Source organism: Glandiceps talaboti, chromosome 14 (assembly GCF_964340395.1).
Source record: "Glandiceps talaboti chromosome 14, keGlaTala1.1, whole genome shotgun sequence".
NCBI lineage: Eukaryota > Metazoa > Hemichordata > Enteropneusta > Spengelidae > Glandiceps > Glandiceps talaboti.
Window position 1 is genome coordinate 20522345 of NC_135562.1, and position 72089 is coordinate 20594433.

General features: G+C 36.0%; 3 protein-coding genes across 3 annotated transcripts; 1 reads left to right on the forward strand and 2 right to left on the reverse strand.

Annotated features, from left to right (window-relative positions):
• Positions 1-19592: 19592 nt before the first annotated feature.
• On the forward strand, positions 19593-30397 carry LOC144445409 (uncharacterized). Its single transcript, XM_078134948.1, has 4 exons — positions 19593-20586; positions 25610-25723; positions 28293-28426; positions 30371-30397. The coding sequence occupies exons 1-4, from the start codon at positions 19593-19595 to the stop codon at positions 30395-30397; spliced, it is 1269 nt and encodes a 422-aa protein (XP_077991074.1).
• A 5172-nt stretch (positions 30398-35569) lies between these two features.
• LOC144445410 (uncharacterized) lies at positions 35570-39619 on the reverse strand. Its single transcript, XM_078134950.1, has 2 exons — positions 37804-39619; positions 35570-36018 (listed from the first exon to the last, which is right to left on the reverse strand). The coding sequence occupies exons 1-2, from the start codon at positions 39617-39619 to the stop codon at positions 35570-35572; spliced, it is 2265 nt and encodes a 754-aa protein (XP_077991076.1).
• A 533-nt stretch (positions 39620-40152) lies between these two features.
• Positions 40153-41025, reverse strand: LOC144445411 (uncharacterized). Its single transcript, XM_078134951.1, has one exon. It carries the CDS (start codon positions 41023-41025, stop codon positions 40153-40155), a length of 873 nt encoding a protein of 290 aa, XP_077991077.1.
• Between the last annotated feature and the right edge of the window lie 31064 nt (positions 41026-72089).

Genomic DNA, 72089 nt, shown 5'->3' on the forward strand with positions numbered 1-72089 from the left:
GTATGTCATTTTAGCGAGTGTTATGTTTCTTGAAAATCGTTTTTGAAACAGAAAGCATTTTTATATCGTTGCTACATGAAACGATCAATAACTAAATTTGTTGTAGTGAAAAAAAAAGTATAGTAGCCCTAATCACGTTTATTTACGCTGTATGCAATCATTACAGATTCAATGAACAAGTACGTCTTTTACAGTAGATTTTTACATGTTATATTTTCCGTACCGTCTCGGGCGAAAATCAGTAGTGCGTTCATCATGCATCATGTTGCTGTCTTTGAAACGACGGCATGGTCGTGAACTATTGTCGTTGGCTTGTTTTTGACTTAAGCCTCGTCTTTGATTTTCAAGTCCATTGATCGTTTCTTACATATGATTCGTCATGCGTCAGGACATATTATGTAATATGTTTGACTGCTGCTATTGTGTTCCTATTTTATATTTTCTGACTGGAGAGCTATCACAGTAAATCATTCATGTTTTGCCCATGTGCATGTGTGTAGCATGTTATTGTTCACGTCTGCATTTACCTGTAAAATACATTGTGATTGATCGACTTCGACTTGCGCAACATGTCTGCTAGCTAGGTATGAGAACGCTCTTCAAAGTTCAAAGTTCGAATTGCGTGAAATATAATTAGCGACAAATAACTTCGACCATGGGTGGATTGGTGGAGATTCTGTCAAAATACCAACTAACGTGTAACCAATGAAATCTCATGACAGTAATTTTCATTTTCAATACTTTCTTAGATTTGCTAATTACGTGTATTTGCAATAGGAGAATTCTGCCGTTGCAAGGTTGACGCAATCTTTCGCTTACCGAGATTAGTAGTTAAATCACTTGTACACTAACATGAAGTGGTTTCGCAACATTTTGTATAAAACACTTCCGAGTACAAATATGTAAATCTTACTAATTTCTCTTCCTGTTACAATGATGTGATTTTGTGTAGAATGTGTCAATTGTTTTAATGTCAGGGCCCGTAATTTTCACTTGAAGTTCTCTTGTCCGTCGGGAGAACGGATTTATGTTTTCACTTGTTCAGACACAAAGTTTACTTGGCAAAAGGCGTCGTGCGACGGCCTACCTGACTTATAGTATATTGAATACTGTAATATTTCATTATGATAAAATAATTGTAAATGGTATGGCATGAAACAATATACTTTGAGTATTTTTGTTGATGTTAGTTTTCGAAATTCAAATTTCAATTTCGACGGATCAGGAGAGGGTATTGTCATCACCTTGACATGTTGAAATAACAGCAGATAGGAAGTCCTTGAATTTAAAAAATCTCCAGGGGGGGAGGGAACTCCCTGCCGTACCCACCACCCACTTGGCTCCTTCAAACTTCAAATCAACTTTTACCGTTTACCTTTCAATTCAAGCTAAAATAATACATTATAAATGAACTGCTATCACACTATCATAGGTTTTGACAACGCTTCACACATGCATAAAAAGTGTGTTGTTTTCAGTGTCACTCAACGGTCACCCAACTCTCGTGGCCCGGGATTATTTTCGTGGCTATCCCGAAAGGGTCTATAACACATTTTCAGACGATAAAATCTTTGAAATAACAACCATTTAAATAACGTGTGCGTCTTTTGATTTACAAAATGTATATAATATGCTACAAATACACGAATCCTGTAGTTTATTGAGTGTCCGTATCGTTCAGTAAACCCTCGTGGGGTGGGATAATTTATGTTGACTTTACCTCATAAGTGACAAATTTGATAGAGAAATTAAACCTAAGCCTGAATATTCGTCGATGGAAAATAAATATTCTTAGTTACTTTTACATACGGGAGTATTCTGAATGTGTGTCTATAGACTAGGGTTCGCACGGTCCTGGAAAACCCTAGAATTTCAAACCCTCCCTAGAAACCCTGGAAAATGCACCCTAACCCTAAAAATGATCGCGATCGATTGATTGACGATCGACATTTCAGTACGTGCTCGAGCACATATTCACATGATTCACTACACTCGTTGAATAACCTTTTTACCCTTTATACTGTACCATACGAACTTTTGGTTTTGCCCTGTTCGGAGTCCATCAACGTCATATCAACGTTCTCTTGATTACATGACCTGACTATTAATTTTCAAAATTATTACATCAAGTTTCCACTTTAAACACGCCCATCTGAAGCCCTGATCGACGTGTAAACTTAACAACTGTAAATTAAAAGGGAAATGCCTGACATATTCGATGATATCGTCTAAAAATCTAATATTTTGGATAACTATCCCTTTCCCAATGATCGGTAATATCGGATAAAAGACTTCGTCTTGAAAGTCTAATATATAAGTTATTCAATGTGTTAGATATCTATCGGATAGCATCGATAACATCGATAACATTTGATAAATATGCTTCATTGGGAAGGAATCTCTGTCGTCTGGATAGGTATTCAAAATGTTTGTTTTTTAGACAATATTATCGGATAAAAACGCTTCATCGGGAAGAGAATTCCGTCGTCAAGTTTGTCTAAGTTTTTCAAAATGTTATATGTTTAACGATGCTATCGGATAACACCCGACACTACCGTACAGGCGTAGGCACACGTCCACACAAATGGCTGTCTGATATAGTTATTTTTCGTTGAAATAGAATTGACAAAATGCAATAACAACGTAGTACATTTTTGTAATTACATTTACATTACATTACATTACCTACATTCTTGTAGACGTAGGTATTGTTTTCAAGTTGCACTATCACCGTTTTGGTTTCTGAAGGCCAGAGTTAATATGTAGTTTATTGAATGTCATGGTGTAACTCTGTCGTTCACGCAACCCTCGTGTTGCGGGACCATATTTCCATTTTGTACTTGTTAAGGATGCATAATTTTTTTCTTGCATTCATTTAATATGACAGCTTTTATCACCACAATAGTTAAAGGGAACACACTGAGTGCGTACGTATATATATCAAAGATAACTGTTTTTGCTGCATACTTGGTATTCACAGTATTCGGCCACTTTTTCATCTCCTCGTATCACAGGTTCATTTTTGTGACTATCGAAAAAGAGACAAGTTATGCTTTCAAAAATAAACGTTTTAAGAATCTGTGCATCTTTTTATCTCGCAAATATAATAAATAATGTAAGTTTTCTCAATACCTCACCGGCACAGACAGCATGTACATGTACATGCACATTGTACATGTACTGCGGTGCGTCAACTCGCGTGACTTGGGCCGTGTTTCGTGGCTAACCTTAAATGTCAAATCTTATGTGAGATATGATAAAACTGCTTAGTTGAAAAGGGATCTCCGTCATCTAGATAGTCTAAGTTACGAAACTGTTAGATTTTTGGACGATGTTATCGGATAAAAACGCTTGGACGGGAAGGGACCTCCGTCATCAACTTTGTTTAGTACGTTATTCAACATGTTAGATTAATTTATTTGGTCGGCGTGTAGTCATCCAGGATGCTTGCACGAAATACATTTACTACATTATTTTATACATTCACTACTTATTATTACGAATGTACATTGCATGTTTGATTTCATTATTTCAGCACAAGAAAAAAAAACGTACCATAAATCTTAATCACTAATTCATCTGCTTTTACATGTAATACATCTAACATGACGCTGTCGTACATGGCACACATCTACATGTACACACATTTTAATTGACTGAAATGGTTGTCCGATACAATTATTTTTCGTTGAAATAAAATGGGCAAAATGCAATACAAAGTAATTTATTTTTATCTTATAAACGTAGGTATTCTTTTCAAGTCGCACTATCACATGCCAGTTTACATGAGAGTTATGTAGTGTACATGTACATGTGTATAAGATGTCACGATGTAACTCTGTCGTTCACGCAACACGTCACGCAACCCTCGTGTTGCGGGACCATATTTCCAGTTTGTACTTTGCATCTTTTCTAAGCTTTTGTCACCAAAGTCATTTTAAGGAGGAACACGCCGAGTTTGTACGTTTATCAAGTATAACAATTTTTACTTGAATATTTCGGTGTTTACATTCTTCAACCACTTTTCCCTGCCTCGTGATGCAGGGTCATTTTCATAGCTATCGTAAAGGAGACGAAGTTGGGCTTTAAAAAATAAACGTTTTAAGAATCTTTTTATCTCGCAAATATGAAATATAAGATTTCTCAACATACAGCATATACATGTACCGTGGTGTCTCTGTGCCTCTCAACTGTCATTGAACTCGAAAATCACGGAGTAACGTCTTGTGAGTGAGAGACGGCTGAGTGATACAGCCTACCCATCGAGTCTGTAGAACACTCGCCCTGGATTTGGGTCGGTCACAGAAAAATCCCTAGTTTCCAGTGGGATTCAAACCCATGACCTCCCGACTGCTACTCCTGTGCACTAACCACCATGCTACACGGAGCTGGTATATTGTACAAACTTCCTTATATACACTGTCATGTCACAGGCACTCGAATCAATATGTATGATTTTTAAAAAAACATGTTTTCACACACACACACACACACACACGTACGTACGTACGTACATACACACGTACGTACATACATACATACATACATACATACATACATACATACATACATACATACATACATACATGCACGCATGCATGAATGCATACATACACACATACATACATACATACATACATACATACATACAGTACAAGACTGCAACGAAAACTGTGAAACATTTATAGGACATTTCATATATAGAGACACACAATTAGGCCGACTTCTTTTTTGTCTCGTCAAATGCCTGCTCCCGCGCCGCAAACCCATTTTAGATGTAGTAATCACGTTACTTCTGGGACGGAAAAAATCGACAATTTATGCTGCAGCTTGGATCGAATTATGAAGATTTCTCGGGTTCGATTACATTCTGGTATTTTGCTATCGACTTGTAGCAATTGTTGAGCTCCTAGTTTTATCGAGGTCCAAATCAGCAATAGAATTCGATGATCAACCCAATGCTCTCCAAAATCATTAGTAGCATTTTCACTATTGCTACTATTGTAAGACACGAAGCCTATATAGCTATACTACATAAGATTTATATAAAAAAAAACAATCCATCGAACATGATAAAGTCGTCATTGAATTTGCCACTGGCTGCTATTGCTTAGTATACTACATGTAAATATACTGAGACGAAACGCTCCTCTCTATATGACGTTGTATTCCCAAACGTTAGAACAATAGGCAGTGTAACATATAACTTGTAAGTTCATGGCTGCTCGGGTCGGTCACCAATCGCCTGTTTGACTTTTTTTTCTCACTTCTGCAATTTTGAATAGTTACCTTTGAATTTACTGGTTAAGAGTCATGTAAAGAAAAAATTTCAAGATTGTGGTATAGGGTATATAGAATCACCTTTAAAAGAGGGGAAACACACCCGTTGATGTGTCATATCTCACACAATTCTTGAGATTCAATTAATGCCAGATTGTTTTTCGTTTGATTATATTTGCTGTGACGTAACCATAATACTATGAGTTGTAAACAGAAACATTCTTGACGTTCGACTAGCATGCATAAAATTTGAAAGGAGGACACACCGCTTCATGGATTCTACATTACACAAAAATTATATATTGGCGTTTATATTATACTTTCCGCGATTTTCGAAGAAAAATAAATATCGTAGCCCGTTCCACAAAAACAAACACAAACGCTGCCGTTTCCCGTAATTTTCTCCTACTCGGAAAGGTCACTGATTCCGTAAACAGGCTAGGCGAGCTAGACTTCACATGTGTGCGTAAGATTATAAGATTTACTTATTGTATTAGTGGTCTGAGTTCAAACACCTTCCACCTTCCCCAGTGCTGTAACATCTTTTGCCCGTGGCATTCCTCGCTAATTCATCGTTACCAGAATTTGATTGTTTCTAAGGACGTATTATTAGGCATGCTTACGATAATTTCTTTACATGACTACGCACAGGCTTCCAATCCCTGTTACTGTCTGTACCATATATATTTTATTTGACCATTTTCGTCAGGGACGAAAATCTCTGGTTTGCGAAAGCTACTACCATCGAATACATCCAGTTGATAATATTTGTCTCTGTCACTATCTTTAAACTTGATCTCCTTCCATTGATCTGCTTCCATGCATTGAATCTAGCTCACCGTACGCCCACTACTCCATTCACCAATTGTGAGGTCATGTAATGTTATATAATGTTATGTAATGTACATTAGTCATAAAACAAGGTTCACGTACCCAATATCTGAATACAATATTGAGGATAGGGCAACATGTTATCTGTAAAGAATAATATTTAACTCGAGAGTGTAATCACGGTGAGGGCAAATCGTATGCGGCGTCCACGATCGATATTAGACGATAAACGTAATATTTGATTGTAATACATTTGTAACATTTGATATATATGTAACAACGTCAAGTAAAATCACACGTTCGCAAACTATTCCTGGTAACATATTTTTGGTTCATCTGAAGACATTTCATCACCCAGTATCTGGGCTATTACAGATCCTGTACTTACATTCAACTAAAGTCATGATCGTACATAGCGGTAGAAACATACATATAAAGAGTACAGAGTAGAGACTGAACATCTTGAGATAGTCACAGCTCAGACCACTAAGGTCACACCAAGACAAATCACTGGGCTATCAACAATTCCATTTATCCGCATTTCTCAAGTCAAGCACCAACAACATTTCAGTGAATTTGATATTTTATTATTGTAAATGTGGTAGGCAGTGTTGTACTTACATTTGTTTCGGGTACTAGCCACGAAACACGGCCCAACTCACGCAGTAAGGTGTATTAGCTAGTTTTGAAAGTTTAGCTAGGACTTAGAAGTTTATACAGCTAAGCTAGAAGTGTATAAATCTAAACTTTTTTAAGTTTAGAAAGTTTAGCTTGAAATTTAGTCATCTAAGTTAGAAGTGTCTAACCATTATGGTCTAACTCTAATTCTAAACTTTATAAACTATCTAAAGTTTATCAACTTTAGCTCGATATTTAGATGGTCTAAATAGCGGATAAAGTTTAGACTTTATAAACTATCCACTATTTAGACCATCTAAATATCGTTATAAACTTTCTAAATTGTCCACTATTTAGACGATCTGAACTTAAATATCCCACAACGATATATCCGCTATTTAGACGATCTAAATATCGTTCTGAACTTTATAAATTATCCGCTAACTAGATGAACTGTCCCTACTGTAAAAAGTTTTACAAGGATATATCCGCCAATTATCCGATCTAAAAATCGTTGTAAACTTTAGAAAGTTTATAAACTATCCACACTTATGCCCTTTATCTGTCATAATGTTGACACATTGTTTGACATGTACGGGATTAGCACACACTTACATAACCTCTTCTCAATTATGGCATTTCTGTACTCACATATGACCCCATAAAAATTGAACTTGTATTACGTCATTCTTCTAACATTAGATTTAAACTTGCCTAGCCACTTGAAGCACTAGTGCTCCCCGCATTCAGTGTTTACATGGTTTACATTATATATGTCTTAGAATTTTAGCAACCGAGGATGGTATCGACACTTGTCTTTGTTTTCCAATGGCAAGCACGTTATCTTTGTGTGCTTTATGCAATGAAAATAGTCGACAAGATATTCTAAATTTTGAAATAGAACTTCTGCTCCAACGTTACCCTTTCGTCTCAAATTGACTCGAACTCACAAGCGTGATCATAACCGGCATATCGAAATCGACTGAAATTCTCACTACAATTCTGAGTAGAAAAACAAACACCTGTGTGCTAATGTGACGGGTATTCATATATAATGGTGCATACATTACAATAATTACGCCACAAGGACGGACTTTGGACAACATTCTGGCTGTACAGTCGTAAAACCTGTCAACATTACAGTTTATCTTACAGCCAACAAATGTGTCCGAGTCATTTGCAGGCATTCGGTTGGCATACCACAGTGAGCGCAGGCTCAGTTAGTTTTGTTTACAAATATAAACAAACAAGTAAACAAACAAGTAAACAAACAAACACACAAACAAAACACAAGTAAAAAACAGACAAACAAATAAACAAGTAAACAAACAAGTAAACAAACGTACAAACAAACAAACAAACACACAAATAAAGCAAACAAAAGCAAACAAACAAAGCAAACAAAAGCAAACAAACAAACAAACTAACCGACACATGAGTAGATACATACATGAGTAAACGACAACAAACAAACACTACCCCCATATATGATCTAGCGAGGTGTATTTTTGACTGATCTGAAGTCAAATTATGGCATTTTTTTCAGGATACGAAAATTATAATAGTACTCGCTTTTGGGTATGGATGTTGATCAGTCTCAACCCTTTTGGGTTATTTCCAGATGTGACCATGTGGGGGGGGGGGGGTAGTGTTTGTTCGTTGGTTTGTTGTTGTTTACTAATGTATGTATCTACTCATGTGTCGATTAGTTTGTTTTTTTTTGTTTGTTTCTTTTGTTTGTTTGTTTGTTTGTTTATTCGTTTTGTTTATTTGTGTGTTTATTTGTTGTTGTTTTTTACTTGTTTGTGTTTTGTTTGTTTGTTTGTTTACTTGTTTGTTTATATTTGCATTAAAACTAACTGAGCCTGAGCTCCCTGTGGGCATACTTAACAACAGTATTGTACTTGGCATGCGTTTGTACCCGTTCATTGTTATTTTCAATACAATATGAGGGTTTGGGTTCTGTGTCTCCTCCTCCCCAACTGTTCCACTTTCTTTGGCTTGTTTTGATTCGTTACTACCTGGTCGTTATCTTCAGTGTGGCCACTGCAAAACGTTCATGCACGTCTTGAAAAATATTTGGCATCCACGAGGCACATTTCAGATGTCTTTGGTGCTACACACACTGGCCTCCTTATCTTCTCATTGTCGTCGATTCAGTGACACGTTACCTTCGGCCCAGCCTGGTACATCGCAGACATGCGAAGTCCGCTGGGAAACAAAAACAAAACCACACCTTTTTATTCAAATATATTCACCATGGAAAACTCGATATCGAACGAGGAACCGTCACTCCACGTTGTAGTTACAACGAGTATACTACTAAGTACCATCTTGGAAGGAACAAGTATTCCCTCACATCTATGTATTTTCCATAGTTGTCAAAATGTATGTATGTATGTATGTATGTATGTATGTATGTATGTATGTATGTATGTATGTATGTATGCATGCATACGCACGCACGCACGTACGTATGTACGTACGTACGTGTGTGTGTACGTACATATGTATGCATGTACGTATGTATGTATGTATGTATGTATGTATGTATGTATGTATGCATGCGTGCATGTATGCATGTATGTATGTATGTATGTATGTATGTATGTATGTATGTACGTACGTACGTACGTACGTACGTACGTGTGTATGTACGTACGTGCGTGCGTGTGTGTGTGTGTGTGTGTGTGTGTGTGTGTGTGTGAAAACATGTTTTTTTAAAAAGTCATACATATTGATTCGAGTGCCTGTGACATGACAGTGTATATAAGGAAGTTTGTACAATATACCAGCTCCGTGTAGCATGGTGGTTAGTGCACAGGAGTAGCAGTCGGGAGGTCATGGGTTTGAATCCCACTGGAAACTAGGGATTTTTCTGTGACCGACCCAAATCCAGGGCGAGTGTTCTACAGACTCGATGGGTAGGCTGTATCACTCAGCCGTCTCTCACTCACAAGACCAATGCGAATATCGGGGGGGGGGGGGGGCTTAGAATAATGACTCGAAAAGTCGGGGACGATTACTCACACGAGCCCATAGGTGTTGTTTGCCGGGCCTGGGTGACTCAATGATATAGCCTGTGGACTGACTGGGAAATCCTTGACAGTTCCACATCTGTAACGTGATATAGAGCGTGCAACATGGCCCTGTCGGGTAGTCCCACACCTGAATGGAACTCTGTGGAAATTCGTGTGATTGTGTGTACATGTCTGCATAACAGAAAATCGGTGGGAGGAATTCCCAGTACAAAAAGAAATTCAAAAAAGAAGAAAAAGAAGTATACAATATTGATTTCGTACCTTCGGCTCGCTGCTGAAAATTATTTCAACTTCTTCTTCACATACTCCTGCTATATATCTTCTCATTCCTCTAGTGTCGTAACCAAAGTTCTCCTCCAGACAATTCTCAGACGTAAAGTACTTAAATTCAAACGCTGTTCATTTAAAAGCCAGTCAACAGTACTGCCTCGCCAAAATTTGCAAATATTTTTCAACAACTGATGACCGTCTCGCTCCTCATCACATCATATGTACGTCTCATTATATACTTTAGCACATGCTTCAAAAATCATACTCCCTATTGTCACATTGATATTGTGCCCGTCTAATTAGCGGATAGTTTATATAATGTATAAAGTGTAGGTAGATATTTAGATGCCATAATTAGTGGATAACGTTTATAAAGTTGAGAACGATATTTAGATGCGATAATTAGCGGATACATCCTTGTAAAACTTTTTTCGCTAGGGACTAATTAGTGGATAGTTTATAAGTTTAGAACATACATATCCGCTAAAGTCATGCAGTTTAGCTGCGTTTATATCTAGTTTAGCTCCCACAGGTAATACATAGCTACATACCCTAGGGAAAGACACAATTCCACACGTTACTCCGTGATTTTCGAGTTCAATGACAGTTGAGAGGCACAGAGACACCACGGTACATGTATATGCTGTATGTTGAGAAATCTTATATTTCATATTTGCGAGATAAAAAGATTCTTAAAACGTTTATTTTTTAAAGCCCAACTTCGTCTCCTTTACGATAGCTATGAAAATGACCCTGCATCACGAGGCAGGGAAAAGTGGTTGAAGAATGTAAACACCGAAATATTCAAGTAAAAATTGTTATACTTGATAAACGTACAAACTCGGCGTGTTCCTCCTTAAAATGACTTTGGTGACAAAAGCTTAGAAAAGATGCAAAGTACAAACTGGAAATATGGTCCCGCAACACGAGGGTTGCGTGACGTGTTGCGTGAACGACAGAGTTACATCGTGACATCTTATACACATGTACATGTACACTACATAACTCTCATGTAAACTGGCATGTGATAGTGCGACTTGAAAAGAATACCTACGTTTATAAGATAAAAATAAATTACTTTGTATTGCATTTTGCCCATTTTATTTCAACGAAAAATAATTGTATCGGACAACCATTTCAGTCAATTAAAATGTGTGTACATGTAGATGTGTGCCATGTACGACAGCGTCATGTTAGATGTATTACATGTAAAAGCAGATGAATTAGTGATTAAGATTTATGGTACGTTTTTTTTTCTTGTGCTGAAATAATGAAATCAAACATGCAATGTACATTCGTAATAATAAGTAGTGAATGTATAAAATAATGTAGTAAATGTATTTCGTGCAAGCATCCTGGATGACTACACGCCGACCAAATAAATTAATCTAACATGTTGAATAACGTACTAAACAAAGTTGATGACGGAGGTCCCTTCCCGTCCAAGCGTTTTTATCCGATAACATCGTCCAAAAATCTAACAGTTTCGTAACTTAGACTATCTAGATGACGGAGATCCCTTTTCAACTAAGCAGTTTTATCATATCTCACATAAGATTTGACATTTAAGGTTAGCCACGAAACACGGCCCAAGTCACGCGAGTTGACGCACCGCAGTACATGTACAATGTGCATGTACATGTACATGCTGTCTGTGCCGGTGAGGTATTGAGAAAACTTACATTATTTATTATATTTGCGAGATAAAAAGATGCACAGATTCTTAAAACGTTTATTTTTGAAAGCATAACTTGTCTCTTTTTCGATAGTCACAAAAATGAACCTGTGATACGAGGAGATGAAAAAGTGGCCGAATACTGTGAATACCAAGTATGCAGCAAAAACAGTTATCTTTGATATATATACGTACGCACTCAGTGTGTTCCCTTTAACTATTGTGGTGATAAAAGCTGTCATATTAAATGAATGCAAGAAAAAAATTATGCATCCTTAACAAGTACAAAATGGAAATATGGTCCCGCAACACGAGGGTTGCGTGAACGACAGAGTTACACCATGACATTCAATAAACTACATATTAACTCTGGCCTTCAGAAACCAAAACGGTGATAGTGCAACTTGAAAACAATACCTACGTCTACAAGAATGTAGGTAATGTAATGTAATGTAAATGTAATTACAAAAATGTACTACGTTATTGCATTTTGTCAATTCTATTTCAACGAAAAATAACTATATCAGACAGCCATTTGTGTGGACGTGTGCCTACGCCTGTACGGTAGTGTCGGGTGTTATCCGATAGCATCGTTAAACATATAACATTTTGAAAAACTTAGACAAACTTGACGACGGAATTCTCTTCCCGATGAAGCGTTTTTATCCGATAATATTGTCTAAAAAACAAACATTTTGAATACCTATCCAGACGACAGAGATTCCTTCCCAATGAAGCATATTTATCAAATGTTATCGATGTTATCGATGCTATCCGATAGATATCTAACACATTGAATAACTTATATATTAGACTTTCAAGACGAAGTCTTTTATCCGATATTACCGATCATTGGGAAAGGGATAGTTATCCAAAATATTAGATTTTTAGACGATATCATCGAATATGTCAGGCATTTCCCTTTTAATTTACAGTTGTTAAGTTTACACGTCGATCAGGGCTTCAGATGGGCGTGTTTAAAGTGGAAACTTGATGTAATAATTTTGAAAATTAATAGTCAGGTCATGTAATCAAGAGAACGTTGATATGACGTTGATGGACTCCGAACAGGGCAAAACCAAAAGTTCGTATGGTACAGTATAAAGGGTAAAAAGGTTATTCAACGAGTGTAGTGAATCATGTGAATATGTGCTCGAGCACGTACTGAAATGTCGATCGTCAATCAATCGATCGCGATCATTTTTAGGGTTAGGGTGCATTTTCCAGGGTTTCTAGGGAGGGTTTGAAATTCTAGGGTTTTCCAGGACCGTGCGAACCCTAGTCTATAGACACACATTCAGAATACTCCCGTATGTAAAAAGAAACTAAGAATATTTATTTTCCATCGACGAATATTCAGGCTTAGGTTTAATTTCTCTATCAAATTTGTCACTTATGAGGTAAAGTCAACATAAATTATCCCACCCCACGAGGGTTTACTGAACGATACGGACACTCAATAAACTACAGGATTCGTGTATTTGTAGCATATTATATACATTTTGTAAATCAAAAGACGCACACGTTATTTAAATGGTTGTTATTTCAAAGATTTTATCGTCTGAAAATGTGTTATAGACCCTTTCGGGATAGCCACGAAAATAATCCCGGGCCACGAGAGTTGGGTGACCGTTGAGTGACACTGAAAACAACACACTTTTTATGCATGTGTGAAGCGTTGTCAAAACCTATGATAGTGTGATAGCAGTTCATTTATAATGTATTATTTTAGCTCATCACATTCCACTACTGGACAGCAGATACAATTAACTAGTTCCACTTCTGACATAAATACTGGATCATATTTGGTATGACTTGACCTCGACGTATTACATGGATAGCTATTAAAGTCCTCCTTGCATGACCTCACTATTAAAGTGAAGACATGGTACACGCGTGTCATGATCACATGTACATGTTGTATTGTGGCGTACATTGTACATGTATAAGTGACGTGAGGAAGTTGTTGTAACGATAGCTAGACTACAAGCACTTATCACACAGCAGCAATTGTAATTTATCTAAACGTATTATGTTCAATTTCGTTCAAGTTATTAAGTTCTTTAAGAAATTGCTCAGCCCCATGACCTTTGAATACTGGTCAATTTGTGACAGTTGTAAAATTATTTTGTCATCAGCTTTGTACATATACACTACCTGTCCTTACTTCTCATGTCGGTGACCAAGGAATCATTACTTGAAAGAATAATCATGCGAATAAGCCAACCACCAAAGCCATGTATCAATTTGTAACAGCGCAAACTGTCAATATGACAATTTAGACAATGTACCGTACGTAAACTTAGACGTCCGTTATGTACATGTACATGTACATGTAGTCTATCTGCTAGACCTCGGATGTTCTTCACATAGAATACGACACACGACCGAACATCGCATGTTTGGGCAAGCCCTCACTGCGAACTTCGTTCGCTTATACTATCGAAAGAAAGCCCGAACGTCTAGCAGCAAGACTCATGCATATGTACATGTACTATTTAGTTCACAACAAGTAAAACCATTTAGATTTAGTGACTAACTCAACCAAAAATGCATCGAAGTCCATTTTCTAAGTACACGTTTCTTAGTTTTCTAGGGACTTTTGCAGTAAAAAAAATACACGCAAATCCTTGTACATGTGCATGTACTCTATACACGTAGTTCTAGAATAAATACTGAAAACTGTTCCAGGGATGTAACACTGCTGCCCCTCCCCCCCGGGGGGGGGGGGTACTCAGTGTAGTAACGGCATATATACTTGTATGTACCGCGGTTTTGACATCCCCCTCCCCTTCGACGTACATGTACAAAAGTCATGTACATGTACATGTATGGTACATTGTACGTATTTGTCCTTTTCGGGATAGCCACGAAAATAGTCCCGTGCCACATCGTTTAAAACGTTCATTTTATGGCGTGGAAAGGGTTATTTTTAGTGAATCATATTCCCAAAGACTTGCATATTATATCATATTGGAAGATAAAAAAGACATAACGCTTTCATAACGCTTATTTTACAGCCATTTAAAATCGATATGTTCATTTGTCATTTATATGCGACACTCACATTATTTAAAACGTTCATGGAATAAAAATGTGTGGCAGCCATTATCTCTTTTGGGATAAACGCAACAATGACCCCACGCGTCACGCGGGGGGATGAGTGATTTCATGATCGAATTACACCAAGACGTTAAGGCCTATTAAAAAAAATTTTGTGGTTCCGATTACGCTCAATTTTAGAATAGTTGGGGTAGATAGATTTTTTTTAATTTTCATACGTGAGTGTCAAGTTCAGGTAGTTATGTTTTCCGCTGTCTCCATATGGTCTCTGTGTTATTGGTTTCTTCCCATCAGATCACAGGGTAAAGGACAAATGATCAATTTTGTACTCGCGATTTTCCGGATTTCTAATATTATTTTCTGTATATTTCAAATAAAGTTTTAAATACTGTTTCCTCTCACTGTTTTTTTCTATTTCCTACCTGATATCAATGTCTTATCTGAGTTTATCAGCTTTGCATTAATTAGTAGCTTGCTAGAACAAACTCACTATTTGCCCAAATTAACGCATTATACCGTGAGTGTAAACATCTACTGATACCACTAATGGTAGCACACGGATTAAAAGACAAAAATAAGTGTATGAAAAAAAAAGATTTTGTCAATTTGCTATCAACGGGAAATATCTGAGGCGACGTCATCAATAGAAATGAGCGTCACATGCATGATGGCCCGTATCAAGTTTTCCCCCTTTAAATTGAGATCGTACTTATATTCACCGACTGCAAAATGGTAACCTACATGTACATATACATATTATGATGAACGTGAGTTATATTTTATGAAGGGATAGTAGATTGTAGTCATGTGGGTTAAGTGAATAAATATATATTAAACATCAAATATATCCCGCCCACTAGCTACGGACTACTGCACTGTTTATTTATTGGTAGTGTAGAGAAAACTGAGCAGTGACGACAAAATAAATGAATTAGATGTAATTACAAATATTAACATATATCACGCTTTCTATGACTAATAAGTGTATCGATTTTACAGCGATATTTATCATGATACGCGGATAACCTTTGACACTGCTGACTTCCGTTGTTGACCCAGAGGCTAGGTCGACATTCCAAAGACGAGTCTGTACGCATTCGATTCGTACTGTGCTTGCCATTTCGTTTATGTGAAAGTGCATAACAGTGTATTCGTCCACCTTGTATCGTTGCTAAAACATCGATATTCAAAACATTTTCATGTCTATGGTTCTCCGTGGTTATAGCATAGACAGATCAGTGCATAAAGTCGTGAGCGGTCTATAATCACTAACAAGGTTCATACGGCCAGACGAAATTGACAAAAGCAGTGCCGATAAATCACCAAATTCGTGAATAAAATAGCGTGTGACCACCCATGCTAAGCCATATGTGTATGTGTTGTTTTACAGTGAGGGCGGGAAGTATATATAAACCAAAAGGGTTTATGTAGAGCATAGAATTGAGTATCACCCACGTGTAGAGTTCGTGGGATCAAGACACAACACAGGCCGATAATATACCAGCGTTCCTACCGACAACTACATGTACGTGGACCTACTTGTAAGTTGTGGTAAACATACATGTAATAACATCAGGATAATCATAATCAAACAAACGCTGGCACAGTTGCGGTCAATGTTTAGGCAGTCTTATTTTTTTTTACTGAGCAGCAACTTTATGTAACACATTCTACAATATCCTGGTGAAATTTGGTCAGTATAAATTCACTACATAGCCATAGGAATTGAACTTGGTTTCATTCTACTATATAGTGTACTATCGTAAATAACATCACGTCCATGCATTTCACGTGGACCTACACGGAAGCAAAATGCGTGGACACAGCCACGCATGTGTGAAATCCCTCGTTTACACACGCGATAATCCCTCGTTTACAACGCGGGAATGGTCAAGAAACATTTGTCTGGTAGTGTACGTACGTACGTATATATGTATCATGATTATTGGGTATTTTTTAAATTTCAGGCGTATTCTATTGGGTTCTATTAGGTGCGTGCGAATTTAAGAACTTATCCCACGTACAACCGTTTATTTATATCACGCGCGGTTTTGTTCCATTATATTTAGAAATGTTCGGGTTGTCACCTGGCATTTCTCTGTCTCGCCAATTTTTCCTTTGAAAAAGAATATTTATTCGAAACGTCGGATTTAACAGCTATATATACGGACTGGTTTATTAGTTCCTTATGCATTTCTACGTATATATGTATGTATGTATGTATGTATGTATGTATGTATGTACGTACGTACGTACGTACGTACGCACGCACGCACGCACGCACGCACGCACGCATGCATGTATGCCTGCCTGCCTGCGTGCGTGCGTGCGTGCGTGCGTGCGTGCGTGCGTGCGTGCGTGCGTGCATGCATGCATGCATGCATGCATGCATGTATGTTTGTATGTATGTATGTATGTATGTATGTATGTATGTATGTATGTATGTATGTTATTGATGGTTTACCTTCTAATGCTGTGGATGGTGATGAATCTACCTGTATTCACATTGAAACTGATGGTACTAGTACCTTACCATTGTTGACCATTGATCTTGAAAGAGAACTTATAAATCCGTACATCTGATGAATAAAATTGTTATTAAAAATAGATGGGATTTCACTGGACAAGGTAGGTAAACGATAAGTTTATAAAGGTTCTAATACTGTGACAGTAGAAATGGGGTTGGTGCGGTGTTTCACTTATCAGATATGATATCTATTACACACCTACAGACAATTTTGTACCTAAAATAAACTAGTATAGAGGTGCTTAGCACAGTTTGGATGTACTAATCATATTGCTTATGGTAAGTTAACAATTGAAGCCACAAAAATCATCACGTCCACGTGTAAGGTCACGGTAGTTTCAGCCTTAAGGCAAACGCATATTAAACACAAGGTGGATGGGGGTGGGATAGGTAGATAGATAAAATTATGTAGGTAGGTTGAATTGAGTGTAGTACAGCTGATATAATACAGATGATGACATAAGAATAATCCATATATGGTTTTGGATTTCATTCTTTGTTTATTTGGCTGTATGACAAGAGGTTCCTTGCTATTAGTTCTACAATTAGTACAAAATGGACATACAGCATATATTCTTTAGAACATTATCAGCAAATATCCATAAATATTTTTTTTTTTTGGGGGGGGGGGGTGGTATGTTATCCAACAGCCATTTCAATGATGTTTGCGACTACATAATGGTGTATATCGATCATTAAATGATCTGAATATAATCTGAATATAACCTGAATATGGGTAGGTTATATCGTTCGCCACCATATTAAGTAACTAGTTATTGCAGTCCTTCCTTTCTTTTTAGCTACATTGGCCACTTGTATTGTCAAAGTTATCCGAGCTGTCGGTCTGCAGTCAATTTATTTTCATACATGAAAGTCTGTATGTTTCAGACAGACAGACAGACAAACAGACAGACAGACAGACAGACAGACAGAAATCAATATGTAACAATCAAATAAGTACAAACAAACAAAACATGTCATATGTATGTATGTCTGTCTGTCTGTATGTATGTATGTATGTATGTATGCGTGCGTACATGCGTGCGTGCGTATGTATGTATGTATGTATGTATGTATGTATGTATGTATGTATGTATGTATGCGTGTGTATGTATGTATGTATGTAAGTATGTTACATGGTTCCTGCTTGGCTCCCTGCGTATAGATATGTAGAGGAATCCCTCTCCTAGATCTATCTGCAGAGGGCGCAAAATATACCAATTGATTAAAGATAAAATGGATAAATGCCACCTCTTAATACATTAGGGAGCCGCCATTATCGTGACCCCTCCTTGACACAAATTTTCTTCATAACCCCCCCCCCCCCCACCATTTTACAATCATTACTCATTAACTGTTAATGGCTACAAAAATTATACAATTTGAGGTGGAGTGTTCCATCGAAACACCATACACACACGTGTAAATATGAATTCATACATACGCACGTATGTACGTACATACAGATCATTCATACAGTGATACACACACACTAAAACAAACACATACATACATACATACATACATACATGCATACATGCATACATGCATGCATGGAACTTATAAATCAGTCCGTATAAATAGATGTAAAATCCGACGTTTCGAATAAATATTCTTTTTCAAAGGAAAAATCGGCGAGATACAGAAATGTTAGGTTAAAACCTGAACATATCTGAATGTAATGGAACAAAACCGCGCGTGATCTATAAACAGTTATACGTGGGAAAAGTTCTAATATTCACACGCACCAAATAGAACCCAATATAATACGCCTGAAATTTAAAAAATGACCTGATTAGATTGGGAATGACAAGAATAATCTATCTATTAATTCCAAGGGGTTCCAGCGTTCCAAGACGGAAAATGATTTCTTCTTCCTTTAACCTCAATACTTTCTCATCACCAGAAACCTTACAAATTCCTGAAATAGACATCTGATACACTGTGATCGTTGGCAATAACATGCATAGATACGGGATAGTTACGATTCTTTTGTCTGGTCAAGCGGAGATGTTCCACGAAACGATCACCAAGACGACGTACAGTTGAACCTATATATATATATATATATATATATCTTCAAATGGAAATTCATCTGTGTTGGTAAACCATAGTATTCAATTTGAACTTTTGTTCCAAACACAACTAGAAAATTTACCTGAAATTTTCGACTGTACACTTCAGTCTTTGTCAACAGATTGACCCACTATTCAGCACACGTGTTTGTCTGAAGTGCACTTATTTTGTTTATGATTGTGTGTTCTTCCAACAAATTCATGGTGCAGCTATGGGGTCACCTGTTTCCCCCATAGTATGCAATCTGTACATGGAGCAATTAGAACTCCGCGCCATAGAAACAGCCCCCCATCCTCCATTATGGTGGTACAGATACGTGGATGACACGCACACAAAACTTAAAAAGTGTCACTCTCAAGAATTCACTGACCATCTTAACAGTCTTGACCCAGACATCAAGTTTACCACCGAGGAAGAACAGGATAGGTCTCTGGCTTTCCTAGACACGACCACAGTTATTCAGGATGATGGCTCTTTAAAAACTAAAATCTACCGCAAACCCACCCATACAGACCAGTACCTCAATTTTTACTCTAACCACCCTTTACAGCACAAACTAGGTGTGATCCGGACGCTTCATCACAGAGCAGATACGGTGATTACCTACAACTCAGATCGTGAAGAAGAAAAGACTCACATCAACCAGGCACTGTATAGGTGTGGATACCCAAAGTGGGCAGTAGATAAAGCCACAGTCATCCAGCCTCAAAAGTCAAAGACCATCCGTAAGAAGGAACAACCCAGTAAGGGTTTAGTGGTCCTACCTTACATCAAGGACACTTCAGAGGCACTAAAAAGAATCTTTACTGCTCACGGTATAAACACCTGCATCAAGCCCACTAAAACCTTGCGGCAATTATTGGTGTCTCCAAAGGACAAGACTAAAAAGGAACATGTATGTGGAGTAGTGTACCAAATTCCTTGCCAGGGCCAGACCAACACAGGCCAATGCAAAGATTCATATATAGGGGAAACTGAGAGATCACTCAAGACCAGATTTTTGGAACACAGAAGACCTAGTTCCAGCACATCAGAGGTCTCCCAACACATCCACATTGAATCACCCGGTCACTCGGTTAACATAAATGAAGTGAAGATACTGGTCACTGAAACCAGATATTTTGAACGGGGAGTGAAAGAAGCTATTTACATCCGAGCACTCAAACCATCACTAAACAGAGACGGGGGACGATACAAACTTCCAGGCACCTTTGACCCCTTATTAGGCTCACGTGTCCTGTAAGGTCACGTGTGCTGAATAGTGGGTCAATCTGTTGACAAAGACTGAAGTGTACAGTCGAAAATTTCAGGTAAATTTTCTAGTTGTGTTTGGAACAAAAGTTCAAATTGAATACTATATATATATATATATATATATATATATATATATATATATATATATATATATATATATATATATATATATATATATATATATATATATATATATATAGTTTTGGTAGTACTGGAACTCTTTCTTGGGTGTAACTCGGAGTTTCACGCATATTGCGATCATCAGACACTCTGAGGCCTACTCTCTGGGTGTGCTGTATATATAGAGTGTAGACAATAGAAATACCATCACTATTGTCTGTGTCGGTGGGTAGGTGTTGTATGTGTGGAGGTGTTGGTTGTTATTGTGTGGGTTATTGGGTGCGGACAAGTAAGTGTTGGCGGGTTGTTCCATGTTGGGCTTTGATGTTCCGTTAGTTAACGGGTTTAATGGTTTAGGTGATAGATGCTCTATTGAAGTTGGACAAATAAAACTTATTCTCGTGTCGGCATTTGGATATCAACTCAGTTCTTTTGTTTAGTGTGGAACTTTTGTCTGCTTTAATAATAGTTAGTTTTTCGGTTAAACACAGGTTGCATCGTTTTGTTTTATTGGTGTATGCTTGGGCTTTCTTGTTGATGGACCAGGATACGGAAAAAGGCTCATTGTTTCTTTTCAGTTTCCAAATGTGTTTTGATAGTTCTGTGCTGTTTTCGTGTTTATCATGTTTGAATGACTGTTTGTGGTTGGCGTATCTCTGTTTGAAGTTGTTCTCTGTTAGACCGATATATACTTTTGTTTGTTTTCCGTGGACGGTGGCTTGGTATACGATGTTTTCCGTTTGGCATTCGCCGTTCAGAGGGCAGGTGTCTTTCTGTCTGCAATTACAGGGTTTTTGAGTGGGTTTAGTTTCGCTGTTGGAGATGGTGGCGTTATGCGCTTTGATTATGGTAGCCATGTTTGGCATGCAGCTATAACTGACTTTGACATTGTTTCTGTTGAATATTTTGTGTAACTTAGAGTCTGTTGGGAAATGTTTTGTGATTAGGTTGAGGAATCGTTTGCCTACATTGGTGGCTACATTTTTGCTGTATGGTGGGTTAAACCAGATGGTGTTTCTATTTCTGTTTTTCTTGTTTTTCTGCGTCGGGGTGCTGGTGTACGTGATGTTCTCTTTGTGGCCGCTGGTTTTTAGTGCATTTTGGTACAGTGGGGCTGCCTGGTTGAAGATGTGTTCGTCGGATGATATGTCGGAAATTCTACGGCCGATGGCTGACGATATGTTCTTGATGATGATGGGTGGGTGGTTAGACTGCGTGTGTATGTACATGGGGTTGTCGTTGGGTTTCCTGTAAGGGTAATATTTACCGTTGTTGAGGTTGAGCGTTATGTCTAGAAAGTTGACGGTTTTCAGATTGGTGAGTATGGTTATTTTTAACCCCATGGCTTTGAAGGTTTTAGTTATGTCTTTTCTGATACTTTCTGATTTACTTCCGGTGATGTTCTTGAAGGCGGCTAGTCCGTCGTCCCTATATAGACCTATGTTTTCTTTACCGTATTTTTTGGCTAATTTGTGTAGCATGAATATTCCGACCAGTTCGCATATTTCGGCCCCGTCGTTGCTTCCCATTGTGACGTCAAATGATCCATTGCTACACATCTTCAACCAGGCAGCCCCACTGTACCAAAATGCACTAAAAACCAGCGGCCACAAAGAGAACATCACGTACACCAGCACCCCGACGCAGAAAAACAAGAAAAACAGAAATAGAAACACCATCTGGTTTAACCCACCATACAGCAAAAATGTAGCCACCAATGTAGGCAAACGATTCCTCAACCTAATCACAAAACATTTCCCAACAGACTCTAAGTTACACAAAATATTCAACAGAAACAATGTCAAAGTCAGTTATAGCTGCATGCCAAACATGGCTACCATAATCAAAGCGCATAACGCCACCATCTCCAACAGCGAAACTAAACCCACTCAAAAACCCTGTAATTGCAGACAGAAAGACACCTGCCCTCTGAACGGCGAATGCCAAACGGAAAACATCGTATACCAAGCCACCGTCCACGGAAAACAAACAAAAGTATATATCGGTCTAACAGAGAACAACTTCAAACAGAGATACGCCAACCACAAACAGTCATTCAAACATGATAAACACGAAAACAGCACAGAACTATCAAAACACATTTGGAAACTGAAAAGAAACAATGAGCCTTTTTCCGTATCCTGGTCCATCAACAAGAAAGCCCAAGCATACACCAATAAAACAAAACGATGCAACCTGTGTTTAACCGAAAAACTAACTATTATTAAAGCAGACAAAAGTTCCACACTAAACAAAAGAACTGAGTTGATATCCAAATGCCGACACGAGAATAAGTTTTATTTGTCCAACTTCAATAGAGCATCTATCACCTAAACCATTAAACCCGTTAACTAACGGAACATCAAAGCCCAACATGGAACAACCCGCCAACACTTACTTGTCCGCACCCAATAACCCACACAATAACAACCAACACCTCCACACATACAACACCTACCCACCGACACAGACAATAGTGATGGTATTTCTATTGTCTACACTCTATATATACAGCACACCCAGAGAGTAGGCCTCAGAGTGTCTGATGATCGCAATATGCGTGAAACTCCGAGTTACACCCAAGAAAGAGTTCCAGTACTACCAAAACTATTACGCTCTGCCACTGCGGTATAGAGCACTGTCTTAGCAGATTGATACTCACCGAGTTATATATATATATATATATATATATATAACTCCACATTTTTTACATGTAATGCAATACACTACATTAGTACTAATACAAGTGAATCTACTTGTAACAGGCACACTGTTCTTAGGGCCAAAAACATGATTAGTATTAATAATGAAACGACATGTACCACATCCAGTACGATCGCATGGAAATGAACCAGCATTAACTTCCAATTCACGTTGTTCTGTACGTACCACCATATCGCTAAGACTGGTATCACGACGCCAAGCTGTTAATGGTACTTCAGGAAATAATGAATTGGTAACCCTATTAGAACGTAAGATGTTAAAATGCTTGTATATAATGTTTTTTAACTCTAGTGGAAAAGGGATGGTATGTAAGAGCTAGTCTGGGACGATCGTTGTTACTCTTCTGATCATGTGATTTGATACAAGCTTCCCTAGACAAAGATGATACTTTATGTAAAGCCGCGTTGGTAACAGACATAGGATAACCACGTTGATGGAAGTACATGCAAAATTCAGCAGACCTTTCTCTGAAATCCAAATCACTACTACAAATACGACGTAAACGAAGTAATTGTGAATAGGGAATGGAATTTTTACACTTATTAGGATGTGATGAACTGCAAATATGAATGTGAATCAGTAGGTTTAGTATAAATAGATGTAGCTATATCATCACCATCAATCCTAGGGGAGATGTCAAGGAAATTGATAGTTAGTTCAGAAATATCATAAGTATACTGAATAGCAGGATTATTAACTACATATGTAGTTAATAAACTGCATAAGGTCCTCAAATTTGAGTGATGCTGCACCAACTCCGCCATCAATAAATCGTCTATATAGATCAGGTAAGATCCCTTGATACGAGCTGAAAAAATAAGGTGTTCTTGATAAGACATAAATAAACAAGCTAAGCATAACTAGGTCCAAGACAGCTTCCCACAGCAACGCCGCGTTTCTGCACAAAATACCTGTCATTAAAGGTAAAATAATTACAGGAAAGAACAAGTTCAGCCAATCTAAGAAGTACGTGGGTCAAGGGTCAAGTGCAGATCTTAAATTAAGGTAGTGTTCGATTGCAACTAAACCTCCATTATGTTTATGGAAGTATACAAGGACTTGACGTCCATAGAAAAAAGGTATCGTTGCTTACCTTGTTGGAATTGGAAGCCATTAAGTATTTTAAGAGCATGGTTCGTATCTTTAATGCAGGTAGGCTGAGATGCCACAATAGGTCGTAAAAGGGCATCTAACACGCGATGTGTTCCGTAGGGCAGTTACAAGCTGAGACGATGGGCCTACCAGGAATATTAACCTTACATACACATACATACATACATACATACATACATACATACATACATACAATATCAATCTTTTTATTTTGAATTTGAATTCCTTATAACATTATGAATTTAGCTTATTACCAAAGTAGCAGGTAAAATGTGAAAGTAGGTAATATTAGTTGAATCAAAGTTTGAGGGAGCCAAGTGGGGTGGGAGATTTTTGAATTTCGTCCTTTTCTGGTGCTATTTTAACATGTCAAATTTTGATTGTTATAGTAGCGTTACTGAAGACGACATGATTTGTGTTCTCCTTTGTCTTAGTGTAGTAATTATAGTCAATAATTAGGAGACTGCAAGTTTTGAATTTCAAAGATAGATACGTTGGACATGGCATCATTTCAACTTTTTGATTTTACAAATTTTGTATCGCAATTAAAGTTTGGAATTGTCTATCGTTCTAACATTCGATAGATTCCCTAGCAATGTCCAGATTATGGCAGATAGCTCTTCTTTATCTACGTGTAAATAATTGTCTATGCGACAGAAGATCTAGCAATATGTTATTCACACTGTTATTCGACCTGGCAAATACCTTATCTATGTGGATCATGGACGAATCAAGGTGAATTTGTTTTGTCTGCATTACTTTTGACAATTTCACACACGGCTTTGTTTGCCAGCAGGTGACGACGGCCGACGGGGTAGTAATTCATGCCTTCATCACCTGTTCACCATTCATTGACCAATCGATGTAGGTTAAAGTTGTTTACGACAAACTAAATCACTGCATACTAATTGTATAATTTAAGAAAGAATCGTTTTGATTGGTCAATTTTCAAGTTTTAAAATTACATTGCCAACAACTCTCAACGTCTTGGTGACTCCTAATCTTGTCCCCAACAAGATGGCAGTGTGCGAAACGCTGCAGCTCCTTCTGCCTCACCCGAGTATTATGGGTGTTTGAAGATGCCTTTGACGAAAGTAGAAGACTGCGGATCGGAGGTTGATGATAAATACGGTAAGGTTAATATTTGTCATTTACATCGTTAAAAATACGTCGACGTCACAGCAAGTGGTCAGTGGCTCAAGTCACGGACCTGTAACGTAGGTGATATTTGTGGTGAAAATATAAACAATTTGAGTTTGTTGATAAAACTAGAATCAGTCAAACTACAGAGCAAACAATTATTGAATGTTGTCAAGGTAAAGTTGTAAAAAGAAGTGTATTTTTGGTTTGTAAATGAATGTCGATTCAATTATAATTTTCGGGGTGTTTCGTGACCGGCGCTTGTCAGCAGACTCGGCCGCACAGACGTACTCGTGACAGGTTCGGGATTTTTACGGAATCTGTGTGTATTGATATAAAAAACACTCTCTGGTTACCTTTGAAATGATTGCCTTCGTACCCTGAATACAAAGAACTTTCAAAAAATGTCTAAATCGTGAGCAAGCGTGAAACTGACATGACGGAGCTTGGGCTACATATCGTTCGCCGGCCGATACATGATGTATGGTGTATTTGTATTTCTTTTCAACCTAAACCAGTTGTTCTATATCGCCTTGTAACGTTGTTGTTATTATTATTATTATTATTATTGTTGTTGTAGTAGTATAGATTCGGTTTACTTCATATCGTACATTGTAGTATACATTCTTTTTTTCTCACGTATTTGTTCCTAAAGCTATTTTGCTCACGCTCACAGTATATTGTACCATCTTATTTCAATTCTGGCCAGTTTCATAATAATGAATGTTATTGTTGCAACAAACTTTAGTTGTTTTGGATTAACTACCTTTACTCGTTGCACATAGATCGTGTCCTACAATACATCATACATGCGGTTATAACCTTAACGTGACAGTGTATATGTGTGTACGCAGCTGAAGTCACGGTTGTTGGAAAAAAAACCCAGATATTGTCACACGTAAATTAACAGTTTCGACAACTGATATAATGTTTGAGCGATCAATATCGAAGGTGATAAGAACGTGCATTTCGTGACGCCGAAACACGTCGTAATGGATGTCAAATGTCACGCCTGTCACGAGCACGACGTACTCGTGACAGGCGCCGCGACGTGCTCGTGACCGGCGCCTGTCACCAGACTCGGTCTTATATTTTACAAGGCAGGGAGTAGTTTTTTTAAGCCTCAGTTCAGTTGTGGGATAGGGATCGCCCGGCGTCTGTCTGTCTGTCTGTCTGTCTGTCTGTCTGTCTGTGTGTGTGTGTGTGGTGTAAACAACTTAAAGTCAAAAACCGCTCAACCGGTTGCCATGATATTTGGTGGGTCCATTACCTTGGGAAATTGCTCAAATCAAAATAATTGCATCACTGGTGTGTGATTTGGGTCAAAAAATGTGATTTTTGGACAAAACATTTAAACTCAGAAACTACTAAGCAGATTGGTGCGAAATTTGGTGGGAACATTGTTAAGGGGGTGTAAAGTAAGATTTGTTCATGACACGATAATTCCATCAGTAACATGCAAATTAGGGCTAAAAATGTGTCTTTTTGATAAAAATAAATCCATAATTCAAAAACTACTGAGCAGATTGACCTGAAATTTAATGGGAATGCATCTAGGGAAGTATGGACGAAGACATATTAAGCATACAATGATTCCATGAGTGATAAGCAAATTAGGTGTAAGAATGTTCATTTTTGGTCAAAAACTTATATCTCAAAATGTACTTGGTCAATGAGTCTGAAACTTGATAAGATGTTTCTGAAAGTGTTATTCTGTAGATTTTCTTCAAAACATTTTGACAAAATTGGCCCTAGCAACCATGACCACGCCCTTAACAACAACCAAATGGCAGTATATTTTGGTCAAATAACATCATCTGGTAGGCAAGTGAGTAAACATTCAATAAATGTATGCAAATAACCTAGCAACCAACCATGACCACGCCCATAGCAACAGCCAAACGGTCGTGTATTTCACAAAGATAACAGGGTTTAATTAGACTTTTGAATAAACATTCAAACAATATATGCAAATGTGCCTAGCAACAAGACCACGCCCATAGCAACAGCCAACTGATTACATATATTGTGAAGATAACAATGAGGATTAATAGACAATTGAATAAACATTCAAAAATGTGTAAATATGCCTAGCAACAAGACCACGCCCATAGCAACAGCCAAATGATCACGTATATTGCAAAGATAACATCAGGAATTCATACAAAAGTGAACAAAAACATACACAAATGTATGCAAGTATATCTAACTACTTGACCATGCCCATAGCAACAGCCAAATTATAGCATATGTCGTAAAGATAGCAACATGGTTGGATAGGCAACTGGATAGTCATTCAGCAAATGAACACTTATTGTTAGCATGGACAACCATGTGGATAAACATTTTTAAAAACTGTACAGTTGTGCTACAACGCCATTGGCGGTATTTTTGAAGGATTGTAAGGTGAATATTTGAAAAGAATAATTAGGTAAATTTGTCATGCGGTCTGTGTCAGCTGAAGATAAATATTCGACATACAAATTTAAAAGATGCGAGTTTTGTCAAATATTACCAAATATTGTTTTGATTTCCTTAAACGTGTGCATTACACCTGCAGTTCCTCCAAATGATGTGAATTATCCTGATGTCCTGCCTTCACCAGCGTATTATGGATGCTTGAAGATGCCTTTGAGGGACGTGTTTCGACGGAAAGAAGAACCAAAGACTTGTCGGAGGTTGACGATAAATACGGTAAGGTTAAACTTTGTCCTTTACATCGTTAAAATACATCGACGTCACAGTAAATGGTCAGTGGCTCAAGTCACGGACCTGTGACGTAGGTGATATCTGTGGTAAAATATAAACAATTTGAGTTCGTTGATAAAACTAGAATCAGTCAAACTACAGAGCAAACAATTATTGCATGTTGTCATGGTAACATAGAAAGAAGTGTATTTTTGGTTTGTAAATGAATGTCGAATACTTTACAAGGCAGTAATTTTTTGCAAAAATTTGAAAAGAATAATTACTATTGGGTTAATTTGTTATGCGTTAGCTGATGATAAATATTTGACATACAAATTTAAAAAAATGCAAGTTTTGTCAAATATTACCAAATATTCTTTTGATTTCCTTAAAGCGCACTGCTCCACAAATCATATTTTTTGCATTATATAGTTGGTGGTAAAACTACAAATCCAAACTGCACATCCACTTAATGAGATACAATACTTGCTTTTCCTTGTTCAATCTAGTCTAGTTCCAATTCCAGAAAAAGTCGCTGGCCATGGAAAATCGTTTTGTTGGCATTTTTGGGTAAAAGCTGGAAGCTAGGCAACTTTTCTAGTGTAAATTAATAGTGCTGAATCCATGAAACATGCCTTCCAAGTGAAATTTTGAGATCTTACCCCTCAAATCTGCATGTATTTAAATAAAATTTGCTAGAAAAAGACATCTTTGTATAAAACTACTTTTATAAAGCCATCATAATGCCTTTTTCATATTTTTGAGATATATTTTTACGAGCAATGTGTTTGGAAAATACAATACAGCGGCCTTGTTGAATGATGATGATGATGATAATAATAATAATAATAATAATAATAATAATAATAATAATAATAATAATAATAATGTTGGATTCTATTAACCTCTTCAATACCATAGGCATGTATTAGCATATACCACGCCCATTATGTGAATTAGGTTGAAAATGTAGCATGGCTGACTTTTGTTGACAGTATTGAGATAATTAACCAAACTGAGTCCAGAAAAAAAGTCCAGAATTGCTCCAGAGTACCAATATATTATACATGTATATCATTGAATAGCTATTGAAGACAACTTTCAAAAAATAGCGCCAATGGCGTTGTAGCACAGCTGTACTGTACATTTTTAAGAATGTTTATGCACATGATGAACCATGTTAGGTATAGGTGGTCATTTGCTGAATGACTATCCAGTTGCCTATCCAACCCTGCTGTTATCTTGGCAATATACATGATCAATTGGCAGTTGGTATGGGTGTGGTCATGTTGGTAGACATGTCTGATAGATTTTGTTAATGTTCATTCACTTGTGTATAAAGTCGTTATCTTTGCAATATATGTGATTATTTGTCTGTTCCTATGGGCGTGGTCTTGTTGCTAGGCACATTTACATATATTTCTGTAATTTTTGTTCACTTGTCTACGAATTCCTGTTGTCATTTTCATGAAATACATCACCGTTTGGCTGTGGGTATGGTTGTGGTCATGGTTGCTAAGGATATTTGGATATTTTTTAATGTTTACTCATTTGCCTACCAGATGTTGTTTTTGACCAAAATGTAGTGGATCTGGCCGTGCTAAGGGCGTGGTCATGGTTTGGTGAATTAAGGGACAATGTTTTTAACAAATTCTGCAGAATAACATTTCTACAAACATCAGACCAAGTTTCAGACATACTGCCCTAGAACTTTTAAAGATATACTTATAATAATAATAAGTTTATTTCCATGTACAAGCTAGGCCACCGGCCTTTCGGTACATAACTTATAAAACATTTACACATCTCAAAATCAAAGGTGTCTAAGGCGAAAAAAAAAGCAACAAAATACGAAAATTATCCCGTCGTGGGTCCTCTTTTTTTTAAACTATTAAAAATATATTTTGCAAGCCCCAAGATTACTTTTTTGTTTTGTGTTTGCATTAACAGTACAAAGTTATGATATGTAGAGTTTGAAATATAATGTTGAGGAATATAGCATGTTCTTATGTCAGAAGTAAAAGTACAAATCATTACAAAGTGATATTCATCATCTACTAAGTTTTGTGAACAAAATTTACAGATTCTGTGATTTCTCTCAATATCGATTTGTCTACCTTTAACGAAAGCAAGCTTATTTTCTGACGAGCATCTAATGCGTGCAAGTGCAGAGATGAGTTTTCTGTTTGGCAATACATTTATATACATTTCTGGTTGTAATGATGATTTAAAGTTTGCATAATGATACAGAGTTTTGTCTTTCCGGACATTATTATTCCATTCCTGGCATGACACTTCAACTACTCTAGAAATAAACAATGCCAAGAAAAATTCAGGATTACCAACCTCTTGTGCCATCCAAACATCATTAAAACCATAAGATTGTAGCAAAAAACGGACTTGTGATGCCCAGGTATCTTTTCCATCTCTATCCATAATATATAACATTTTATACGTTCTGAAAGGAAGTCTGGAACGGTCCATGTGTATAAGCTTTAACCAATATTTCACACAACGTTTGACACACTGGACATGGAGCGAGAGTCTTCCACACTCTCCAAGCACTGCGCAATATGAAGTAGTTGTCCTAACTCCTAAACTTTTTCTGCAGAACTTCAGCTGTACCCGTTCTAAAACTATGTAGTATTTGTATCCCCATACTTCAGCTCCATATGTTAAGATTGGTTTGACTAGGGAATCGAATAATTTGAAGTACAGGCCTAACGGTAGATTTTGAAAATTATAACAAAATTTACGCAAAATGTTCATGTCTTTGTTTGCTTGCTGTGAAAGAGTATGAACTGCTCTGCCCCACACTCCTCTACAAGAGAAAAGCATTCCAAGATATTTGTAAAAACTGACACATTCTAATTTACGTCCGTCATAAAACCACTTTTCCTTTTTAGTTAAAGTTCCACCAGCTTTAAAAACAACAATTTTCGTTTTGTCCACATTTACCTTCAGTTTCCATTTAACACAATATTGACGTAACATATTAATTAGTCTTTGCAAGCCATATACAGTGTTCGAAAAGAAAACTACGTCATCTGCAAACAACAAAAGAAATAGATCGTACAATTCATCGATCTGCACACCTGTGTTACCAGAGTGCATTACACATGTTTGCAGCTCACTAATGAATAATACAAAAAGTAATGGGCTTAGCATGCAGCCTTGCCTAACACCAATGTTACAACTGAAATAGTCAGACATATTGTCCCCTACTCTTACACAGGATTTGACATCTACATAAATACTTTTAATCATATTTATCATTTTGCCACCTACCCCACAATCACTCAATTTATAGAACAGCCTTTTATGATCTACATTATCAAAGGCTTTTTGAAAATCGACAAATAAACAGTAAAATGGCAATCTGCGTCTACTTAGATGTTTTTGGATAAGGGCATTCAAAATAAAAATGTTGTCCACTGTACTATATTTTCGACGAAACCCAGCCTGTTCCTCTGGGATTTTGCCATTTTGCTCTGCCCATCTATACAAACGCTTATTTAATATACCAGTGAAAATTTCACTAAATATGCTGAGTAGAGTGATTCCTCTGTAGTTACCCGGATTTTCAGGGTCTCCTTTTTTAAAAATTGGTATAATAATTCCCCTTGCCCAGCCAGTAGGAAATTCCCCCGAGTCAAAAATTCTATTGAAAATTTTGTTTAAAAGTGAAAGTAATACTTATTTATATATACTTATTTGAGCAATTTTCAAGCATTACAAGATACGATGGGAAATAGTTCAGCAGTGCAGTTATTGACTTAAAGTAATGTACACACAAACATGGTAGTGTCATCAGCACACAAAATGGCACACATCCATTATTAAGAAAGACAATATTTTGTAACACTTGTTAAAACTTTATGTAACACTGAACCAAAACTGGACATCTTCCAGGGTCCTATTGTTATAATGCTTTTATAAACCTAATAATAATAACAAAGTTGTGGCTACTTATTAACAAACTTACTATAAAAAGTTTAGCTTGAAAGATAGAGTATTTTTGAAGAGAGTATGATATATTATAGCCAGAAAAACAAATGAAAACAAGGAAACTAACAACACAGTCCTGTGCATAGACTGTCGACAGTCGCTCGCGCCTTTTTCCTACGTTTTATCTAAACTCCGATCCGTCGCAAACTGATATTGAGGGCCGAAGGCCCGAATGGTCGAGGGCCTTCGGCCCGAACTCGGGCCTTCGGCCCTCGATATCAGTTTGCGATTAGACTAGTGTTGCGCCGGGTCGGAGTTTAGATAAAACGGAGGAAAAAAAGGCGCGAGCGACTGTCGACAGTCTATCCTGTGCACTGTCCACTTGTAAACCTAATAATAACAAAGTTATGGCAACTTAGTGACAAACTCTACTATAAAAAGTTTAGCTTGAAAGATAGAGTATTTTTGGAGGGTATGATATATTTATAGCCAGAAAAAAAATTGAAAACAAGGAAATGAACAACACAATCCGCTATATGTTTGGAGAGTTACTGTGCAGTTGTCAGTGGCGGAGTTAAAATTTTAGCTTTGTTATGATATTTCCTGAGCTTTGGAATCTAATCTGGTAATTGTATAGTTTGTCCACTTGTAAACCTAATAATACCAAAGTTATGGCTACTTAATGACAAACTCTACTAAAAAACTCTACTAAAAAGGTTTAGCTTGAAAGATGGAATATTTCTGGAGAGTATGATATATTTATGGCCGGAAAAACAAATGAAAACAAGGAAACTGACAACACAATCCTGTGCAGTTGTCAGTGGCAGAGTTAATATTATAGCTTTGTTATGATATTGCCAGAGCATCGACATCTAGTTTTTTGGTAATTGTATAGTTTGTCCACCTGTAAACGTAATAATACCAAAGTTGTGGCTATTTAATGACAAACTGTACTATAAAAAGTTTAGCTTGAACGATGGAATATTTTTGGAGAGTATGATATATCTATAGCCAGAAAAACAAATGAGTTCAAATTTTAGCTTTGTTATGATATTGCCAGAGCTTTGGAATCTAATCTGGTAATTGTATAGTTTGTCCACTTGTAAACCTAATAATAACAAAGTTATGGCTAATTATTGACAAACTCTACTATAAAAAGTTTAGCTTGAAAGATGGAATATTTTGGGAGAGTATGATATTTTATAGCTAGAAAAACAAATGAAAACAAGGAAACTAATAACAATACAATCCTGTGCAGTTGTCAGTGGCAGAGTTACAATTTTAGCTTTGTTATTGCCTGAGCATTGGAATGTAATCTGGTTATTGTATAGTTTATCCACAAGAAGTTCGTGTAATTGGATGGTGGTGTTCTGTGGATGTTTATATTGGAATGAGTAAGAAGTACAGAAGCAGTCTTCTCGAATAGTTTTAGGATGACTGTCATCTTTGTCTTCATTGACTGTAACAGAAATATTGCCGCCTGTTCTTGAATGCTGAGCTTTTTCTTGTGGCAGAGACGGCAGCTGAAAAAAAAGCAAGTTTAACAAGATGTTTAATTATGTAGTAATACGAAGACATATATGTAATAAGGAATGAGAACATAACATGTGCAAGTGACCTGATTGTCAATAGAGATCTGATGCATTATATATATCAGTGTTCTGATTCGACGTATGGTCGATAAACTAAGACTACAATTTACTAGCTTACGCTATGTAGCCATGTAGCCAAGAAATGCAGTTAAGATTCTGGTTTGTGGAAGTTCAGTTTTGACTTTTATATCATCGATAAATGGGATTTGTTTTAAATATTCTAAAAGAATAACTTTTTTATGTTTGTCAGAATAGTAACATTCCTAAAGATTGTGGGCTGAGTTGAAATATTGCAGTGTTCAGCAATATGTGGTGCAGCGTCCATAGATAAGCATTGAAACCCAAGTGATGAACATATACAATTATTTGTAGCATGAGATTTTGTTATATGAATGAAGTTTGTCTTCAACATTTTGAAGAAAAACATTTTTTAGGTGACCTCTAAATTTATCAAATCAAACTATATATTAATGTGAGGCAAATGTGTCTGTTTATTGAGTATAGACTAGTGCTATTAGAAGTGTCTATATACATGTATATGTGTATAAGTATAGACTATTTATTAGACATGTCTATGTATATATGCCTTGAGTACACACTAGTGCCATTACACATGTATGTATATATGTATTGCGTATAGACAAGTACCATTAGATGTGTCTATGTTTGTGTATTGAGTATATACTAGTGCTGTTAGACGTGTCTATATCTATGTGTATTGAGTATAGACTAGTACCATTAGACGTGTGTATGTGTCTGTTTATTGAGTATAGACTCGTGCCATTAGACGTGTTATATATATATGTGTGTTGAGTATAGACTAGTGCTATCAGATGTGTCTATGTACATGTATATAATTGTGTATTGAGTATAAACTAGTGTCATTAGACATGTCTATGTATATATGTGTTGAGTACACACTAGTGCTGTTACACATGTATTTGTATTGAGTATAGACTAGTACCATTAGATGTGTCTATATCTATGTGTGTCGAGTGTAGACTAGTGCCATTACATGTACATGTGTCTATTTCTGTGTATGGAGTATACGCTAGTGCCATTAGACGTGTATGTATATATGTATTGAGTTTAGACTAGTGCCATTAGATGTGTCTATTTCTGTGTATGGAGTATATGCTAGTGCCATTAGATGTGTATGTTTATATGTATTGAGTATAGACTAGTGCCATTAGACGTGTCTTTGTCTATGTGTATTGAGTATAAACTATTGCCATTAGACGTGTGTATGTATGTGTATTGAGTATAGACTAGTACAATTAGATGTGTCTATGTGTATTGGGTATAGACTAGTACCGTTAGACATGTCTGTGTATTGAGTATAGCCTAGTACCATTAGATGTGTCTATGTGTATTGAGTATAGACTAGTGATATTAGACATGTGTATGTGTCTGTTTATTGAGTATAGACTAGTGCCATTAGATGTATCTATATCTATGATGAACCATACTGATCAACTTTGTGTTGTTTTTGTACCTCTTTGTCTTCTGATGTATGGTTTCCTTCACGTAATCTATTTAACCGCTCAGCAAAAGTGTGATCATCTTTTTGTCTCATTGTTTGTGTAAGTTCATGCATTCTGAATAATTCCTACCATAGATTTGTTGCTAACAGACCGTAGTTGCAAACTAAATCTTGGAAAATCCAACCATCTATAACAGGTTTTAGTTGAAATAGATCACCAATTACAAGTATGGAAATACCTCCAAATAATTTCTTATTACCAATGAGTTCCTGAAATCTTAGATGTCCAACCATACTGACTTCATCCATAATGACAACAGATAAATTTCTATATTTAACTGTAATTGAGATTAGTTTGTCACTGTCTAAAGGTTTATAGTCAAATCCTTGATTTGCAGGAATTTGGAAAGCAAAGTTATTTTTACAGCCATTTATGTTATATGCAGCTTTACCAGTTGGTGCACAGAGTAGTGTTCTACAATCTTCTGGATTTTGTCCTTCACTTGAACAAAGATATCTATGTAATGCTTGATACTGCATTCTGACAACTACTGATTTACCGACACCAGCACCACCTGTTAAAAATATATGAAATGGTTGTTTTTGTCCGTACTTATTTCAGAATGTGATTGAATATTTCCCTTTGTTTTAACATTCAGTGACCTAACAAGTTTAAGATATTGTGCATCAGGTATTCGACCAGGTATGGTTAATGTGTCATCAACAGTGCTTGTTGGAAGGCCAATATCAGGACCAATATCATACTGAATATTGTCAGAGTTGCTAGGGTTGAAATATACATGTATATAGTGTTCACTGTCTGTAGTACCATCTAAGGCATCAACTCTACCTGTCTGTTGTGTACTTGGAGCAAGTTGATCATATTGAGACATATCGTCATCGTCATTGTTGTGATTGTTCTATTGCCTTTTGCAGTACATCGACATTATGTCCATATGCTGTGATTTTATGTACAATGTTTGGTTTGGTATGTTTATATACCTCCTCATAAGAGACAAAACCACTCAGCAAGTCTGTGCTCTCATCTCACCAAGGAGTGAATAAGAATAATTTCTCTCGATAGTAGTTTTTATTAGTTAACTTATCGACTAACCCTGGCATTAACATGTTTCTTGATTTTACTACAAATATATACACGTTGCCAGTGTTTAGGATTGAGGTTTCTTTAGTTATTGTTAGAGTCTGGCTTAAGATCATCATCATTGTGGTCATCATTTGCAGTAATGCTAGAGTTATTATAATAATAATAATAATAATAATAATTTATTTTCACCATAATAATAAGTATTTACATTTCATAAATCTAACTAAGTATAATTGGTGGGGACCATGAAATATAGTTCAGCAGAACTAATCTTCCTTCATGGCCCAAACAAATTATATGAAATAAATCATTTTATACAATGAAGATATGTAGAGTTGCAAAAATGATATACATGTAGAACAAAATAAGTGCATACTCTATTACCTCATACATAAAGAAATAACTCCAAAAAAATACAATTTGATAGGAAAACAAAGCAACAAAGAAAACAATAATCTAGGAATGGGGAAAAGTTAAAAAAACAAAAAACAAAACAAACAAAAACAAAAACAAAAAAACAAAAAAAACAAAAAAACAGTACAACACTTATAACTGGAATACCTATTGAACAAAATGAAAATTGGCAAAATACAAAGGTAGAAAAGCTAAATCAATCAATCAGCCATAGAATTGAGGAGGTTTTGTTTTAACTCCTTTTTAAATACTTGTCTTGATGTTATCTGTTTGATTGAGGAGGGGAGTGAGTTCCAGTGCTTTGCAGCAGCAAATGTAATTTGGTTCTGTGTGAGTGTGAGATTATGTTTTGGGATACAAACATTTCCTGCAAGGACTTGACGGGTGGGATAATCATGCAGAAGCGGTTGGAAAAATTTAGTGATGTCATGGGAGTAACGATTATGTTTTAGGTCAAAGACGAATGTACAAGTTAAAAATTTACATAGTTTATTTATGTCAAGAATTTTTAGTTGGTGGAAAAGTTGATTAGAGTGAGCGCAGAAATCGGAGAAGGTAATGAGGCGAACAATTCTCTTTTGTAATCTAAGGATAGGTTCAAGGTGAGAAGTATAGGTGTTGCCCCAGATCTCTATACAGTAGCTAAGATGAGGTAGAATTGTTGCATTATAAAGAATATTTAGTGTAGATCTAGGGACATAGTGACGAATGCGAGATAATATTCCAATTTTAGGTGTGATAATTTTTATAACATTATTAATATGAGATTTCCAAGAGAGATTAGAGTCAATTAATACACCAAGATACCCTGCACATGTCACGCCCTTTATCTGAGTGTTACCAATTGACAGATGTCCATCTATGGTAACTCTCCTCTGAGGCGTTTTTATTATCATGTAATTTGTTTTTTCGACATTAATGGTTAGTTTATTCGTCTTGCACCAATCATTGACCAAGTTTAATTCAGCATTAATGGTGTTGAGATTAGTATTTTGTGATTTAGTGAATTTGAATAAGTTAGTATCGTCAGCGAAAAGTCTGAAATTGAAGAAGTTAGTTGATTTGTCAATGTCATTAATGTAGATCAGAAAAAGAGTTGGGCCAAGTATTGAACCTTGCGGGACACCACATTGAACTTGTCTGGGATGTGAAGTTTCCCAATCCAAGACAACGGATTGTTGGCGATTTTGAAGGTAACTCTTGAACCATAAGAGCGGAAGTCCTCTGACCCCATAATGCTCAAGTTTTCGTAAGAGGATGCCATGGTCTATGGTGTCAAAGGCCTTTTTAAGGTCGATAAAAATACCAAGGGTTGTGTGGCCATCGTCAAGTTTGTCAGCTATATCCGAGACAAGATCGGCCAAAGCAAGTTTTGTACTACGTTTTTTCCGAAATCCATACTGAGTTTCCAACAAGATGTCATATTTGTCAAGAAATGAAACTAATTGCTTGTTGACCAAATTTTCAATAATCTTTCTTAAAGTAGGGAGAATGGAAATTGGCCTGTAGTTGCCGCCATTTAATGGGGAGCCCTTTTTGAAAACAGGAGTAATTCTGGCAGATTTAAGAGCATCGGGGAAAAGTCCATGTGAAATAGATAAATTAATAATATGTGCAAGTGGGCGGGAAATATAATCAACGGCATGTTGGACCAAAAGAGGGTGAATGAAGTCATACCCGACAGCTTTCTTTGGATCGATCCCTTTGATTTCGTTGGCAATATCATCTTCGACAACAGGTCTCAAGAAGAATGAATTGACATAATTTCCTTTCAAATACTGACTGAAGTTAGTAGTTGTGTGTATTCTAGATGCAAGGTTTGGGCCGATATTTGTAAAATATTCGCAGAAAATGTTGGCAATGTGGGAACTCTCAGTCACTAACTCATCGTTGTCCAATTTGATTTTCCTAGGCGCATCTCCTTTGGTAGAATTTTTGTTAATAATCTCATTAATAACTTGCCAAGTTTTGTTTGTGTTTCCACTGACAGAAGAAAGCTTGTTTTTGTAATAATGTCGTTTGGCTGATCTGAGGAGTTTTGTAAGGACGTTTCTGTACAAGTTATATTGGCGCCTAAGTTCAACATTATTTGGAGATTTTTGTAAGTTTGAGTACATACTGTGTTTCTTCCTGATCGATGTAAGCAGTCCCCTGGACAACCAAGGTCTATGGGTACTTGTGCATTTTCGTTTAGACTTCTTTTTATTGGGTACATGCTTTGATGCGATACTAAAATATTTGTCATAGAATATTTTGTAAGCATCGTTTGGATCAGTACTTTCATAGACCGGCTGCCAGGAAATGTTGCTTAAATCCGTCAGAAAGGCTTCTTTATTAAACCCTGAGAAATCAAAGTTGACGGAAGAAGTGTTCTGTTTAAAGACATACTTCAGGTTTTTCACAATAGCAAAAGTACAGAAATGGTCGCTGACGTCAGTTTCAATGCAACCACACTCAATGAAGTGGTCTGTAATGTTTGTTAAAATGTGGTCAATTGTAGTGGCAGTATTTTCACAGATTCTGGTCCGAATGCTAATTGTCTGTTCAAAGTTATAACTATTGAGGAGAGATATGTACTTTTCCACAGTATTAGAAGTTGAGGTAACATCGATGTTGATGTCACCTACAATAATACATTTCCTATTACTGGCTGACATGTTGTTGATACACATTTCTAAGCTGTCCAAAAATTCTTGGGGTGGGGTGTTCGGTTGTCTGTACATAACGCCGATAACTACCTTTTTGTTTCCGAAAAGCGTCTCAATGAATAATGATTCGCAATTAGCGATGGTAATGTGATCGATACGAGAAAATGACAGAGACGAATGTACATACAGGGCGACACCACCACCTTGAGAATGTTGACGATTGCAAGTGATAAGTTGGTATGACGGTAACTGGAACAAAGAACAATCAACATGGTTATGTAACCACGTTTCTGTGAGAGCGATAATAGGAAAGTTATGCTTAATGATATTCAACAGGGGAACAAGATCATCGAAATGTTTGCTGAGTGAACGAATATTTAAATGAAGTACGGAAAGTGATAATGAATCCAGCATGCTGGATTTACCTGGGTTAAAATCCTCAACGGAAAGTGAATCACAACTACACTTGAGAATTGAAGGCTGAGAAAGTATATCCATGGTGATACTGATAAAGTGATTAAAATGTTCGAGAAATTGTCAGTTCAGGCTATGCGGTTGACGGCCTTGCTTGAAGCGATCATGATGGGTTGCGAATCTGCATCTTTTCTGGTGTATATCTTTCCGTTGTTTGTCCAGATAAACTTCCAGTTGAGCATTTTACGTCGTTCGTTTGCTTGATGAAATAAGCGCTTCATAACTGAAGACAGACTTTCATTAATGTATATTCTGTTTGTTGCTTGTCTATCAAGATTCAAGTGTTTTGGTGTCTTATCTTTTAAATTCTTCCTGGAGTAATAAATGTTATTTCTCACTGTTCTTCTCGTGAACTTCACTATAATTGGTGGTGGTTGTTTTCTCTCAGTTGTATTTTCCTGGTGCCGGCGTGGTAGACGGTGGCTATTGTCAATGTCGCTTGCTGATACAATTACACCGACTGCCTCTGCTACTCGGATTGCAATGTCATCGGTATCTTCACCAGCGTGTTGAGGTACTCCACTTATTTCTAGTATGTTTCTTCTAGTGTATTGTTGCAATTCATGCATTTCATCTTGCGTGGTGCTCAGTTCTCGTTGAGTTGCTTGTAGTCGCCCTTGCAGATGTTCGTTTTCTGTTTTTAACTGCGCTGCCTGTGCGTTGATGTCATCAAGTTCTTTCTTGAAGGTGTCAAAACTGCCACTAATAAAGTCTACAGACTTTTGCAGTTCAGTTATACGGTCTTCGACGGATGAAATTTTATCGATTTTCTTACCAAATACGGCAAGAGTGTTGAGTATTTCCGTCAGGCGGTCGTCAATTGGTGGAGACTGCACAGCTTCGGCTTGAGCGGCCATTTTGCGGCAACGCTTCGGTTCTGGGTTGCTTTCGCTGTCAGTACTTGAGCTCAATTTCTTTTTCCTAGGCTTCTTCCTTGGCATTAGAAGTCACGCTCAGTACCAGTCAGTCGAATATGAAAATTACTTGACGTGGTGAGCCTGGTACAACGCTACTTTGGCGAAAATTTTGACGATTTGTGGAGCGCTGTTTTGGACGTGCTGCACCTATATTGTTCTATTGATATTCTTTGAATACTTCACATCTAGTTTATATTTTGTAGATGCATAGTCTGCAAGACACCAATGTTCTAAGGCTGTGGGTCTTTTAGTATATCGCTTGATTATATTGTCAGACTCTATACCTGTAGAACCTAAGGGCATCTTTTCTAGTACCTGTCTGCTTTTCAGTAAGGGACCGGACAGAATTTACGGCAGGGGGTGGGCCTGGGAAGAAATTATCTCTGACTTGTTTTTTTTCCTGGCCCCCCCTTTCAAAAGTATAAAAATTTCATGCCCCCCCCCCCCAAAAAAAAAAGAGAAAAAAAGTGCACAATATCCTGCCCCCTACAATAACTAAAAAGAGTACAATTTTGTTTTGTTACTGTAGCATGTTGTATAATCTTGTTTATTTCCCAACTAGACACCATAAGTAGTCATCACTTAATACCAAGGCATTTGATGTGGTTGTTTTAACTGTCATTCACTGATACATACACAGAAACACAGACACAGAGTAAACACACATTCACATGCGTGATTTGTGAAAAACTGTAGTGGGGACATTTGTGGGGAGTATCTAAGGACATCACATCACCTACATAGTGTATTCAAATATCTATTTATACTCATAACACAATAACTATCTAATGTCAGACATTTGTGATGTCATGAAGTGCTAGCAAACTAAGGATTTTATGCACACTGAGGTCTGACAAATATAGCTTTCACTTTCCTACACCAAATGCATTATCAATACACATGTAAATGTAAGACATTTGTGACTTCATGAAAGTGCAAAGAAATTCAGAATGTTGTGGAATACTTAGATGTAATCAATATGCTTTCAGTTCCAAAACCATACATATTTAAACCTATAGTGTCAGGCATTTGTGTCTTCATGATGGGGACAGCAAATTCAGAATTGTATTCAATACACTGTACAGTGATCAGATGCGTATTACTCACAGTTTTCTAAACCATTCACATTAAGCTTGAAGTGCAGTGTCAATGATGAATAGCCTTTGCAATACAATCCCTTTATTAATAATCTTGAATTTATATAAAAGCAAGTTTCCATGATCCAGCCAGTCTACCTGATCTAGTTTGAACAATAAGGGAACCACCCTGGTCTTTTTGATGGCTAGACTCATTTTATTCGCTGTCACTCTCACTGTCACTGTCACTAGTACATGATGTATCACTACGAATTTCTTCTAAAACAATATCTCCTTCTTCACTGTCACACAGTTCCTCTTCACTTTCATCACCTGTGTTCTTTTCAATCACTGACTTCTGTTGCTCTCTTGAAGTTCTTCTTAACACATCACATGTAACAGCTTTCAACTTGTCATCCTTCCTACCATGTATGTATTAGTTGCTGATATTTCAAGTATTTGTCTAATTCAGCAACCTGAAGAGAGCTTAACTTTCCATGCACAACTAAGTCAAGCCAATTATAGTCCTGGTACGGCTTGATTTTCTTCTCCTTTTTATGACTTAACCTTGTACGCATTCTCATTTCTTGAACATTCTTTAGGTTTTGCAGGTGTTGAACATATGCTTCAATATGTTTGCAATCAACATAAAATAATTTTGAAAATTCTTCCGCCTATTATTTGGTTGTCAATTCACCCTTTCTGAATTTCCTTGTGATATTTGACCTGGGTTGCCAGTCATCTGCCTCTCTCTGCTTTCCTTCACTGTCAAAAGTTGGACACTTATGAACTGGAAGATAGTGCATTGGACTGTCCGGGTCTGGTACAGGTTGTGGAATTCTTACCATCTCTGGTCCCAACCATGTATATTGACTAGAGTATTCATATACCTCTCCATTGCTTTAGTGCAAAGTCACTGATGAAAAAACACTTAACACCACGCAGACATCTAAATGCTTTACAATATTTAGTACAGATAGATGCATGTGATGATGCTGAGGAGGGAAATAGTTTAATTTCACTGGTTTTAGATAGAAAGACAAGTCTTGCCTCACATCTTCAGACTCTAGTGAGTCTGAGAGTGAAACTCAAGAATAGTGTCAAGGAAAGAAATAAAACATCTATCTAAATTAATCTGGCCAGACGTTTTTGTATTTACATTTTTCACCAAAAGGTCACTTTTTAATCACATACATACATACATACATACATATATATATATATACATATATATATATATATATATATATATATATATATATATACATATATATATATATATATATATATATATATATATATATATATATATATATATATATATATATGTATCCTGATGGTAATTACACACTGAACCTGTTTCCACAGTGCTAAAATGTATGTATGTATGTATGTATGTATGTATGTATGTATGTATACATATGTGTGTGTGTCTAAGTGTGTGTGTGTAAGTGTGTGTAAGTGTGTGTGTGTGTGTGTGTGTGTGTGTGTGAGTGTGTTTACAACTTGGAGTATATAAGAGTAATTCAGGGTGTATCAAATTAATCTTGAGTAGTGTTTTTATGCTTCACTAAATAGGTACATACAAACGTACACACTTCCATTTTAATACATAAATGAAAGTGTAGACATTCAATATTAAAGGCGATAACAAGTGCTATCTCATGCAATGCTAAATTTTCTAACATATTAATTTTTTTCAATGACAAAATATTTCGCGGCCCCCCCCCCCCTTTCAAACCATGAGAATTTTCATGGCCCCCCTTCAAGCCTCCCATTTTTTCATGCCCCCCCCCCCCCATTTCTCCCCAGGCCCCCCCCCCCCCTCCGTAAATTCTGTCCGGTCCCTAAGTACGTCCTTTCATTTGGTGTTGATGAATCGATAAATAACACAGTTTAAGAATTTGTTGCCAATATGACGTACTTGTGTTCTTAGATCAATAATGCCTTGTCTCGCCTCGTTGTGATGTACTAATGTATAAGACTATGTACATAGTACATGCATATGGGTCTAGAATATACTGGATATCATGCTGGTAGTACGCTTGTTTTCATGTAAGCATTGACTGTTTTTGTGATGGTTTTCATTGGAGGAAGACAGTTGGTAAAGTGAGTGAACTTCTAACAGCATTTAGGTAATCATCATGTGTGATTTTTAGTTCAAGGAAATCATCAAATGACATATCTTGACCCTGATTCATACCATTCAGCACAGTTTTTATGCGTTCATACAGTTGTTCATATTTCTCTTTATCCTTTGTGTCTGCATCTAGTGGTTCTAAAATTGCAGTACTAGACATAGGTGGAATAGGATATCCAAACCGACAAACTGGTTTTCCTTTCTGTCGACATGTCTTTGAGTATTTATGTGTTTGTAAGTTGACAAGATGTGCCATTTCATCAGGTACATCAGCTGAACAAGCGACATATTTGTCAATAAGTTTTGTGATTTCTTCATCTGGTTGTTCATTGTGTTTAGGAGCATTGTCAATCCAGACAATCATATGAATATGAGGGGAACCCCTTTGTCGGAATTCAACTCTATAGAAGTAGTCTCTCACGTGTCTTATTTGGTCATGGTCTGATTTCAAAACATTATTGATAAACTGTTGTACTCTATGATCAAATAATCTTGCATGTTACAGGATCTGACTGAAGTAGTCAAGTCACTGTTTTCCAGTCCATAGCTTGTAGTTCCTCATCGGTATAATCTTTGTCATCAATACGTTTACCAAGTATTCTATGTAAATTTATCCATTTAGTATCAGCAGCAGATAGTGACATAAACCAAGTTGGTAATCCCAGTGACGTATCATTGCAAATACATCTTCCTTACGTTTTTCAAGATAATGTGGTGAATTTCGCAAACTACGAAATATATAGTAACCTTCATCTAGATTAACCATTGAATGCATCAGAGCTTAGAAGATCATCATCTGTAATACTCTCATTATTTGATTTATACATCTACGTAATGCAAGATACACTTTGTCAGGAACTTGTTTAATTTGTAGTTTCTTCATCTTAAAGAATATATTTGGTATAGATTCTGCGACTCGCCTATCAATACTTCTCAATTTCCATTTACAAATATCACTATAATGTGCATTAACATGTCGTTCTTTGCCACAAAATATTGTTGAAAATGCCACGTATTCTGCATTTGTGTCTTGGAATATGCTGAGAGGTCTCTTACTTTCAGCTGGTGCAAAATATGTTTATGTGTTTTCACCTGTAAGTTGTGAATCATCAAGTAAAGTATCCATATTGGCTTGAGCAGTGTCTGTCACATCAACTTCACTAAAAAAATCATCATCTGATGAAGCATCACAAGGATCTTCGTTATCTGATAAATCAACATTTTCTTCAGTCATCATTTTCTTTGAATCTACATAGATCTGGGTTGTCAGGATTGTTAATTGTATGTAACCAGGATTGATCTATTTGTATACCAGCATTTTGATATAATTCACTCTTCTCTGGAATCACTGTTAATGTCATCTATCACGCTTTCTGTGTTGCTGCCATCTCCATCTCTAATCATGTGCAAAGTATAGTGTGTACTTATCCGTGGCCGTCTAACCATGCCAGTGATAAACTCACGCCATGATTTTAAAACGCGGAATCTCCAAAATGGCCGACTCATAACAACACCAACAACACCAACAACAACAACAACAACAACAACAACAACAACAACAACAACAACACAGAACATACCTCGAGGTCATATGTTAGAATATCTAGGCGCCCTCGTAGGTGGAAAGTATAATTTTATAAGATTTAATGGTCGTAGAGGGCAATGGTAGCTTGAAAGCTTACATGCATGCAAAGAGTGATCGACAACAGAACTTTGAAGTTGTTTAAACAGCGCCGGATATACCTGACAGACAAGGTATATGCTAACTGGATTCAGTGCCGGATATATCCAGCGTGCACGGTACTGAAGATGTTAAACATACAACTGCCGGTGCCTGAGACCCTATTTTGCATATGACCGACTGTATTTTTGGAGGTGGAGAACTTGTGATGACTCACGTCTGGCAAGTAATCACCAAAATATAAACATGCCCTTTTATCTGGGTTTTTCACATGCAAATGCCGCACATTTGAATAATCCTGAATGACACTCAATCTTAGCAGCTGTTTGCAGGGGAATTTGTCTCATTTGGAAAGTTGTTTTTCATTCTATGAAAGAAACAGACTGATTTTCAACTAATTTGTGTATCGAGTTACCATCCTACGACATTCACAAACAATTTGTACATGATACATGACCCGTGTGTTTCTCGGAGCTGAAAACAAGACCCAGAAGTTAGTGTTCTGTACAGCAGTTTGAATTTCCCACATTTGCATTGATTAGCCATAATCCTCTTTATATAGGGCAGTTCTGTCTATAAGTGCTTTCCCATTGTGCTCAAAGCATTGTACAATTATTACCCCTATAGCAGCACAACAGCCCTTTATACTTCCTCAGCTACCTGGAGAGCATACAATCCATGCATATTTTGATATTTTGTATGTAGATTTTTCTATATGTTCTGTAGACTTACAATAGTGAAGTACTTAGATAGTTGTATAAGGGTATTTCAGGGGTGCTCATCAGTCAATTTGCCTCTATCTGTTAAACGAATTCATCGTTGATTGAATTAAACACAAGTAAAGCTACTCATAGGGGTAAATAAGATAATAACACCATCGACCATAACATTCTCTCGGGCAGGCTATGTTCCCGCTTTGGCATACAAGGGACTGCTTTAAATTGGTTTGAATTCTTTTTGAAAGGTAGGACGCGACAAGTGTCTGTTAAGTCGATGATGTCGGATGAACACGTTCTGAAATAGGGTGTACCACAGGGTTCGGTTCTTGGGCCTGTTTTGTTTGCTTTGTACATGGCTCCGATTGAGAACATCATCACACGTCATGGCTTTAATTCCATTATATATGCTGATGACTCTGGGTTATATATTGCTTGTGACACCCTTGCTCAACCCACTGTCGTTACACGTGTAGAGGCATGTGTGGATGAAATTCGTTAATGGATGATGACAAATAAGTTGGCGCTCAATGATGGTAAGACAGAAGTTGTCTGGTTCACACCCCACAATAGTTCACAGTCAAGTTCGATTAATGTATGAATAGTTGATGCCATGATTACTCAATCAACAGTTGTGTGTGACCTTGGTGTGGTGGTTGACTCTTTTGGACTCATGGATGAGCATATTCGTTATGTTTGTAAGGGAGCGGCGTCTCATTCACTCTGGCGATTGAGTAAAATTCGAAAACTGTTGGACCAGTCTAGTGCTGAAAAATAAGTTCATGCTTTTGTTACATCGAAATTAGATTACTGTAACAGTTTGTTTTTCGGTCTACCTACATATAAATATTCAAAGCGCTGCTGCTCGATTGGTGACAAGATGGAGGATTGGTCGTCAAGCTGATGTGAATCCAGTGCTGAAGGATTAACGTTGGCTGCCGATCAAACAGCGAGTCCGTTATATTAGTATAATTCTTTGTATTATCTTCAAAATTATCCGTAAAGGAGAAGTAGCGCCGAACTACTTATCCGAACTTATCAGTATCGATCATCCATTACATAATACGAGAAAGAGTGTTGGAATCAGACTGAATCCTTTCTCTATTAAAGATCATGGAAAACAATCTTCTAAAACGTATGGTGACAGGGCTTTCAGTGTGTATGCTCCTAAACTGTGGAATAGTTTACCGCTTGAGCTTCGACTACTACTTGAGAAAATTGCTCCTGTCAAGAAGAGTCTTAAAACGTATATTTTCCGACAATGCTTTTGCTGATGTTTTTAAATTGATTGCTAATTTTGATATTTTGATTGTTCAAAATTGGTATTGGGTATAATAATCAAGTTCTGTGATATTTACATGTGCATGTACCTCGGTTAACGGCGGAGGATGAGTGGGGGGAGGGGTCTACTTAGATTGTTCATACCAACTATATAGATGTAGTTTTCTTTTTCTGTGGCAGATTTTGGGTGTAATTTTTCATTCACTGGAAAATTAATGAATGTGATCATAAATGATATCTATAGTAGTAAACAACTTTCACCACTCATTGCATGAAGAAATTATTTTTCAAGCCATAAGCTAATAATGATTATAGGTAGGTTTAGTAGGGAAGATTTTGACCTAGTTTATATGTGATGTTGACCTGGGAACCACAAAACCATTCACCTATTGATATTTTATAGCACAACACAACACAACACAACACAGCACAGCACAGCACAGCACAGCATAGTTAAACTACTTCTAGACAATGCTCATTCATTCATTCATTCACACAACATCAAAGATTAACCTTGACCCTATTCTGTACCTTTAATGGAATTAATGGAATTATTTTTTTTTTAAATGACAGATAGTTTGACTACTGGGTCACTTGTTTTATTATAAATACAGAAAGTGATATGTGCAAAATTAAGCAAGTATTAAAATACAAACACTATATCAAATCCAGTCTGCAGGGCATGTCACTTCTCCATACATTGCAATATTACAATGTATGCATTGATAGTCTGATTATTATGTTTTACTTGTGATTACAAAAGTATTACATTACTTTTTACCCATTTTGTTTACACACCCCTTCCTGCTTCAACAATTACAATATTCTCAAGATATATATTTATCCATTCAACTTTTATTATTCAATTACAATATTCTCAAGATATATATTCATCCATTCATTTTATTATTGAAATATTAAATTTCTCAATATCTTTCTTTTACAACAGACAAAACTACACCAACCTTGCCGCATGGAAATAATACATTTGAAGAAAGATTATGATCAGCACAAAGTAAGTTTGAAATGTCTATGTTTCCATACCCATTATTCATTCTCCATTCTCCTCACCACACCATATTTCTCATTTCACACTATTTCTTATCACCATTCATATTTCCTATTTCCCAACCTCTCATCACCATTCATATTCAATCCTTTCTCATCGCTTTTCATATCCCCTTTTATATGAAACACCAGAGATGGATAGCAAGATACAAGATGGATACGAAGACCCAAGATCGATACCAAGACCAATAATGGATATACCTAGACCCAAGATGGATAGCAAGACCAAATATGGATAGCAACACCCAAGATGGATTACCAAGACCCAAGATGGATGGATGTGATTACCAATCTCAAGGCAGACGTAAGTTAATAATTGTCTTATAAAGTCGTTTTACCTGATATTAATTAGTATTACACATAGGAACATTAGAAGTTAGAAACATTTGCTTTAGCTATCATGACTGCAGCGTTTAGCAAAATTTGAATACATTACAATGTCATATTGGAAGTATAAATTGCTAAACTCATTTGTTTAATTCTCTTTCATATGGAACACCCGAGATGGATAGCAAGACCCAAAATGGAGTACCAAGACCCAAGATGGAGTACCAAGACCCAAGATTGATGGATGTGATTACCAATCTCAAGGCAGACGTAAGTTTATAATTGTATTATAAAGTCCTTTTAACTGATATTAATTAGTATTACACATAGGAAGAATAGAAGTTAGAAACATTTGCTTTAGCTATCATGACTGCAGCGTGTAGCAATATTTGAATACATTACAATGTCATATGGGAAGTATAAATTGCTAAACTCATTTGTTTAATTCTCTTTCATATGGAACACCCGAGATGGATAGCAAGACCCAAGATGGAGTACCAAGACCCAAGATGGATGGATGTGATTACCAATCTCAAGGCAGAGGTAAGTTAATAATTGTCTTATAAAGTCCTTTTACCTGATATTAATTAGTATTACACATAGGAAGAATAGAAGTTAGAAACATTTGCTTTAGCTATCATGACTGCAGCGTGTAGCAAAATTTGAATACATTACAATGTCATATTGGAAGTATAAATTGCTAAACTCATTTGTTTAATTCTCTTTCATATGGAACACCCGAGATGGATAGCAAGACCCAAGATGGAGTACCAAGACCCAAGATGGATGGATGTGATTACCAATCTCAAGGCAGAGGTAAGTTAATAATTGTCTTATAAAGTCCTTTTACCTGATATTAATTAGTATTACACATAGGAAGAATAGAAGTTAGAAACATTTGCTTTAGCTATCATGACTGCAGCGTGTAGCAAAATTTGAATACATTACAATGTCATATTGGAAGTATAAATTGCTAAACTCATTTGTTTAATTCTCTTTCATATGGAACACCCGAGATGGATAGCAAGACCCAAAATGGAGTACCAAGACCCAAGATGGAGTACCAAGACCCAAGATGGATGGATGTGATTACCAATCCCAGGCAGTCGTAAGTTAATAATTGTCTTATAAAGTCCTTTTACCTGATATTAATTAGTATTACACATAGGAACATTAGAAGTTAGAAACATTTGCTTTAGCTATCATGACTGCAGCGTGTAGCAAAATTTGAATACATTACAATGTCATATTGGAAGTATAAATTGCTAAACTCATTTGTTTAATTCTCTTTCATATGGAACACCCGAGATGGATAGCAAGACCCAAGATGGAGTACCAAGACCCAAGATTGATGGATGTGATTACCAATCTCAAGGCAGACGTAAGTTAATAATTGTATTATAAAGTCCTTTTAACTGATATTAATTAGTATTACACATAGGAAGAATAGAAGTTAGAAACATTTGCTTTAGCTATCATGACTGCAGCGTGTAGCAAAATTTGAATACATTACAATGTCATATTGGAAGTATAAATTGCTAAACTCATTTGTTTAATTCTCTTTCATATGGAACACCCGAGATGGATAGCAAGACCCAAGATGGAGTACCAAGACCCAAGATGGATGGATGTGATTACCAATCTCAAGGCAGAGGTAAGTTAATAATTGTCTTATAAAGTCCTTTTACCTGATATTAATTAGTATTACACATAGGAACATTAGAAGTTAGAAACATTTGCTTTAGCTATCATGACTGCAGCGTGTAGCAAAATTTGAATACATTACAATGTCATATTGGAAGTATAAATTGCTAAACTCATTTGTTTAATTCTCTTTCATATGGAACACCCGAGATGGATAGCAAGCCCAATTATGGAGTACCAATACCCAAGATGGATGGATGTGATTACCAATCCCAGGCAGACGTAAGTTAATAATTGTCTTATAAAGTCCTTTTACCTGATATTAATTAGTATTACACATAGGAACATTAGAATTTAGAAACATTTGCTTTAGCTATCATGACTGCAGCGTGTAGCAAAATTTGAATACATCACAATGTCATATTGGAAGTATAAATTGCTAAACTCATTTGTTTAATTCTCTTTCATATGGAACACCCGAGATGGATAGCAAGACCCAAAATGGAGTACCAAGACCCAAGATGGAGTACCAAGACCCAAGATGGATGGATGTGATTACCAATCTCAAGGCAGAGGTAAGTTAATAATTGTCTTATAAAGTCCTTTTACCTGATATTAATTAGTATTACACATAGGAAGAATAGAAGTTAGAAACATTTGCTTTATCTATCATGACTGCAGCGTGTAGCAAAATTTGAATACATTACAATGTCATATTGGAAGTATAAATTGCTAAACTCATTTGTTTAATTCTCTTTCATATGGAAGACCCGAGATGGATAGCAAGACCCAAGATGGAGTACCAAGACCCAAGATGGATGGATGTGATTACCAATCCCAGGCAGACGTAAGTTAATAATTGTCTTATAAAGTCCTTTTACCTGATATTAATTAGTATTACACATAGGAACATTAGAATTTAGAAACATTTGCTTTAGCTATCATGACTGCAGCGTGTAGCAAAATTTGAATACATTACAATGTCATATTGGAAGTATAAATTGCTAAACTCATTTGTTTAATTCTTTTTCATATGGAACACCCGAGATGGATAGCAAGACCCAAGATGGAGTACCAAGACCCAAGATTGATGGATGTGATTACCAATCTCAAGGCAGACGTAAGTTAATAATTGTATTATAAAGTCCTTTTAACTGATATTAATTAGTATTACACATAGGAAGAATAGAAGTTAGAAACATTTGCTTTAGCTATCATGACTGCAGCGTGTAGCAAAATTTGAATACATTACAATGTCATATTGGAAGTATAAATTGCTAAACTCATTTGTTTAATTCTCTTTCATATGGAACACCCGAGATGGATAGCAAGACCCATTATGGAGTACCAATACCCAAGATGGATGGATGTGATTACCAATCCCAGGCAGACGTAAGTTAATAATTGTCTTATAAAGTCCTTTTACCTGATATTAATTAGTATTACACATAGGAACATTAGAATTTAGAAACATTTGCTTTAGCTATCATGACTGCAGCGTGTAGCAAAATTTGAATACATTACAATGTCATATTGGAAGTATAAATTGCTAAACTCATTTGTTTAATTCTCTTTCATATGGAACACCCGAGATGGATAGCAAGACCCAAAATGGAGTACCAAGACCCAAGATGGAGTACCAAGACCCAAGATGGATGGATGTGATTACCAATCCCAGGCAGTCGTAAGTTAATAATTGTCTTATAAAGTCCTTTTACCTGATATTAATTAGTATTACACATAGGAACATTAGAAGTTAGAAACATTTGCTTTAGCTATCATGACTGCAGCGTGTAGCAAAATTTGAATACATTACAATGTCATATTGGAAGTATAAATTGCTAAACTCATTTGTTTAATTCTCTTTCATATGGAACACCCGAGATGGATAGCAAGACCCAAGATGGAGTACCAAGACCCAAGATTGATGGATGTGATTACCAATCTCAAGGCAGACGTAAGTTAATAATTGTATTATAAAGTCCTTTTAACTGATATTAATTAGTATTACACATAGGAAGAATAGAAGTTAGAAACATTTGCTTTAGCTATCATGACTGCAGCGTGTAGCAAAATTTGAATACATTACAATGTCATATTGGAAGTATAAATTGCTAAACTCATTTGTTTAATTCTCTTTCATATGGAACACCCGAGATGGATAGCAAGACCCAAGATGGAGTACCAAGACCCAAGATGGATGGATGTGATTACCAATCTCAAGGCAGAGGTAAGTTAATAATTGTCTTATAAAGTCCTTTTACCTGATATTAATTAGTATTACACATAGGAAGAATAGAAGTTAGAAACATTTGCTTTAGCTATCATGACTGCAGCGTGTAGCAAAATTTGAATACATTACAATGTCATATTGGAAGTATAAATTGCTAAACTCATTTGTTTAATTCTCTTTCATATGGAACACCCGAGATGGATAGCAAGACCCATTATGGAGTACCAATACCCAAGATGGATGGATGTGATTACCAATCCCAGGCAGACGTAAGTTAATAATTGTCTTATAAAGTCCTTTTATCTGATATTAATTAGTATTACACATAGGAACATTAGAATTTAGAAACATTTGCTTTAGCTATCATGACTGCAGCGTGTAGCAAAATTTGAATACATTACAATGTCATATTGGAAGTATAAATTGCTAAACTCATTTGTTTAATTCTCTTTCATATGGAACACCCGAGATGGATAGCAAGACCCAAAATGGAGTACCAAGACCCAAGATGGAGTACCAAGACCCAAGATGGATGGATGTGATTACCAATCCCAGGCAGTCGTAAGTTAATAATTGTCTTATAAAGTCCTTTTACCTGATATTAATTAGTATTACACATAGGAACATTAGAATTTAGAAACATTTGCTTTAGCTATCATGACTGCAGCGTGTAGCAAAATTTGAATACATTACAATGTCATATTGGAAGTATAAATTGCTAAACTCATTTGTTTAATTCTCTTTCATATGGAACACCCGAGATGGATAGCAAGACCCAAAATGGAGTACCAAGACCCAAGATGGAGTACCAAGACCCAAGATGGATGGATGTGATTACCAATCCCAGGCAGTCGTAAGTTAATAATTGTCTTATAAAGTCCTTTTACCTGATATTAATTAGTATTACACATAGGAACATTAGAATTTAGAAACATTTGCTTTAGCTATCATGACTGCAGCGTGTAGCAAAATTTGAATACATTACAATGTCATATTGGAAGTATAAATTGCTAAACTCATTTGTTTAATTCTCTTTCATATGGAACACCCGAGATGGATAGCAAGACCCAAAATGGAGTACCAAGACCCAAGATGGAGTACCAAGACCCAAGATGGATGGATGTGATTACCAATCCCAGGCAGTCGTAAGTTAATAATTGTCTTATAAAGTCCTTTTACCTGATATTAATTAGTATTACACATAGGAACATTAGAATTTAGAAACATTTGCTTTAGCTATCATGACTGCAGCGTGTAGCAAAATTTGAATACATTACAATGTCATATTGGAAGTATAAATTGCTAAACTCATTTGTTTAATTCTCTTTCATATGGAACACCCGAGATGGATAGCAAGACCCAAAATGGAGTACCAAGACCCAAGATGGAGTACCAAGACCCAAGATGGATGGATGTGATTACCAATCCCAGGCAGTCGTAAGTTAATAATTGTCTTATAAAGTCCTTTTACCTGATATTAATTAGTATTACACATAGGAACATTAGAATTTAGAAACATTTGCTTTAGCTATCATGACTGCAGCGTGTAGCAAAATTTGAATACATTACAATGTCATATTGGAAGTATAAATTGCTAAACTCATTTGTTTAATTCTCTTTCATATGGAACACCCGAGATGGATAGCAAGACCCAAAATGGAGTACCAAGACCCAAGATGGAGTACCAAGACCCAAGATGGATGGATGTGATTACCAATCCCAGGCAGTCGTAAGTTAATAATTGTCTTATAAAGTCCTTTTACCTGATATTAATTAGTATTACACATAGGAACATTAGAATTTAGAAACATTTGCTTTAGCTATCATGACTGCAGCGTGTAGCAAAATTTGAATACATTACAATGTCATATTGGAAGTATAAATTGCTAAACTCATTTGTTTAATTCTCTTTCATATGGAACACCCGAGATGGATAGCAAGACCCAAAATGGAGTACCAAGACCCAAGATGGAGTACCAAGACCCAAGATGGATGGATGTGATTACCAATCCCAGGCAGTCGTAAGTTAATAATTGTCTTATAAAGTCCTTTTACCTGATATTAATTAGTATTACACATAGGAACATTAGAATTTAGAAACATTTGCTTTAGCTATCATGACTGCAGCGTGTAGCAAAATTTGAATACATTACAATGTCATATTGGAAGTATAAATTGCTAAACTCATTTGTTTAATTCTCTTTCATATGGAACACCCGAGATGGATAGCAAGACCCAAAATGGAGTACCAAGACCCAAGATGGAGTACCAAGACCCAAGATGGATGGATGTGATTACCAATCCCAGGCAGTCGTAAGTTAATAATTGTCTTATAAAGTCCTTTTACCTGATATTAATTAGTATTACACATAGGAACATTAGAATTTAGAAACATTTGCTTTAGCTATCATGACTGCAGCGTGTAGCAAAATTTGAATACATTACAATGTCATATTGGAAGTATAAATTGCTAAACTCATTTGTTTAATTCTCTTTCATATGGAACACCCGAGATGGATAGCAAGACCCAAAATGGAGTACCAAGACCCAAGATGGAGTACCAAGACCCAAGATGGATGGATGTGATTACCAATCCCAGGCAGTCGTAAGTTAATAATTGTCTTATAAAGTCCTTTTACCTGATATTAATTAGTATTACACATAGGAACATTAGAATTTAGAAACATTTGCTTTAGCTATCATGACTGCAGCGTGTAGCAAAATTTGAATACATTACAATGTCATATTGGAAGTATAAATTGCTAAACTCATTTGTTTAATTCTCTTTCATATGGAACACCCGAGATGGATAGCAAGACCCAAAATGGAGTACCAAGACCCAAGATGGAGTACCAAGACCCAAGATGGATGGATGTGATTACCAATCCCAGGCAGTCGTAAGTTAATAATTGTCATATAAAGTCCTTTTACCTGATATTAATTAGTATTACACATAGGAACATTAGAATTTAGAAACATTTGCTTTAGCTATCATGACTGCAGCGTGTAGCAAAATTTGAATACATTACAATGTCATATTGGAAGTATAAATTGCTAAACTCATTTGTTTAATTCTCTTTCATATGGAACACCCGAGATGGATAGCAAGACCCAAAATGGAGTACCAAGACCCAAGATGGAGTACCAAGACCCAAGATGGATGGATGTGATTACCAATCCCAGGCAGTCGTAAGTTAATAATTGTCTTATAAAGTCCTTTTACCTGATATTAATTAGTATTACACATAGGAACATTAGAATTTAGAAACATTTGCTTTAGCTATCATGACTGCAGCGTGTAGCAAAATTTGAATACATTACAATGTCATATTGGAAGTATAAATTGCTAAACTCATTTGTTTAATTCTCTTTCATATGGAACACCCGAGATGGATAGCAAGACCCAAAATGGAGTACCAAGACCCAAGATGGAGTACCAAGACCCAAGATGGATGGATGTGATTACCAATCCCAGGCAGTCGTAAGTTAATAATTGTCTTATAAAGTCCTTTTACCTGATATTAATTAGTATTACACATAGGAACATTAGAATTTAGAAACATTTGCTTTAGCTATCATGACTGCAGCGTGTAGCAAAATTTGAATACATTACAATGTCATATTGGAAGTATAAATTGCTAAACTCATTTGTTTAATTCTCTTTCATATGGAACACCCGAGATGGATAGCAAGACCCAAAATGGAGTACCAAGACCCAAGATGGAGTACCAAGACCCAAGATGGATGGATGTGATTACCAATCCCAGGCAGTCGTAAGTTAATAATTGTCTTATAAAGTCCTTTTACCTGATATTAATTAGTATTACACATAGGAACATTAGAATTTAGAAACATTTGCTTTAGCTATCATGACTGCAGCGTGTAGCAAAATTTGAATACATTACAATGTCATATTGGAAGTATAAATTGCTAAACTCATTTGTTTAATTCTCTTTCATATGGAACACCCGAGATGGATAGCAAGACCCAAAATGGAGTACCAAGACCCAAGATGGAGTACCAAGACCCAAGATGGATGGATGTGATTACCAATCCCAGGCAGTCGTAAGTTAATAATTGTCTTATAAAGTCCTTTTACCTGATATTAATTAGTATTACACATAGGAACATTAGAATTTAGAAACATTTGCTTTAGCTATCATGACTGCAGCGTGTAGCAAAATTTGAATACATTACAATGTCATATTGGAAGTATAAATTGCTAAACTCATTTGTTTAATTCTCTTTCATATGGAACACCCGAGATGGATAGCAAGACCCAAAATGGAGTACCAAGACCCAAGATGGAGTACCAAGACCCAAGATGGATGGATGTGATTACCAATCCCAGGCAGTCGTAAGTTAATAATTGTCTTATAAAGTCCTTTTACCTGATATTAATTAGTATTACACATAGGAACATTAGAATTTAGAAACATTTGCTTTAGCTATCATGACTGCAGCGTGTAGCAAAATTTGAATACATTACAATGTCATATTGGAAGTATAAATTGCTAAACTCATTTGTTTAATTCTCTTTCATATGGAACACCCGAGATGGATAGCAAGACCCAAAATGGAGTACCAAGACCCAAGATGGAGTACCAAGACCCAAGATGGATGGATGTGATTACCAATCCCAGGCAGTCGTAAGTTAATAATTGTCTTATAAAGTCCTTTTACCTGATATTAATTAGTATTACACATAGGAACATTAGAATTTAGAAACATTTGCTTTAGCTATCATGACTGCAGCGTGTAGCAAAATTTGAATACATTACAATGTCATATTGGAAGTATAAATTGCTAAACTCATTTGTTTAATTCTCTTTCATATGGAACACCCGAGATGGATAGCAAGACCCAAAATGGAGTACCAAGACCCAAGATGGAGTACCAAGACCCAAGATGGATGGATGTGATTACCAATCCCAGGCAGTCGTAAGTTAATAATTGTCTTATAAAGTCCTTTTACCTGATATTAATTAGTATTACACATAGGAACATTAGAATTTAGAAACATTTGCTTTAGCTATCATGACTGCAGCGTGTAGCAAAATTTGAATACATTACAATGTCATATTGGAAGTATAAATTGCTAAACTCATTTGTTTAATTCTCTTTCATATGGAACACCCGAGATGGATAGCAAGACCCAAAATGGAGTACCAAGACCCAAGATGGAGTACCAAGACCCAAGATGGATGGATGTGATTACCAATCCCAGGCAGTCGTAAGTTAATAATTGTCTTATAAAGTCCTTTTACCTGATATTAATTAGTATTACACATAGGAACATTAGAATTTAGAAACATTTGCTTTAGCTATCATGACTGCAGCGTGTAGCAAAATTTGAATACATTACAATGTCATATTGGAAGTATAAATTGCTAAACTCATTTGTTTAATTCTCTTTCATATGGAACACCCGAGATGGATAGCAAGACCCAAAATGGAGTACCAAGACCCAAGATGGAGTACCAAGACCCAAGATGGATGGATGTGATTACCAATCCCAGGCAGTCGTAAGTTAATAATTGTCTTATAAAGTCCTTTTACCTGATATTAATTAGTATTACACATAGGAACATTAGAATTTAGAAACATTTGCTTTAGCTATCATGACTGCAGCGTGTAGCAAAATTTGAATACATTACAATGTCATATTGGAAGTATAAATTGCTAAACTCATTTGTTTAATTCTCTTTCATATGGAACACCCGAGATGGATAGCAAGACCCAAAATGGAGTACCAAGACCCAAGATGGAGTACCAAGACCCAAGATGGATGGATGTGATTACCAATCCCAGGCAGTCGTAAGTTAATAATTGTCTTATAAAGTCCTTTTACCTGATATTAATTAGTATTACACATAGGAACATTAGAATTTAGAAACATTTGCTTTAGCTATCATGACTGCAGCGTGTAGCAAAATTTGAATACATTACAATGTCATATTGGAAGTATAAATTGCTAAACTCATTTGTTTAATTCTCTTTCATATGGAACACCCGAGATGGATAGCAAGACCCAAAATGGAGTACCAAGACCCAAGATGGAGTACCAAGACCCAAGATGGATGGATGTGATTACCAATCCCAGGCAGTCGTAAGTTAATAATTGTCTTATAAAGTCCTTTTACCTGATATTAATTAGTATTACACATAGGAACATTAGAATTTAGAAACATTTGCTTTAGCTATCATGACTGCAGCGTGTAGCAAAATTTGAATACATTACAATGTCATATTGGAAGTATAAATTGCTAAACTCATTTGTTTAATTCTCTTTCATATGGAACACCCGAGATGGATAGCAAGACCCAAAATGGAGTACCAAGACCCAAGATGGATGGATGTGATTACCAATCCCAGGCAGTCGTAAGTTAATAATTGTCTTATAAAGTCCTTTTACCTGATATTAATTAGTATTACACATAGGAACATTAGAATTTAGAAACATTTGCTTTAGCTATCATGACTGCAGCGTGTAGCAAAATTTGAATACATTACAATGTCATATTGGAAGTATAAATTGCTAAACTCATTTGTTTAATTCTCTTTCATATGGAACACCCGAGATGGATAGCAAGACCCAAAATGGAGTACCAAGACCCAAGATGGAGTACCAAGACCCAAGATGGATGGATGTGATTACCAATCCCAGGCAGTCGTAAGTTAATAATTGTCTTATAAAGTCCTTTTACCTGATATTAATTAGTATTACACATAGGAACATTAGAATTTAGAAACATTTGCTTTAGCTATCATGACTGCAGCGTGTAGCAAAATTTGAATACATTACAATGTCATATTGGAAGTATAAATTGCTAAACTCATTTGTTTAATTCTCTTTCATATGGAACACCCGAGATGGATAGCAAGACCCAAAATGGAGTACCAAGACCCAAGATGGAGTACCAAGACCCAAGATGGATGGATGTGATTACCAATCCCAGGCAGTCGTAAGTTAATAATTGTCTTATAAAGTCCTTTTACCTGATATTAATTAGTATTACACATAGGAACATTAGAATTTAGAAACATTTGCTTTAGCTATCATGACTGCAGCGTGTAGCAAAATTTGAATACATTACAATGTCATATTGGAAGTATAAATTGCTAAACTCATTTGTTTAATTCTCTTTCATATGGAACACCCGAGATGGATAGCAAGACCCAAAATGGAGTACCAAGACCCAAGATGGAGTACCAAGACCCAAGATGGATGGATGTGATTACCAATCCCAGGCAGTCGTAAGTTAATAATTGTCTTATAAAGTCCTTTTACCTGATATTAATTAGTATTACACATAGGAACATTAGAATTTAGAAACATTTGCTTTAGCTATCATGACTGCAGCGTGTAGCAAAATTTGAATACATTACAATGTCATATTGGAAGTATAAATTGCTAAACTCATTTGTTTAATTCTCTTTCATATGGAACACCCGAGATGGATAGCAAGACCCAAAATGGAGTACCAAGACCCAAGATGGAGTACCAAGACCCAAGATGGATGGATGTGATTACCAATCCCAGGCAGTCGTAAGTTAATAATTGTCTTATAAAGTCCTTTTACCTGATATTAATTAGTATTACACATAGGAACATTAGAATTTAGAAACATTTGCTTTAGCTATCATGACTGCAGCGTGTAGCAAAATTTGAATACATTACAATGTCATATTGGAAGTATAAATTGCTAAACTCATTTGTTTAATTCTCTTTCATATGGAACACCCGAGATGGATAGCAAGACCCAAAATGGAGTACCAAGACCCAAGATGGAGTACCAAGACCCAAGATGGATGGATGTGATTACCAATCCCAGGCAGTCGTAAGTTAATAATTGTCTTATAAAGTCCTTTTACCTGATATTAATTAGTATTACACATAGGAACATTAGAATTTAGAAACATTTGCTTTAGCTATCATGACTGCAGCGTGTAGCAAAATTTGAATACATTACAATGTCATATTGGAAGTATAAATTGCTAAACTCATTTGTTTAATTCTCTTTCATATGGAACACCCGAGATGGATAGCAAGACCCAAAATGGAGTACCAAGACCCAAGATGGAGTACCAAGACCCAAGATGGATGGATGTGATTACCAATCCCAGGCAGTCGTAAGTTAATAATTGTCTTATAAAGTCCTTTTACCTGATATTAATTAGTATTACACATAGGAACATTAGAATTTAGAAACATTTGCTTTAGCTATCATGACTGCAGCGTGTAGCAAAATTTGAATACATTACAATGTCATATTGGAAGTATAAATTGCTAAACTCATTTGTTTAATTCTCTTTCATATGGAACACCCGAGATGGATAGCAAGACCCAAAATGGAGTACCAAGACCCAAGATGGAGTACCAAGACCCAAGATGGATGGATGTGATTACCAATCCCAGGCAGTCGTAAGTTAATAATTGTCTTATAAAGTCCTTTTACCTGATATTAATTAGTATTACACATAGGAACATTAGAATTTAGAAACATTTGCTTTAGCTATCATGACTGCAGCGTGTAGCAAAATTTGAATACATTACAATGTCATATTGGAAGTATAAATTGCTAAACTCATTTGTTTAATTCTCTTTCATATGGAACACCCGAGATGGATAGCAAGACCCAAAATGGAGTACCAAGACCCAAGATGGAGTACCAAGACCCAAGATGGATGGATGTGATTACCAATCCCAGGCAGTCGTAAGTTAATAATTGTCTTATAAAGTCCTTTTACCTGATATTAATTAGTATTACACATAGGAACATTAGAATTTAGAAACATTTGCTTTAGCTATCATGACTGCAGCGTGTAGCAAAATTTGAATACATTACAATGTCATATTGGAAGTATAAATTGCTAAACTCATTTGTTTAATTCTCTTTCATATGGAACACCCGAGATGGATAGCAAGACCCAAAATGGAGTACCAAGACCCAAGATGGAGTACCAAGACCCAAGATGGATGGATGTGATTACCAATCCCAGGCAGTCGTAAGTTAATAATTGTCTTATAAAGTCCTTTTACCTGATATTAATTAGTATTACACATAGGAACATTAGAATTTAGAAACATTTGCTTTAGCTATCATGACTGCAGCGTGTAGCAAAATTTGAATACATTACAATGTCATATTGGAAGTATAAATTGCTAAACTCATTTGTTTAATTCTCTTTCATATGGAACACCCGAGATGGATAGCAAGACCCAAAATGGAGTACCAAGACCCAAGATGGAGTACCAAGACCCAAGATGGATGGATGTGATTACCAATCCCAGGCAGTCGTAAGTTAATAATTGTCTTATAAAGTCCTTTTACCTGATATTAATTAGTATTACACATAGGAACATTAGAATTTAGAAACATTTGCTTTAGCTATCATGACTGCAGCGTGTAGCAAAATTTGAATACATTACAATGTCATATTGGAAGTATAAATTGCTAAACTCATTTGTTTAATTCTCTTTCATATGGAACACCCGAGATGGATAGCAAGACCCAAAATGGAGTACCAAGACCCAAGATGGAGTACCAAGACCCAAGATGGATGGATGTGATTACCAATCCCAGGCAGTCGTAAGTTAATAATTGTCTTATAAAGTCCTTTTACCTGATATTAATTAGTATTACACATAGGAACATTAGAATTTAGAAACATTTGCTTTAGCTATCATGACTGCAGCGTGTAGCAAAATTTGAATACATTACAATGTCATATTGGAAGTATAAATTGCTAAACTCATTTGTTTAATTCTCTTTCATATGGAACACCCGAGATGGATAGCAAGACCCAAAATGGAGTACCAAGACCCAAGATGGAGTACCAAGACCCAAGATGGATGGATGTGATTACCAATCCCAGGCAGTCGTAAGTTAATAATTGTCTTATAAAGTCCTTTTACCTGATATTAATTAGTATTACACATAGGAACATTAGAATTTAGAAACATTTGCTTTAGCTATCATGACTGCAGCGTGTAGCAAAATTTGAATACATTACAATGTCATATTGGAAGTATAAATTGCTAAACTCATTTGTTTAATTCTCTTTCATATGGAACACCCGAGATGGATAGCAAGACCCAAAATGGAGTACCAAGACCCAAGATGGAGTACCAAGACCCAAGATGGATGGATGTGATTACCAATCCCAGGCAGTCGTAAGTTAATAATTGTCTTATAAAGTCCTTTTACCTGATATTAATTAGTATTACACATAGGAACATTAGAATTTAGAAACATTTGCTTTAGCTATCATGACTGCAGCGTGTAGCAAAATTTGAATACATTACAATGTCATATTGGAAGTATAAATTGCTAAACTCATTTGTTTAATTCTCTTTCATATGGAACACCCGAGATGGATAGCAAGACCCAAAATGGAGTACCAAGACCCAAGATGGAGTACCAAGACCCAAGATGGATGGATGTGATTACCAATCCCAGGCAGTCGTAAGTTAATAATTGTCTTATAAAGTCCTTTTACCTGATATTAATTAGTATTACACATAGGAACATTAGAATTTAGAAACATTTGCTTTAGCTATCATGACTGCAGCGTGTAGCAAAATTTGAATACATTACAATGTCATATTGGAAGTATAAATTGCTAAACTCATTTGTTTAATTCTCTTTCATATGGAACACCCGAGATGGATAGCAAGACCCAAAATGGAGTACCAAGACCCAAGATGGAGTACCAAGACCCAAGATGGATGGATGTGATTACCAATCCCAGGCAGTCGTAAGTTAATAATTGTCTTATAAAGTCCTTTTACCTGATATTAATTAGTATTACACATAGGAACATTAGAATTTAGAAACATTTGCTTTAGCTATCATGACTGCAGCGTGTAGCAAAATTTGAATACATTACAATGTCATATTGGAAGTATAAATTGCTAAACTCATTTGTTTAATTCTCTTTCATATGGAACACCCGAGATGGATAGCAAGACCCAAAATGGAGTACCAAGACCCAAGATGGAGTACCAAGACCCAAGATGGATGGATGTGATTACCAATCCCAGGCAGTCGTAAGTTAATAATTGTCTTATAAAGTCCTTTTACCTGATATTAATTAGTATTACACATAGGAACATTAGAATTTAGAAACATTTGCTTTAGCTATCATGACTGCAGCGTGTAGCAAAATTTGAATACATTACAATGTCATATTGGAAGTATAAATTGCTAAACTCATTTGTTTAATTCTCTTTCATATGGAACACCCGAGATGGATAGCAAGACCCAAAATGGAGTACCAAGACCCAAGATGGAGTACCAAGACCCAAGATGGATGGATGTGATTACCAATCCCAGGCAGTCGTAAGTTAATAATTGTCTTATAAAGTCCTTTTACCTGATATTAATTAGTATTACACATAGGAACATTAGAATTTAGAAACATTTGCTTTAGCTATCATGACTGCAGCGTGTAGCAAAATTTGAATACATTACAATGTCATATTGGAAGTATAAATTGCTAAACTCATTTGTTTAATTCTCTTTCATATGGAACACCCGAGATGGATAGCAAGACCCAAAATGGAGTACCAAGACCCAAGATGGAGTACCAAGACCCAAGATGGATGGATGTGATTACCAATCCCAGGCAGTCGTAAGTTAATAATTGTCTTATAAAGTCCTTTTACCTGATATTAATTAGTATTACACATAGGAACATTAGAATTTAGAAACATTTGCTTTAGCTATCATGACTGCAGCGTGTAGCAAAATTTGAATACATTACAATGTCATATTGGAAGTATAAATTGCTAAACTCATTTGTTTAATTCTCTTTCATATGGAACACCCGAGATGGATAGCAAGACCCAAAATGGAGTACCAAGACCCAAGATGGAGTACCAAGACCCAAGATGGATGGATGTGATTACCAATCCCAGGCAGTCGTAAGTTAATAATTGTCTTATAAAGTCCTTTTACCTGATATTAATTAGTATTACACATAGGAACATTAGAATTTAGAAACATTTGCTTTAGCTATCATGACTGCAGCGTGTAGCAAAATTTGAATACATTACAATGTCATATTGGAAGTATAAATTGCTAAACTCATTTGTTTAATTCTCTTTCATATGGAACACCCGAGATGGATAGCAAGACCCAAAATGGAGTACCAAGACCCAAGATGGAGTACCAAGACCCAAGATGGATGGATGTGATTACCAATCCCAGGCAGTCGTAAGTTAATAATTGTCTTATAAAGTCCTTTTACCTGATATTAATTAGTATTACACATAGGAACATTAGAATTTAGAAACATTTGCTTTAGCTATCATGACTGCAGCGTGTAGCAAAATTTGAATACATTACAATGTCATATTGGAAGTATAAATTGCTAAACTCATTTGTTTAATTCTCTTTCATATGGAACACCCGAGATGGATAGCAAGACCCAAAATGGAGTACCAAGACCCAAGATGGAGTACCAAGACCCAAGATGGATGGATGTGATTACCAATCCCAGGCAGTCGTAAGTTAATAATTGTCTTATAAAGTCCTTTTACCTGATATTAATTAGTATTACACATAGGAACATTAGAATTTAGAAACATTTGCTTTAGCTATCATGACTGCAGCGTGTAGCAAAATTTGAATACATTACAATGTCATATTGGAAGTATAAATTGCTAAACTCATTTGTTTAATTCTCTTTCATATGGAACACCCGAGATGGATAGCAAGACCCAAAATGGAGTACCAAGACCCAAGATGGAGTACCAAGACCCAAGATGGATGGATGTGATTACCAATCCCAGCCAGTCGTAAGTTAATAATTGTCTTATAAAGTCCTTTTACCTGATATTAATTAGTATTACACATAGGAACATTAGAATTTAGAAACATTTGCTTTAGCTATCATGACTGCAGCGTGTAGCAAAATTTGAATACATTACAATGTCATATTGGAAGTATAAATTGCTAAACTCATTTGTTTAATTCTCTTTCATATGGAACACCCGAGATGGATAGCAAGACCCAAAATGGAGTACCAAGACCCAAGATGGAGTACCAAGACCCAAGATGGATGGATGTGATTACCAATCCCAGCCAGTCGTAAGTTAACAATTGTCTTATAAAGTCCTTTTACCTGATATTAATTAGTATTACACATAGGAACATTAGAATTTAGAAACATTTGCTTTAGCTATCATGACTGCAGCGTGTAGCAAAATTTGAATACATTACAATGTCATATTGGAAGTATAAATTGCTAAACTCATTTGTTTAATTCTCTTTCATATGGAACACCCGAGATGGATAGCAAGACCCAAAATGGAGTACCAAGACCCAAGATGGAGTACCAAGACCCAAGATGGATGGATGTGATTACCAATCCCAGCCAGTCGTAAGTTAACAATTGTCTTATAAAGTCCTTTTACCTGATATTAATTAGTATTACACATAGGAACATTAGAATTTAGAAACATTTGCTTTAGCTATCATGACTGCAGCGTGTAGCAAAATTTGAATACATTACAATGTCATATTGGAAGTATAAATTGCTAAACTCATTTGTTTAATTCTCTTTCATATGGAACACCCGAGATGGATAGCAAGACCCAAAATGGAGTACCAAGACCCAAGATGGAGTACCAAGACCCAAGATGGATGGATGTGATTACCAATCCCAGCCAGTCGTAAGTTAACAATTGTCTTATAAAGTCCTTTTACCTGATATTAATTAGTATTACACATAGGAACATTAGAATTTAGAAACATTTGCTTTAGCTATCATGACTGCAGCGTGTAGCAAAATTTGAATACATTACAATGTCATATTGGAAGTATAAATTGCTAAACTCATTTGTTTAATTCTCTTTCATATGGAACACCCGAGATGGATAGCAAGACCCAAAATGGAGTACCAAGACCCAAGATGGAGTACCAAGACCCAAGATGGATGGATGTGATTACCAATCCCAGGCAGTCGTAAGTTAATAATTGTCTTATAAAGTCCTTTTACCTGATATTAATTAGTATTACACATAGGAACATTAGAATTTAGAAACATTTGCTTTAGCTATCATGACTGCAGCGTGTAGCAAAATTTGAATACATTACAATGTCATATTGGAAGTATAAATTGCTAAACTCATTTGTTTAATTCTCTTTCATATGGAACACCCGAGATGGATAGCAAGACCCAAAATGGAGTACCAAGACCCAAGATGGAGTACCAAGACCCAAGATGGATGGATGTGATTACCAATCCCAGGCAGTCGTAAGTTAATAATTGTCTTATAAAGTCCTTTTACCTGATATTAATTAGTATTACACATAGGAACATTAGAATTTAGAAACATTTGCTTTAGCTATCATGACTGCAGCGTGTAGCAAAATTTGAATACATTACAATGTCATATTGGAAGTATAAATTGCTAAACTCATTTGTTTAATTCTCTTTCATATGGAACACCCGAGATGGATAGCAAGACCCAAAATGGAGTACCAAGACCCAAGATGGAGTACCAAGACCCAAGATGGATGGATGTGATTACCAATCCCAGGCAGTCGTAAGTTAATAATTGTCTTATAAAGTCCTTTTACCTGATATTAATTAGTATTACACATAGGAACATTAGAATTTAGAAACATTTGCTTTAGCTATCATGACTGCAGCGTGTAGCAAAATTTGAATACATTACAATGTCATATTGGAAGTATAAATTGCTAAACTCATTTGTTTAATTCTCTTTCATATGGAACACCCGAGATGGATAGCAAGACCCAAAATGGAGTACCAAGACCCAAGATGGAGTACCAAGACCCAAGATGGATGGATGTGATTACCAATCCCAGGCAGTCGTAAGTTAATAATTGTCTTATAAAGTCCTTTTACCTGATATTAATTAGTATTACACATAGGAACATTAGAATTTAGAAACATTTGCTTTAGCTATCATGACTGCAGCGTGTAGCAAAATTTGAATACATTACAATGTCATATTGGAAGTATAAATTGCTAAACTCATTTGTTTAATTCTCTTTCATATGGAACACCCAAGATGGAGTACCAAGACCCAAGATTGATGGATGTGATTACCAATCTCAAGGCAGACGTAAGTTAATAATTGTATTATAAAGTCCTTTTACCTGATATTAATTAGTATTACACATAGGAAGAATAGAAGTTAGAAACATTTGCTTTAGCTATCATGACTGCAGCGTGTAGCAAAATTTGAATACATTACAATGTCATATTGGAAGTATAAATTCCTAAACTCATTTGTTTAATTCTCTTTCATATGGAACACCCGAGATGGATACCAAGACCCAAGATGGAGTACCAAGACCCAAGATGGAGTACCAAGACCCAAGATGGATGGATGTGATTACCAATCCCAGGCAGACGTAAGTTAATAATTGTTTTATAAAGTCCTTTTACCTGATATTAATTAATATTACACATAGGAACATTAGAAGTTAGAAACATTTGCTTTAGCTATCATGACTGCAGCGTGTAGCAAAATTTGAATACATTACAATGTCATATTGGAAGTATAAATTGCTAAACTCATTTGTTTAATTCTCTTTCATATGGAACACCCGAGATGGATAGCAAGACCCAAGATGGAGTACCAAGACCCAAGATGGATGGATGTGATTACCAATCTCAAGGCAGACGTAAGTTAATAATTGTATTATAAAGTCCTTTTACCTGATATTAATTAGTATTACACATAGGAAGAATAGAAGTTAGAAACATTTGCTTTAGCTATCATGACTGCAGCGTGTAGCAAAATTTGAATACATTACAATGTCATATTGGAAGTATAAATTGCTAAACTCATTTGTTTAATTCTCTTTCATATGGAACACCCGAGATGGATAGCAAGACCCAAGATGGAGTACCAAGACCCAAGATTGATGGATGTGATTACCAATCTCAAGGCAGACGTAAGTTAATAATTGTATTATAAAGTCCTTTTACCTGATATTAATTAGTATTACACATAGGAAGAATAGAAGTTAGAAACATTTGCTTTAGCTATCATGACTGCAGCGTGTACCAAAATTTGAATACATTACAATGTCATATTGGAAGTATAAATTGCTAAACTCATTTGTTTAATTCTCTTTCATATGGAACACCCGAGATGGATAGCAAGACCCAAGATGGAGTACCAAGACCCAAGATGGATGGATGTGATTACCAATCTCAAGGCAGACGTAAGTTAATAATTGTCTTATAAAGTCCTTTTACCTGATATTAATTAGTATTACACATAGGAACAATAGAAGTTAGAAACATTTGCTTTAGCTATCATGACTGCAGCGTGTAGCAAAATTTGAATACATTACAATGTCATATTGGAAGTATAAATTGCTAAACTCATTTGTTTAATTCTCTTTCATATGGAACACCCGAGATGGATAGCAAGACCCAAGATGGAGTACCAAGACCCAAGATGGATGGATGTGATTACCAATCTCAAGGCAGACGTAAGTTAATAATTGTCTTATAAAGTCCTTTTACCTGATATTAATTAGTATTACACATAGGAACATTAGAAGTTAGAAACATTTGCTTTAGCTATCATGACTGCAGCGTGTAGCAAAATTTGAATACATTACAATGTCATATTGGAAGTATAAATTGCTAAACTCATTTGTTTAATTCTCTTTCATATGGAACACCCGAGATGGATAGTAAGACCCAAGATGGAGTACCAAGACCCAAGATTGATGGATGTGATTACCAATCTCAAGGCAGACGTAAGTTAATAATTGTCTTATAAAGTCCTTTTACCTGATCTTAATTAGTATTACACATAGGAACATTAGAATTTAGAAACATTTGCTTTAGCTATCATGACTGCAGCGTGTAGCAAAATTTGAATACATTACAATGTCATATTGGAAATATAAATTGCTAAACTCATTTGTTTAATTCTCTTTCATATGGAACACCCGAGATGGATAGCAAGACCCAAGATGGAGTACCAAGACCCAAGATTGATGGATGTGATTACCAATCTCAAGGCAGACGTAAGTTAATAATTGTATTATAAAGTCCTTTTACCTGATATTAATTAGTATTACACATAGGAAGAATAGAAGTTAGAAACATTTGCTTTAGCTATCATGACTGCAGCGTGTAGCAAAATTTGAATACATTACAATGTCATATTGGATGTATAAATTGCTAAACTCATTTGTTTAATTCTCTTCATATGGAACACCCGAGATGGATAGCAAGACCCAAGATGGAGTACCAAGACCCAAGATGGATGGATGTGATTACCAATCTCAAGGCAGACGTAAGTTAATAATTGTCTTATAAAGTCCTTTTACCTGATCTTAATTAGTATTACACATAGGAACATTAGAATTTAGAAACATTTGCTTTAGCTATCATGACTGCAGCGTGTAGCAAAATTTGAATACATTACAATGTCATATTGGAAGTATAAATTGCTAAACTCATTTGTTTAATTCTCTTTCATATGGAACACCCGAGATGGATAGCAAGACCCAAGATGGAGTACCAAGACCCAAGATGGAGTACCAAGACCCAAGATGGATGGATGTGATTACCAATCTCAAGGCAGACGTAAGTTAATAATTGTCTTATAAAGTCCTTTTACCTGATATTAATTAGTATTACACATAGGAAGAATAGAAGTTAGAAACATTTGCTTTAGCTATCATGACTGCAGCGTGTAGCAAAATTTGAACACATTGCAATGTCATATTGGAAGTATAAATTGCTAAACTCATTTGTTTAATTCTCTTTCATATGGAACACCCGAGATGGATAGCAAGACCCGAAATGGAATACCAAGACCCAAGATGGAGTACCAAGACCCAAGATGGATGGATGTGATTACCAATCCCAGGCAGACGTAAGTTAATAATTGTCTTATAAAGTCCTTTTACCTGATATTAATTAGTATTACACATAGGAAGAATAGAAGTTAGAAACATTTGCTTTAGCTATCATGACTGCAGCGTGTAGCAAAATTTGAATACATTACAATGTCATATTGGAAGTATAAATTGCTAAACTCATTTGTTTAATTCTCTTTCATATGGAACACCCGAGATGGATAGCAAGACCCAAGATGGACAGCAAGACCCTAGATGGATGGATGTGATTACCAATCTCAAGGCAGACGTAAGATAATAATTGTGTTATTAAGTGATTTGACCTAATATTAATTAGTATTACACATAGGAACATTAGAAGTTAGAAACATTTGCTTTAGCTATCATGACTGCAGCGTGTAGCAAAACTTGAATACATTACAATGTCATATTGGAAATATAAATTGCTAAACTCATTTGTTTAATTCTCTTTCATATGGAACACCTGAGATGGATAGCAAGACCCAAAATGGAGTACCAAGACCCAAGTTGGATGGATGTGATTACCAATCTCAAGGCAGACGTAAGTTAATAATTGTCTTGTTAAGTCCTTTTACCTGGTATTAATTAGTATTACAGATAGGAACATTAGATGTTAGAAACATTTGCTTTAGCTATCACGTCTGCAATGTTTAGCAAAATTAGAATATTATATAATATCAATTGAATGCTATATATTGAAAAAGTAAATTGCTAAACTATTGTTTGTTTTAATTCACTTTCAGATTGGACATTCAAGATGGATACATGTGATTTCCAATCTCAAGGCAGAAGTGAGTCGATAATATCGACACATACACTCAAGATTGAAAAATAGTGTAGCTTAATCGTTCTCGTGTCTAATCATATTGCTTTATTAATTCATTTCAGGATCAAAATTCAAGACCATCGAAGATGGTATGAAGACCCAAAAAGTAATTATGAAAAGTGTAATTGTTTATTTTTTAAGTATGAATAAATGAATGAGTGAGGTTTTTTTTGACGTCATCAAGTACATCGCATCGCGTTGC

What these genes read in the sequence shown, in the direction of transcription:
- LOC144445409 (XM_078134948.1), top strand. Translation starts at nt 19,593, where the DNA reads ATGGGGTCACCTGTTTCCCCCATAGTATGCAATCTGTACATGGAGCAA. An exon ending in GGAGGTTGATGATAAATACG is followed by an intron (nt 25,724 to 28,292) that starts GTAAGGTTAATA and finishes TTACACCTGCAG; the next exon opens with TTCCTCCAAATGATGTGAAT. An exon ending in GGAGGTTGACGATAAATACG is followed by an intron (nt 28,427 to 30,370) that starts GTAAGGTTAAAC and finishes TTGCATTAACAG; the next exon opens with TACAAAGTTATGATATGTAG.
- LOC144445410 (XM_078134950.1), bottom strand. Translation starts at nt 39,619, where the DNA reads ATGTCAGCCAGTAATAGGAAATGTATTATTGTAGGTGACATCAACATC. An exon ending in AGATGGACATCTGTCAATTG is followed by an intron (nt 36,019 to 37,803) that starts GTAACACTCAGA and finishes TATTTTTAACAG; the next exon opens with GTGGTGCTGGTGTCGGTAAA.
- LOC144445411 (XM_078134951.1), bottom strand. Translation starts at nt 41,025, where the DNA reads ATGCCAAGGAAGAAGCCTAGGAAAAAGAAATTGAGCTCAAGTACTGAC.